Source organism: Tamandua tetradactyla, chromosome 4, assembly GCF_023851605.1.
Source record: "Tamandua tetradactyla isolate mTamTet1 chromosome 4, mTamTet1.pri, whole genome shotgun sequence".
NCBI classification, from domain to species: Eukaryota; Metazoa; Chordata; class Mammalia; order Pilosa; family Myrmecophagidae; genus Tamandua; species Tamandua tetradactyla.
Window position 1 is genome coordinate 111,657,875 of NC_135330.1, and position 69,770 is coordinate 111,727,644.

General features: G+C 38.3%; 1 protein-coding gene across 7 annotated transcripts; it reads left to right on the plus strand.

Moving 5' to 3' along the window:
* Positions 1-23,510: 23,510 nt before the first annotated feature.
* ESD (esterase D) lies at positions 23,511-55,997 on the plus strand. Of its 7 annotated transcripts, none has more exons than XM_077158248.1 (12): positions 23,511-23,606; positions 24,368-25,007; positions 25,793-25,840; positions 27,116-27,193; positions 27,866-27,987; positions 30,141-30,229; positions 33,888-33,986; positions 34,892-35,016; positions 35,909-36,028; positions 46,197-46,295; positions 47,663-47,830; positions 55,845-55,997. In XM_077158248.1, the coding sequence occupies exons 5-12, from the start codon at positions 27,920-27,922 to the stop codon at positions 55,923-55,925; spliced, it is 849 nt and encodes a 282-aa protein (XP_077014363.1). In that variant the 5' UTR covers positions 23,511-23,606; positions 24,368-25,007; positions 25,793-25,840; positions 27,116-27,193; positions 27,866-27,919; the 3' UTR covers positions 55,926-55,997. The 7 variants fall into 7 exon arrangements, with proteins under 7 accessions (XP_077014363.1, XP_077014364.1, XP_077014366.1 ...); XM_077158249.1 differs by having other exon boundaries at positions 24,373-25,007; XM_077158251.1 differs by lacking the exon at positions 24,368-25,007 and adding an exon at positions 28,561-28,653.
* Positions 55,998-69,770: the final 13,773 nt, after the last annotated feature.

The following is a 69,770-nucleotide window of genomic DNA, read 5'->3' on the forward strand; positions in this document are numbered from 1 at the left end:
TTGAGAAAAAAAAAAAGTTTTACTAATTCAGTGAAATTAAAAGAAATTCCCATGTGTGCTGGTATGGTAAGGATGTATGTACCCTAGAAAATCCATGTTTTAATCCTAATCCCATGTTGCAAAGGCAGCCGTTTCTTCTAATCCCTATTCAGTACTGTATGTTTGAAACTGTAAGTAAATCATCTCCCTGGAGATGGGACTCAATCAAGAAAGTTGTTAAACTGGATTAGATAGAGATGTGTCTCCACCCATTCCAGTGGGTCTTGATTACTTTACTGGAATCCTATAAAAGAAGGAACATTTTGAGAAAGTGAGAGAATCTGAGAAAGCAGAGAACGCCACAGCACCACGAATCAGAGTCCACCAGCCAGTGACTATTGGAGATGAAGAAGGAAAATGGTTCCCGGGGAGTTGGAGAGGAAGCTAGCAGATGATGCCATATTTGCCATGTGCCCTTTCAGCCAAGAGAGAAACTCTGACTGTGTTTGTCATGTGCCTTCTCACTTGAGAGAGAGACCCTGAACTTCATCAGTCTTCTTGAGCCAAGGTATCTTTCCCTAGATGCCTCTGATTGGACATTTCTATAGACTTGTTTTAATTGGGACATTTTCTCAGCCTTAGAACTGTAATTTTAATTAAATTCCCCTTTTTAAAAGCCATTCCATTCTTGGTATATTGCATTCTGGCAGTTTTGGCAGACTAAAACACCATGTATATCTGTATTAGTTAGGGTTCTCTAGAGAAACAGAATCAACAGGGAACACTTGCAAATATAAAATTTATGAAAGTGTCTCACGTGACCCTAGGAATGCAGAGTCCAAAACCACAGGGCAGGCTGCGAAGCCGATGACTCCAATGGATGGCCTGGATGAACTCCACAGGAGAGGCTCACCAGCCAAAGCAGGAATGGAACCTGTCTCCTCTGAGTCCTCCTTAAAAGGCTTCCCCTGATTGGATTTAGCATCACTAATTGCAGAAGACACTCCCCTTTGGCTGATTACAAACCGAATCAGCTGTGGATGTAGCTGACATGATCATGACCTAATCCTATGAAATGTCCTCATTGCAACAGACAGGCCAGCGCTTGCCCAATCAGATGAACAGGTACTACAACTTGGCCAAGTTGACACCTGTTCCTAACCATGACAATATTTAAAGAGTCTATGATTTTAATCTTTTAATAAACGTCCCACTCCCCCCTTCACCTCTCCACTCCCCCCCCCCAAAAAAAAATACTTGTACCCAATCCCCTGATAATCTCTGCATTTGTGAGATTACTGCAGAGAAATGTTTGTAGTCTGTGGTCTTGAAACAATTTCTTTGTGAGTTAGAATAGCTGATCCTTTCAGACTAAACCCACACATTTCAGGCTGTTTTGGCCGCACTCTTTAGAATGTGCACTTCTGATTTATTTCCTATCAACCAGGCTATTTAGCAACTCGGTAAGGATAGAGGTTATGTTAGAGAAAACACATAGCAATATAAATGATCCCAGTTAATAGCAACGTAAATTGTTCCTATTCATAGTAATGCAGTTGAATTTTATCCAGTAGAGTATAATCTGTGTAACTCAAATTTTCATTTGAACCAGCTTTAACATCTTCCTGGCCCTCCATTTACTTAATGAGCTGAATAAAATCTTTGACACATCCACTTCTTATTTGCATGAGTCATATTTCTAACTTTTGACAATTACATTTAGCACTATTACCAGGTAACAAAAGATACTGGGAAAAGTTTATTGTCTAAATAATATGAAATGGGTCATTAATCAAATAGGACTTTAATTAGACTGCCTAATCAAGGAAATTCAAGAGGCTGCATAGTCAGAAGAAGAGGGAGGGGTAAATTCATTAGCAGAATCAAGTTAGACTTGATTCTCAGACTCAAAGGGCCCAGGAACGTATTGGTCAAAGCCTCCAGTGAGGCTGTAATCCAGAAAAAGAAAAGAAAAAAATATGTTCCTGAGATTCTATGAAGAAAATTCCTCAGGATTTGGCAAATGACTGGGGATGCAGAGTAAAAAGCAATTAAATGTAGGGGGTGCATGGGTAGTTTAGTGGAAGAACTCACACCTGCTATGCAGGAGACACAGGTTCGATTCTGGACCCACCCCCCAAAATTTTTTTCAACAAATGGCGCTGCAATAATAGATATTCACATAGAAAAAGAATGAAATACGGCATACAAAAACAAAAGCAATTAAATGTAAAATTACTTGGACTTTCCTATTGAAGAAATTGATGACACATTGGTGACACTTGTCTTGAGACCTAAAATGGAAACATCAAATCATTAAAGGAATATGAACAGTTAAGATTATTAACATAAAAGATTATTGTGGGGTCTGATCCAATGCGGACATAACCAGCAATGAATATTTCCCAAAGTGTGATCTAGAGGACACAAGGTTCTATATCCCCTGGGGGACATCCATATGCATGCTAGCATTCCAAAGATTCAGTAAAGTCCTTTGTTTAATCCACTATTCCCATATTTAATCACAGACACTTAATCTAATTAATAGCCGGTGGAATTGGAGTTTTTTAAATGTCACTTTGAGAAATCTGAGACTAAAGAAAGTTCATTTATTAACCAAGATTTCTTAAGTGGTGATACATTTTAAAGTGTTACATCATAAATTCTTAAGTGAGCTCTAGTTGCATTCCTGAAACATCCTAGCCTATGCTTTTATATAACCAGTTTGTGAAAATTCCAGAAATCTGGCAGTATTGCAAGAGTGATCTTTTCAGTACCAGTCAATTCAGATATAATGATAAAATTATCGCTGTTTTCCCTACTACTTCCAATAAATTCAAAATGATCTTAACATTTTTTCCAATTCTTCCATTTTGAATCAGGTTCCTGTCTATAAAAATCTCTCCTAGTCATAGTTAACATCTTATTCTCACATTCTTATCTCCACTAACTCATTTTACTCATTTTTTTTACTGCACTCTCTCCTCTCCTTATTGATTCCAATGAGAACATTTTTAGATCTGGTTCATTACCTCAGTCTCCTACTCACAATATAATGCTTCCAGAGTGTTTACTCAACACAAGTAAGTTTGTCCAACTTCTAGATGCTCTAGTTTAATTTAGTGGGAGGTAGATTGGAAAAATGCAGAATCTAATATGCATCCAGTGATATTGACAATATCTCCTCAAGTGCAACTGTGCTAGTTTGGTCATTTATTAAGTCATAAGGTTCCCTTCTGTAGGACTGACATTGCCTCTTTTCAGGGTCTGCCCCCAAGAAATTAGATGCACCCAGTATTTGTGTTGAATCTGGATCACTTGACTGTCATTGCCTATGATGATTTGGAGCTGTGATGTACCCCAGAAAAACAGGTTCTTAAATTTAATTCATTCATGTGGGTGTGGACCCATTGTAAGCAGGAACTTTTAATGAAGCTACTTCAGTTAAGGTGTGACCCACTTCAATCAGGCTTGATCTTAATCCTATTACTGGAGTCTTTCATAAATGGAATGAATTCAAACTTGAGAGAAAGAAAGTTATAGGAAGCAAGAAGCTGAAATAGATCCCAGAAGAGAAGAGAGAGATCAGGAGACACTGTCATGTGCCTTGCCATGTGACAGAGGAATCAAGGATCACCAGCAGCCAGCCCCAGAATGCCACAGTCTTTGGGGAGAAAGCATCATTTGATGAAGCCTTGATTTAGACATTTCCCAGCCCCAAACAGTGAGTGAATACTTTCCCATTGTTTAATCCAACTTGTTTCATGGTATTTATTTGAGCAGCCTAGGAAACTAAAACAATAGCAAACTTTATTTCCAGCTGTCCAGGGCTTTGATTGAAGTGATTTAGTCCCTTGTGACTCAGTTTGTCATCTGTAAAGATCAAATTAATTTTATCCAAAGACAGTTGATTCTGATAACTAAATTAGTATATATGAAAAGATTTGCTTTACTGAGAAATTAATTTTTTCCTGCATTTAGAAAAGTAAGCTCCCTGAGAGCAGAGACTTTGATTTGTTCTTTCCTGCATTTCCAATATCTAGAAAAGAGTCTGGTACATGGTAGGCAAGCAATAGTTATCAGTGGATGAATGGTAGATGGCATAGCCAGCAATCAGGAAGGCAATAGTAAATTGTACTTTGCCCAGTGGTATAAAATGAAGCCACAACCTTGACCCCAAATTTTGAAAATTAATTCCTTATTGTTCTCATAGGTTGTGCCTTGAGGACAGCATTGATTTGTTCAATCTCTATGGCTTTGATACCAAAAATGAAGTCAATTATCGGTATCTTCCTCCCATTTATTATGGAGGCAGTATGGAAATAGTGGTTAAGTACATGAACTCTGGATTGCAACTAAAGGATGTAGACCCCCAGCTTTGCCACTTAATAGCCATCTAGCTGTTTTAGTTTTGCCTGAGCTGATATGACAAATACCACACACAATGGGTTGGCTTAAACAATGGGAATTTATTGTCTCACTGCTTCAGAGACTAAAAGACTTTCTTCCTCGAAGAGTTGGTAATGTTCTGGCTGCTTAGCAATCCTTTGGTTCCCACATGGCAATATCCTCTCCCTTCCAGGTTCCCTTGATTTCCAGCTACTGGTTTCTCCCCACGGACTTTTTCTTTCAGTTTTTTAACTGAATCCATCCGTTTCAGTTAGCCACACCTTAACTAAAAATAACAGTTTCAAACCCTGTTTACAGGAGGTTCACACCCACAGGAATGGGGTTAAAATTAAAAACATGATTTTTCTGGAAAATATCATTCAATTTACCATTCTAGCTCTTTGGCTGGGGCTGGTTAGGTGACCACTCAGTGTTTCAGTTTCCTCATCTAAAAAATTGTAAAATAAAAAGCCTAGATCAGAACCTTATAACTTAATGCATGTAAAGCACTTAGAACAGTGCGTGCCCATAGGAAGCACTGTATAATAAGTGTTTGTTGTTATTATTGTGCATTTCTAACTGAGAATCAGAAAAATGCAAGTGACTGTTAGAGATATTGGCAAAGACTGCATTTCATTTTGATCTTTAGGTACCTAGGAAGTTAGCAACAAGTAAACTAAAACTTGATTACATCCCGCACTGCCTTAATTCTGTCTTGCACTTAAAATTAACTGAAGATTTGTCATTTATTTATTCAGTGTTTATTTTCTGTTCTTCCCACCCCACCCCCGAATGTAAGTTTCATGAGATCAGGAAACTTTCTTGTTTGATTCATTATTTTATGCCAAGAATAGTATCTGGAACATAGAAAGAACTGAACAAATATTCATTGAATGAATGAATAAGTGACTAGATCAACCTCTAATTCTTTTAAATGACTCCCTACTAAAGTCACGGGTCACTTTTATTCTAGGTGTCTCATCTCTTGAAACAGTATTTTTGAGGAGGAAATTGCTGGTTAGCTAAAGTAAGAAATGATTTTATGGAAAGGACACAGAATTAAATCAGTATCAAAATGCATGTACATATACCATGAGATGTGGATCCTATTTTCCCATGATATTTGGAAACCTGACTAGTCTCCCATGTAACACTTCCAAACTCATAGGTAACGACAAAGATAAAGTCCCAAATATAATACTGGTTCAAAAATACAGAATCAGAGATACAGATTATTTCATGATGCCAACCTAGGGTTGCTAGATCCATTATATTTAATGAATGCTAGGATGAACAAAATTCTCTTCTATACCTAGTTCTGTGACATTAAAGAAGGCATTAGATATTTTTTCAAAAATATAATTTATGAAAACAAAATTATCTAAAATAAAGCCTTTGATTAGTCCCAAATTCCTTACCCTTCTGTTCACCTTAACACAAAAAGGTGAATAACTTACACTGCTTCCAGGTCATATACAAAAACCAATACATATTTAGGCAACTCCTCAAATCATCTATATTACCAATTAAAGGCACGATCTTTATTGAGCGCTGTGATGGTTTCACTTATGTGTCAACTTGGCTAGGCCATACTGCCCAATTATTTAATCAAATACTAATCTAGATGTTGCTGGGAAGGTATTTTGTAGATGTGGGTAAAATTCACAGTTTACTTCAAATAAAGGAAATCACCCTCAGTGAGGTGGGTGGCTTTTTCCAATCAGTTAAATGCCTTAAGAGCAAAACAGGTTACCTGGAGAAAAAATTCTGACTCAAGACTATAGAACAAGTCTTAGTTGTTCTTACAAACTCCTGCCTGAGATTCTAGCGTGCAGTGTGTATGTTAGTATATACATCCTATTAATTCTGTTTTTATGAAGAAGTTTGGTTGATATAATAGTTTTATCATTTTGACTCTCCCTCCCATCTTCTGAAAATGAGTGAAGATAAACTGCAGTTAGAGCTAAACATTCCTCCAAAAAGAGAGAAATAAGATGAAAGGGAGAAAACAAAAACTATATTTTAAAATCCTGATAAAAGTAAATAAAGCTGTAGCAATTGGATAAAAACTTAGTTCTGGGCATCTTAAAAACTAGGACAAGGAAGAAATTACAATACATAGCTCTCATAGATGGTTAAAATTATACCAACTTATTGGGAGAAATGACCTTTTATCCAGACAAGATAAATAATTATAGGAGACTTTTTAATAGAACACTCAAGAGCTTTATAGAAATATTACATAAAGCCATTTCAAATCTCATGTTTTCATTTCTGCTACCTATAGAGAAAAATGATGCCCAAGCATAGTCCTGTAAATGCAACAGTGGTGGAGGCAGGGAGACAGATGATGAAGTCGTTGCTCCAACACATTGGACGCATCCAAGAGAAACTGCATTCATCAGAACATCCCATTCCTAGAGAATTCTATTTAGAGAGTTAATCTATGTGATTTCTGACTTCATATTGGAAGTTTGTAGTGAAATGTGCTTTGCGGTACACATTACAAGATGCAAAAAGACCTAGTGCTAGACAGTATTGCCTAAGGAAAGGAGCATAAAAAGAGAGCAAAGACAGGATGGAGAAACGTAAAACATCATGAATTTCTAGCTGGCATTCTGATAATATGCATCAAGAGGCTTAAGGATAAGAATTAGCATTGATTTAGCAATTCCACTCCTAGAACTCTATCCTCAGCCAATAAGTAAGAGAGTGAACAAAGGTTTACTTACAAAAATCTACATTATGGAATCATTTATAATAGTGAAATATTATGTATCCTCTAAATGCCCAACAATAGGAGAGTGGGAAATGTATTCTAAATTTCTGGGTAGAAAATATTTTTATCATAAAAATATATTCATATACAAGTTTAGTGTTGGAAAAGGAGTGAGGAAATATTTTCTCTCATATGCAGTAGAAAGTTTGTAAATTTGTCAAAGGCTTCTTGGGGGAAAATTTGGTAGATGTCAAAATTTTAATGGGCATACCCTCTGGATTAGCAATTCTACTTACATGAAAAATACTCTATAGTAAATTACTTGAACATTTATTGTGTGCACAAGGATATTTAGATATATATGCACACGTGTCCATTGTTGCCCTGTTGTAATGAACAAAACCACAAACAGCCTAAATGTCCATGATAGGTGTGCTGGTTTTAAAGTGCATCCATGAATTCTTTACTACTTTTCCCATCTAAAGATAGGACCTATCTTTCCTTTCCTGAAACCTGGGCAGGTTTGTGACTGCTGTGAAACAGAGTTCAACAGAAGGGTGCTATGTGGACCTCCAAGGCTAGGTCAGAAGAGGTCATGCAGCTTCTCCCTGGTTCTCTTGGGGCACTTACCTTTAGAGCCCTGAGCCAACATGTAAAAAGTCTAATTATCTTTAAAAAAACTGCAATGTTGTGAGGAAGCTCAGCTACATGGAGAGGTCATGGGTTTATGTCCTGGCCAACAAGTGTCATCAACAGTCAGATACATGAGTGAAAATGCCTACAAATGATGTTAACCAGCAGGTCTCCAGTCACCCTCACTGTAGGAGCTCCCAATCTGAGGCCCAAGAAATTCTGGGGAGAATCAAATCACCCAACAGTCTCCTCTCTACATTCTTGACACACAATGGATCAAGTACAATAAAATGGTTATTTCATATCGTTAATTTTGGGGTGATTTTTTTAATGCAGCATGGTATTTAAAACTATAGGGCATTGGTTACATAAAATATGGTCGGTCGATGGAATGAAATTCTATGGAGCTCTTGAAAAGTAAAAGATGGGGCAGCTTCACAACAATACACGTAGTATAATTCTTGTCGGTCAGAAAAGAGGCACCTCTTTGCAGCCCCAGGGGAGGACTCTCACTACCTGGAGGGTAACAAACGGCTTGCGCAAGGCCTGCCACCAGGAACAGCAATCCTAGGGTCCCAACCCCCTCCATGGTTTTCAGGTGTCAGGGTTGCCAATAAACGCATGACTCACACAGACACTGGATGGGACCATGCTTACTCACATAGAGAACAGACGGAGGAAGGTGTAGTGGGCATCACTAGTGGGCATCAGTCTCCTATGGGCAGGGGGTCTCCATCTGCTACAGGGAGATGGTCCAGGCACATCTTGTGCTTACATGGTTATAGTAGGACTCTGCTCTGGCCAGCTGGGAATAGATATTACAGTGGGATAGGCCAGGTCCAGACTGTCTCCAGGAGGTGGGGGTGGGGTTACAAATGCCAGGGCAAAAGACCAGCAGGGGACTCTCTACCAGGGCATGTGTTTTACCTCAAGGCACTCCTGAGAAAGAAGTCAGCCACATCTCCAACCATCCTATGCTCCAAGCTTGCAAAAGCTGCTCCTGAGCACAGGGTTTATTTTTGGGTCACAGGAAAAGGTGGCAGGCCACTCTGAACTGTCCCCTACCACAACTCTAGTTTGCAAAGGGGAAAAAGAAAGATAAACTGCCCATAAGCCTCATGAACTCTCTAGAAATCAATTTGATAGTATATAAAAAAAACAGGAAAAATGTCCAAAATGGTTGACAAAATAATTTTTCTTGTAGAAATATACTCTAAATTTAAAATGCGCAAATTCTCACATCAATCAAAAACTGTTTTTTGAAAAGGCCAGTAAGAAAGAATCACCTCTGAATAAAGGAATAAAGAAAAAAAGAGAGCCCAGTCCTGAAAGGAGAGGAAACAAGATGGCAGCATAATGAGGAATGGAATTAGTTCGTCCTCCAGAGCAGCTAGTAAATAGCCAGGAACAGTACAGAACGACTGCTGGAGCCACATCAGTGACCAGACACACAGCATACACCAGTCTGGATGAACTGGGCCAGCTGCAATCCCACCCAGAACCGTGAGTCCCCCAAGCTGTGGAGGTCGGTGCCCTTCCATGATAAGCTGGTTCCCAGAGGGGAAAGGAAAGAGACTTTACTAACAGCAAGGGGCTAAGCTCAACCAAACTCCAATTGTGGAGTTATTTAACAAATTCTGACTACTAAAAATAGACCCCCAGTTCAGCTGAGCCTCGAGTAAAAGCTAAGGTTGCTGGGTTTTGCCCTGGCGCAGAAGGACAAAAAGAAAAAAAGATGGAAAAAAAAAAAAAAAACCAAACAGTTCTTTTCAGATGGGACAGCACAAAATACTTGAGAAAGTCTGGGCCCTGGAGGAAAGGAAGGGCACATAGGACCTGGAGATACACAGAGAACATACCAATTTAAGCTCTGGATTTGCAAGCCCGAGGAAGGGGGGTCCTGCACTGAAGATTTTTTTCTTTTTTTTGTGACTGTGTTTCTATGGCTCAACTGCTCTTTGCATACAACTGCAGGCCTTCTCAGGCTCCAACTGCCCCAGGCAAGGGCGGAATTAAGCTTGCCTGAGAATCAAAGAGGCCGGTCAGATGAAAGGAATTAATTCCCTGAAGGCTGTGCCTTCCCCAGAGAAGGGTGTATCTGAGCTCAGGTGGAACCCCGCCCTCAAGAAATTCAGAACCCAGGGTCTGGAAAACCAAAGCCATTAAATCCACCCTACAATCTCTCCTCTGACTCAACCATGGCCCCAGCAGGGAGAGTCTGCTGAAGTTAAAGGTATCACATCACTTAATGTTTGTGGGGCCCACAGGCAAACAAGTGCCACATACTGGGCAGGATGGGAAAAACAGAGTCTAGAGGCTTCATAGGAAAGTCTGTCAACCTGCTGGGTCTTACCCTCAGGGAAAACTGAGGCAGGTGACCCTTTCCTCCTGAGAGGAGGCCAGTCTGGTCTGGAAAAATCTGACTGGAGTCTATAATAATACCTAAATAGACCCTCCTAAGGGAAAAAAAAGGGACCATACAGGCAGGGCAAGAAACAAGAACTGAAAAATTCTGATCTGTTAAAACCTAAGCTAGAGGTCTAGAATAAGCTGAATTGAAATGTCAAAGAAAAGATAGACAACAAAATCATCCAACCAGAAAAACCTAGGTAAAAAAGTGAAAACAATCTCCAGGATAAATTAACAAAGGAAATTATATGTATAGACACCAGCAAAAAATAATGGATCATACTAGGAAAATTGAAGATATAGCCCAGTCAAAGGAACAAACCAATAATTCAAATGAGATACAGGAGTTGAAACAATTAATTCAAGATGCTCAAATAGAATGGAAAACCTCATCAAAAAATCAAATAAAGGAAGGCAAGGGATGAACAAAAAGAAGAAATCAAAAGTCTGAAAAAACAAATCACAGAACTTATGGGAATGAAAGTCACAGTAGAAGAGATGAAAATCAATGGAAACCTACAATGTTAGACTTCGAGAGGCAGAAGATAGGATTAGTGAACTGGAGGATGGGACATCTGAAATCCAACAAGAAAAAGAAACTATAGGGAAAAGAATGGGAAAATATGAGCAGGGACTCAGGGAACTGAATGACAGCATGAGGTGCACGAATATACGTTATGGTGTCCCAGAAGGAGAAGAGAAAGGAAAAGGAGTAGAAAATCTAATGGAGGATTTTATCATTGAAAATTTCCCAACTCTTATGAAAGACTTAAAATTACAGATCTAAGAAGTGCAGCATACTCCAAACAGAATAGATCCAAATAGACATACTCCAAGACACTTACTATATGTCAGATGTCAAAGAGAAGGAGAGAATTTTGAAAGCAGCAAGAGAAAAGCAATCCATCACATACAAGGGAAGCTCAATAAGACTATGCATAGATTTCTCAGCAGAAACCATTGAGGTGAGAAGACAGTGGGATGATATATTTAAGATACTAAAAGAGAAAAACTGCCAACCAGGAATTCTATATCCAGCAAAATTATTCTTCAAAAATGAGGGGGAAATTAAAGCATTTTCAGACAAAAAACCACTGAGAGAATTTGTGACCAAGAGACTGGCTCTGCAAGAAATACTAAATGGAGCACTAGAGGCAGATACAAAAAGACAGAAGAGAGAGGTGTGTAGAAGAGTGCAGAAATGAAGACTATCAGTAAAGGTAAAAAAAGAAAAGAAAAATTAGATATAACATATAAAATCCAAAAGGCAAAATGGTAGAAGAAAGTACTACCCTTACAATAATAGCACTAAATGTTAATGGATTAAGCTCCCCAATCAAAAGACATAGACTGGGTGGGCCATGGTGGCTCAGCAGGTAGAATTCTTGCCTGCTATGCCAGAGACCTGGCTTTGATTCCTGGTACCTGGCCATGTAAAAAAAAAAAAAAACATAGACTGGTAGAATGGATTAAAAAACAGGACCCATCCATATGCTGTCTATAGGAGATGCATTTTAGACCCAAGGATAAACATAAGTTGAAAGTGAAAGGTTGGGAAAAGATATTTCATGCAAATAACAATCAAGAAAAAGCAGGAGTAACTATACTAATATCCAACAAATTAGACTTCAAATGTAAAACAATTAAAAGAGACCAAGAAGGACACTATGTATTAATAAAAAGAACTATTTAAAAAGAAGACATAACAATCATAAATATTTATGTATGAAGCCAGAGTGCTCCAAAATACATAAGGCAAATGCTGAAAAGAGAAATAGACACATCTACCATGATAGCTGGATATTTCAATTCCCCACTCTCATCAATGGATGGAACATCTAGACAGAGGATCAATAAAGAAACAGAAAATTTGGATAACACAATAAATGAACTAGATTTAACAGACATCTATAGAACATTACACTTCACAACAGCAGGATACACCTTTTTCTCAAGTACTCATGGATCATTCTCAAGGATAGACCACATGCTGGGTCACAAAGAAAGTCTCAATAAATTAAAAAAGATTGAAATCATATAAAACACTTCCCCAGATCATAAAGGAATGAAGTTGGAAATTAATAATAGGCAGAGGGCCAGAAAATTCACAAATATGTGGAGGCTCAACAACACACTCTTAAACAACCAGTGGGTCAAGGAAGAAATTACAAGAGAAATCAGTAAATATCTTGAGGCAAATGAAAATGAAAACACAACATATTGAAATTTATGGGATGCAGCAAAAGCAGGGCTGAGCGAAATTTATTGTCCTAAATGCCTATATCAAAAAGAAGAAAGAGAAAAATCATGGAATCAACTGTTCACTTGGAAGAACAAGAGAAAGAACAGAAAACTAACACCAAAGCAAGCAAAAGGAAAGAAATAATGAAGATTAGAGCAGAAATAAGTGAAATTGAGAACATGAAAACAATTGAGAAAATCAACAAAACCAGAAGTTGGTTCTATGAGAAAATCAATAAGATTGATGGACCCTTAGCAAGGTTGATAAAAAGAAGAAAAGAGAGGATGCAAATAAATAAAATAAAAAATGGAAGACGAGGCAAAACCACTGACCCCACAGAAATAAAGGATGTAATGAGAGGATACTGTGAACAACTTTATGCTAATAAACTAGACAATGTAGATTAAATGGACAACTTCCTAGAAAGGCATGAACAACCATCACTGACTCGAGAAGAAATAGACGACTTTGAAAAACCAATCACAAGTAAAGAAATTGAATTAGTCATTAAGAGTGTATTAGTTAGGGTTCTCTGGAGAAACAGAATCAACAGGGAACACTCACAAATATAAAATTTATAAAAGTGTTTCATGTGACCACAGGAACACAGAGTCCAAAATCTGCAGGGCAGGCTGTGAAGCCAGTGATTCCAATGGAAGTTCTGTATGAACTCCACAGGAAAGTCTCACCAGTCAAAGCAGGAAGGAAGGGAGCCTGTCTCTTCTGAATCCTCCTTAAAAGGCTTGCAGTGATTAGATTAAGCATCACTCATTGCAGAAGACACTCCCCTTGGCTGATTACAAATGGAATCAGCTGTGGATGCAGCTGACATGATCATGATCTAATTCTATGAAATGTTCTCATTGCAACAGACAGGCCAGCACTTGCCCAACCAGACAAACAGGTACCACCACTTGGCCAAGTTGACACATGAAGCTGACCATGACAAAGAGGCTCTCAAAAAAGAAAAGTCCAGGACTTCACATGTGTATTTTACCAAACATTCAAGAAAGAATTAGTACCAATCCTGCTCAAACTCTACATACATGTTCATGGATTGGAAGACTAAACATAGTTAACATGCTAATTCTACCTAAACTGATTTATAGATTCAGCTTCCCCATGTGGAGAATTCCTGATATTCTCACAAGCAGGGGGGACAATCAAAGCAATAGGCTTAATAGGTTAAAGGTGTATTAGAGAAGCTAGAGGGAAGCGCCTGAAACTGTAGAGCTGTGTTTCAGTAGCCATGTTTCTTGAAGATGAATGTGTAATGGTATAGCTTTTGCAGTGGGACTATATGATTGTGAAAAAAAAAAAACAACCATAAAATTGTGGACCCGTAACCCATGTCAAACTCTGAAATATGTTCTACAACTAATTGTGGTGCTCTGCTTTTAAATTTATAGCTTTTTTGTATATATGTTATTTTTCACAAGAAAAAAAAAGGAGAAAAGTCAATCGTGATGATAAAAAAATATTTAAGCCCTCTAGCCTACCATGTTCTGGAGCAGCTAGAAGGAAAATATGAGAGGATCATATGGTAGCCCATGACAAACTCTAGGATCTGTCCTGAAACTACTTGTTGAAGAGTGCTTTGAAAACTACTACTTTTTTTTTTTATTTCTTTGCTTTGTATATATGTTATACTATACAATAAAAATATTTAAAAGTACAAAAAAAATAGCTGCTTTTTTGCAATTTTACCTGACATTGGCATAAACAACTTGTCTTATATGGACAAGTTTAATGAGCCACAACTACGACACATGAAAATATTAACAAGGTTGGTGACATAGTTGGGGCATAGGTACTGAATTTGGGAATCAGGCTGGTGTGCAATAGCACTTAGGCAGATTATGTAAAACTCTTGAGCCTCAGTTTCTTTATCTGCAAAATGGAATTATGCTATCTCCCCTGATTGTCCTGAGAATTTGAGAAGAAAAATGAGTTTAAAATGTTTAGAGCAAAGCTTAGAACATGGCCCACATGTGGTAAATCATAGCTGTTACCAGTAGAATAAGTTGGGATCTCCCTTCCATTAACATGGGAAGTTTTCCAACAGAATGATTGCTGTAAGAATCTATGTATAAAATAGCCAAAAAAGTTAATGAACTGGCCTTTCATCAAGTCCCATGTGTGCCAATGATGAACAAGTTTCCAGTGTCCATTTTGGGACTAATAAACTATCAATGGCATGTGCAACTTCTGAGTAAACTGACAAACTGAGGATATGCAAGTACATAACACTTTGAGAAATCAAAAAAGGATTTGACTACAGCAAAAGATGACAGAAGAATGGGAAAGGGTCACTTTGAACAGTATGAAATCTCTACTTTGGGTTCTCATGATAAAAATAATTACAATAATTATAGCTACCACAGCTATAATTCATGCTATGTGCCAGGTAAACAGCAATTTTTTTAGACTATTTGAAAAGGATCAGGTTCTGTAATGTATGATGGAAAAGAAAGATGAATCTTAAAATTTAAGAAAGTTAAAACAAAACAACTTTGGAAAAAAAACAAATTAATATATGAAATTTGGACATTTGTTAATATGGGTGTGAAACTTAAAGAATCTTTGCTAAGGCTTGTGAGTATTCATTCTTTGTCACTTTGTGATAAGAATTAAGATAAAAAAGTCTAGATGAAACACTGGCATAAGGTCATAAGTTCACAATACTTGGCTGAGTACTCATGGCCCAAAAGTCTGGTCCTCAGACGTATACCTACTCACAAACTTAATTTTATAACAAATTTCACAGGTGCATAGTTTCTTAGGAAATAAATCACCCCCACTTGACAAACAAGAGACAAATGTATTTCTAACCTAAGTTCTGATGTATTAAATAATACTGGAAGATGTTTGTCATGGTCAGGTTCATGTGTCAACTTGGCTAAGTGGTGGTACCTGTTTGTCTGGTTGGGCAAATGCTGGTCTGTCTGTTGCAATGAGGGCATTTCATAGAATTAAATCATGATCATGTCAGCTGCATCCACACCTGATGCCATTTGTAATCAGTGAAAGGGGAGTGTCTTCTGCAATGCATGATGCTTAGTCTAATCACTGGAAGCTTTTTAAAGAGGATTCAGAAGAGACAGGCTCTCTTCCTTCCTGCTTCGGCTGGTGAGACTCTCCTGTGGAGTTCATCCAGACCTTCCATCGGAATCACTGGCTTCACAGCCTGCACTGCAGATTTGGGACTCTGTGTTTCTGCGGTCACGTGAGACACTTTTATAAATTTTATATTTGTGAGTGTTCCCTGTTGATTCTGTTTCTCTAGAGAACCCTGATAATACATCTTGGTACCAGGAGTGGTTCTTAAGAAACAGTTTGCTTTCAGCTGGCAAGGTCAGCAATATACTTTCACTGTCCTACCTCCGGGGAATATCAACTCTCCAGCCCTATGTCATAATCTTGTGTGCAGGGACCTTGATCGTTTCTCCCTCCCACAAGACATCACACTGGTCCATTATGTTGATGATATCATATTGATTGGACCTAGTGAGCAAGAAGTAGCAACTACTCTAGACTTACTGGGAAGGCATTTGCATGTCAGAGGATGGAAGATAAATCCAAAAAAAATACAGGGGCCTTCCACCTCAGTGAAATTTCCAGGTGTCCAGTGGTGTGAGGCATGTCGAGATATCCCTTCTAAGGTGAAGGATAAGTTGCTGCATCTGGCCCCTCCTACAACCAAAAAAAAAAGGCACAACATCTAGTTGGTCTTTTTGGATTTTGGCAACAACATATTCCTCCTTTGGGTGTGCTACTTTGGCCCATTTATCGAGTGACCAGAAAAGCTGCTAATTTTGAGTGGGGACCTGAACAAGAGGAGGCTCTGCAACAGGTCCAGGCTGCTGTACAAGCTGCTCTGCCCCTTGGGCCATATGATCCAGCAGATCCAATGGTGCTGGGAGTGTCAGTGGCAAATAGAAATGCTGTTTGGAGCTTTTGGCAGGCCCCAATAGGAGAATCACAATGCAGACCCTTAGGATTTTGGAGCAAAGCTTTACCATCTGCTGCAGAGAACTACTCTCCTTTTGAGAAACAGCTTTTGGCCTGCTATTGAGCCTTAGTAGAGACTGAATGCTTAAACATGGGCCACCAAGTTACCATGAGACCTGAGTTGCCTATCATGAGCTAGGTGTTGTCTGACCCACCAAGCCATAATGTTGGGCATGCACAGCAACACTCTATTGTAAAATGGAAATGGTATATACAAGATAGGGCCAGAGTAGGTCCTGAAGGCACAAGTAAGTTACATGAAGATGTGGCCCAAATGCCCATGGTCTCCACTCCTGCCACATTACCTTCTCTTTCCCAGACCAGAGCTATGGCCTCTTGGGGAGTTCCTTATAGTGAATTGACTGAGGAAGAGAAAACTTGGGCCTGGTTTACAGATGGTTCAGCATGATAGGCAGGTACCACCCGAAAGTGGACAGCTGCAGCACTACAACCCCTTTCTGGAGTGTCCTTAAAAGACAGTGGTTAGAGGAAATCCTCCCAGTGTGCAGAACTTTGAGCAGTGCACCTGGTTGTTCATTTTGCTTGGGAGAAAAACTGGCCAGAGATGTGTTTGTATACTGACTCATGGGCTGTTGCTAATAGTTTGGCTGGATGGTCAGGGACTTGAAAAGGCCATAATTGCAAAATTGGTGACTAAGAGGTCTGGGGAAGAAGTATGTGGATAGACCTTTATGAGTGGGATAAAAACATGAACATATTTGTGTCCCATGTGAATGCGCACCAGAGGGTGACTTCAGCAGAGGAAGGTTTTAATAATCAAGTGATAAGATGACCCATTCTGTGGATACCAGTCAGCCTCTTTCCCCAAAAATTCCTGTTATTGCCCAAAGGACTCATGAACAAAGTGGTCATGGTGGTAGGGATGGAGTCTATGCATGGGCTCAGCAACATGGACTTCCACTCACCAAGGCTGACTTGGCTACAGCCACTGCTGAGTGCCCAATCTGCCACCATCAGAGACCTACATTCAGTCCCTGATATGGCACCATTCCCCGAAGTGACCAGCCAGTTACATGGTGGCAGGTTGATTACATTGGACTACTCCCTTCACAGAAGGGGCAGTGATTTGTTCTAACTGAAATAGACACATACTCTGGATATGGGTTTGCTTTCCCTGCATGCAATGATTCTTCCAAAACTAACATCCGTGAGTTTACAGATTGCCTTATCCATCATCATGGTATTCCACATAGCATTGCTTCTGATCAAGGAACACACTTCGCAGCAAATGAAGTGTGGGAATGGGCACATGTTCATGGAATTCTCTGGTCCTACCATGTTCCCCATCATCCAGAAGCAGCTGGATTGATAGAACAGTGGAATGGCCTTTTGAAAACTCAAATTACGGTGCCAACTAGGTGACAATACCTGGGATAATGTTCTCCAGGAAGCTGTATATGATCTGAATCAGCATCCACTGTATGGTGCTGTTTCTCCCATAGCCAGGATCCATGGGTCCAGGAACCAAGGGGTGGAAATGGGAGTGGTACCACTCACTATTACCCCTAGTGATCCACTAGGAAAATTTTTGCTTCTTGTCCCTGCGACCTTGAGCTCTGCTGGTCTACAGGTTTTAGTTCCAAAATGGGGAGTGCTTCCACCAGGAGAAACAACAATGATTCCATTGAACTGGAATCTAAGACTGCCACCTGGTCACTTTGGGCTACTTATGCCACTGTATCAACAAACCAAGAAGGGGATTACATTATTGTCTGGGGTGATTGACCCTGACTATCAGAGGGAAGTAGGACTGCAACTACATAACAGAGGTAAAGAAGAGTACTCTTGGAATATAGGAGATCCCCTAGGGCTTCTTTTTTTTTTTTTTACATGGATTCATACTTTTATAGAAAGATTTGGGATTTCATTGGGTGCCTTTTTTATGGCAAAGATGGCTACCAAATATACAAATTCTGCCATTCTCTGTTGAAGAATTTTTCACATGTATGGAGTTTCTGGTTGGCTGAAACAATGTTGGTGTCTCCAGCCATATCTTTTTTTTTATTATTAATTAAAAAAAATTAACTAACACAACATTTAGAAATCATTCCATTCTACATATGCAATCAGTAATTCTTAATATCATCACATAGATGTATGATCATCATTTCTTAGTACATTTGTATCGATTTAGAAAAAGAAATAGCAAGACAACAGAAAAAGAAATAAAATGATAATATAGAGAAAAAAATAAAAATACAAAATACAAAAAATATATATAAAAAAACAAACAAACAAACAAAAAAACTATAGCTCAGATGCAGCTTCATTCAGTGTTTTAACATAATTACATTACAATTAGGTAGTATTGTGCTGTCCATGTTTGAGTTTTTGTATTTAGTCCTGTTGCACAGTCTGTATCCCTTCAGCTCCAATTACCCATTATCTTACCCTGTTTCTAACTCCTGATGGTCTCTGTTACCAATGACATATTCCAAGTTTATTCTCTAATGTCGGTTCACATCAGTGGGACCATACAGTATTTGTCCTTTAGTTTTTGGCTAGTCTCACTCAGCATAATGTTCTCTAGGTCCATCCATGTTATTACATGCTTCATAAGTTTATTCTGTCTTAAAGCTGTATAATATTCAATCGTATGTATATACCACAGTTTGTTTAGCCACTCGTCTATTGATGGACATTTTGGCTGTTTCCATCTCCTTGCAATTGTAAATAATGCTGCTATAAACATTGGTGTGCAAATGTCCGTTTGTGTCTTTGCCCTAGGGCTTCTTTCAGTACTACCATGCCCTGTGATTAAAATCAATGGAAAACTGCAACAACCCAATCCAGGCAGGACTACTAATAGCTCTGAAACTTCAGGAATGATGGTTTGGGTCACCCTACCAGGCAAAGAACCACAGCCAGCTGAAATGCCTGCTGAGGGTAAAGGGAACATGGAATGGGTAGTGGAAGAAGGTAGTGATAAATATTAACTTTGACCATGTCATCAGTTACAGAAACGAGGACTATAATGCTGTTTTATTCATGTTATACTATTTAAGTTGTAAGATATCAAAGTTAAGAATGAATTTTACCCAAGGATTTGCACCCTACTCTGGAGAGATTTAATGTGTTTCCAGTTATTTGCAGTACAGTTGAGTATAGTTATGTGAAAGAAAAAATGTGTGTTTTATTTAGAAATTTGGTATGGTTTAAGGTGGTATGTATAGCTGCCAAGTTGACAAGGGGTGGACTGTCATGGTCAGGTTCATGTGTCAACTTGGCCAAGTCGTGGTACCTGTTTTTCTGGTTGGGCAAGTGCTGGCCTGTCTGTTGCCATGAGGACCCACACTTCATAGAATTAAATCATGATCATGTCAATTGCATCCACAGCTGATGCCATTTGTAATCAGCCAAGGGGGAGTGTCTTCTGCAATGCATGATGCTTAATCTAATCACTGGAAGCCTTTTAAGGAGGATTCAGAAGAGACAGGCTGTCTTCCTGCTTTGGCTGGTGAGCCTCTCCTATGGAGTTCATCCAGACTTTCCATCGGAATCATCGGCTTCACAATCTGCCCTGCAGATTTTGGACTCTGTGTTCCTGTGGTCACATGAGACACTTTCATAAATTTTATATTTGCGAGTGTTCCCTGTTGATTCTGTTTCTCTAGAGAACCCTAACTAATACAATCTGGTTTTCTGAAATGTCATTTGGTGAGAATAGAATCAGAATCTGAATCTAATCACAGGAGAAGGAGTTTTGAAAGGTGTTTGTCTAGGTTAGCGGTTCTTATCTGAGGACAATTCTTCCCTTCAGGTGACATTAGGCAATGTCTAGAGCTACTTATGGTTGTCATGATCTGGAAGGGGTTTGCTATTGGCATGTAGCCTGTCAGGGATGCTGCTAAACATCCCCAAATGCACAGGACAACCTCCCACCACTAAGAATTATCTGAACCCCAAATGTCAATATTGTCCAGATTAAATAACCCTCAGCTAGGCTACAGGGAAGAACTGGAACATTTCTCAAGTATCACAATACTGATGAGCAGTAGATTATATCACTATCCAGATATAGTGCCTTTTCTAGACTCTCTAATAATCATGTCCAGTCACACGTGTTTATAATAGGGTTTGAATTTTACTCACTGTGCCAGTTAGAAACTGTTATGTACCCCAGAAAAGCCATGTTTTAATCTTGATCTAATCTTGTAGGGGCAGACCTATTGTTTAGGGTGGGTAATTTTGTTGGATTGTTTCCTTGAAGATGTGACACATCCAGTTGTGGGTGTGACCTTTTGATTAGATGGAGATATAACTCTGCCTATTCAAGGTGAGCCTTGATTAGTTTACTTTTAAAAGTGGAAACATTTTGGAGAGAGTCCACAGAGCCAAAATGAGATCTGGAGGTTTGGAGATACAGAAAGAAAACGCCCCCAGGGAAGCTATTTGAAACCAGAAGCCAAAGACTCAGCAGACAGAGGTGTTCTCAACCCATCTCTCTGTCTTGAGTCAAGGTATCTTTCTCTGGATGCCTTAGTTTGGACAGCCTTAGAACTGTAATCTTGTAACTTAATAAATTCTCATTATAAAAGCCAACCCATATCTGGTATATTGCATTCCAGAAGGTTTAACAAACCAAAACACTCTCTTTTATTACATTCCTTTATTGCCTCCCTGAGATTTCATCTCACTCATTTTAGTTCAAATTGAGAGCCCTTAAATCTTCTCAGCCACACATTTACAGATAATCTTTTGGACTATTTCATTTGGTGGTTAAAATTCATTCATTTTTATTACTAGTTTCACTAACAGAAATGTCAACTTTAATTTCCGATTGAAGTTTACTACATTTCCATTCCCACATAACAATATAAACTGCTAGTATTTTAAAGAAGACAGGAGTTTCTTGGATCTATTATAATTGTATTAACGGCGGATAGAAGAACTTTTAGTTCACATTAGCACACTAGGTTATGGACTGAATTTATCCCCAAAAAGACATGTTTTAGTCTTGAAACCCAATCCTGTGAATGTTACCTTACTTGGAAATAAAGTCGTTGAAGATTGTTTTAGTTTCCTCGCTGCTAAAACAAATATCATGCAATCAGTTGGATTAAACAATGGGAATGTATTGGCAAACAGTTTTGAGGCCAGAAGAATTCCAAAATCCATGGCAATGCTTTCTCCCAAAGACTGTGGCATTCTGAGGCTGGTTGATAAAGAACTTTGGTCCTTGCTTTTCAGTCACATGACCATGCACATGGGGTCATCTTCTTTCTCTTCCAGCTTCTGGCTATTCCCCATACCTTCCACTTCTATGTCAAGTCCCTTTACTTATAAGGACTTTAGCCACACTGGATTAAGGCCCACCTCATTCAGACTGGGATCTGAAAATGCCTTTTGTGGGGACATGGTTCTATCTCCAACAAAGACATATTAGTTAAGAAAAAGTCACACTGAATTAAGGCGGCCCCTAATTCTATATGATTGCTGGCCTTTTAAGTAGAGGGAAATTTGTCCACAGAGACAAACCCAGGGAGAAGGCCACGTGACAAAGGAAACAGATTAGAAGCTAAGGAACACAAAGACAAACACCAGAAAGTAGGAGAGACAGGGAGGGTTTTCCTCCTACAGGTTTCAGAAAGGGCACAACTGCCAAGTCCTAGATTTTGGACTTCTGGCCTGCAGAACCGTGAGAAATGTCTGCTGTCTTAAAGTATCAAGTGTGAGACAGTTTGTTAACAGCATTCCAAGGACATTGTTTACCAAGAACCATTTAGTAAAAGACTTCTTGCTCACAGTTCTTTGGCTAATCTGCACCCCATAGCAATCAATTTATTAAACACCACTTAGCTTTGTTCAAATATTTATAAGTGCTAAATAACCTGCAAATATGGGTATTCTTTTGCAAGTATGAAACGGGATTTGAAAGAAATTTTGCTTTGCAGGATGAATATTTTAAAATTGCAAAAATGAAAGAAATGTTCACCTTAACGCTTTAGCAGATAAAACCTATTATTTTTATTAGAGAAACATCATCTCTAAGCGCATGATGATCCACAGGACCACAGACCAAAATCGCAAAGTAACCACCTTTGCCTGGGCCACTCTACAGATTCTTTAACAGGGACAGCTCGTCCACGTCAGTTCACAGCAAGGTTATTCCACCTCCCAACCGGCAGAACTACTACATAACTTACAGCGCCCAATGCAAAACAAAAATGTGGGGCCCCCTGTTCGAAAGTCATCGAGCTCAAGATAGAAGAACAGAGAGGGCAGGGGTCCATCTGAGCAAGAGGCCGACTGCACAAGCATCAATCCACGAAGTCAGTCTGCCTTTCAGATTACATTGTTCGCTAAAAAAAGAAAAAATATGGCCTTTTGTAATCAAACTTAACTTTCTCAATGTGAAAGGTAAACTCACAGTTTGGTTAAATCAGAGAAGCATGAAGTGAAGAGATTTACTTTATGTCATTGGCCAGAAACCCTTTAGCTCAGCTAACACTGCCGGACCCGGAGATTCCGAAAATGACCCTGCCTGATTCTAGTTGCCAAGTAGGTGAAAAGGCGAGAGGCAGGTGGGGCAGACCGGAATTCAAGCCCCAGTTTCTAAGTAACTGCACAGTCGCGTGGCAGCTCTTTCCCCAGGCCAAGTGATGAGAGACTTCAGGTTTCAAATCGCTTTAGCCGCTGAGGAGCTTCAAGGAGCCCACGGCTGATCAGTCCCCGACAGGTGAATTGAGTCTTATTCCCAGCGCCCTTCCCCTGGGCTTGAAGCAGCCCTCCGGAGAGGACTCTGGCGAGCAGCAGAATACGGAACAGCCGCCCACGTGCGAGCGGCGCCGCGCAGCGAAGCGATCTAGGGGCCGGGGGCCAGACCTGAGTGCCTTGCGGCGGGTGGGCTGGCTCGCGAGTTCGGGAGGGGGCGGAGCCAACCGTGAAGGCCTGCGGAGACTGGACCGAGAGTGGGCGGGCCTTGTGAGGCGGGACCAATGGTGGGCGGGCCGTATGGCGGCGGGGCCTAGGGTAGGGTGAGCTGGAGGGGGCGGGGCCGAGAAGTTGAGACGGAGGGTGGGCGGACCCCGTGGGGGCGGGACCACGGATGGGCGGGCCCTAGAGAGTGAAGTCGAGAGGGCGTGGCTGAGGAGATCGGGCCGGAAACCCTCAGGGACTGGATTTAGGTTGGCGGCTCGGCAGCCATATTAGGGTCCTACCTTTCCCCCCCAGACGGTAGCTTCCTTCCCGCCGCGCCTTGAGGTAAGGCTGAGTCCCGGTTGTTCTTTCCCGCTTGGGTTGTGGGCCGCATCGGCGGCGCGGCGGGCCCGGCCCGGGCGGACACCCACCGCGAGTCGCGCAGGTGCGGCCTGGACCCGACCTGGCAGAGGCTGGAAACCGGGCCCTGTGCTTCCAGGTCGGGCCTTGACCGGTTAGGCCAGAATCCCTTTCCCTGCTGGAGCCTCCCCGAGGGAGAGCCTCCCGCTGATCAGGTGCCCTCCGCTTGACCCAGTGCGTCCCGTTTTACCGAGACTTTCCGCACTTTAGACCCATGTTTACCCCGTTTATGCAGGAAACCGGGGCCCCGGAGTGCTGGTATATTGTGACCAAGAATATATGCAATTCCGTCCTATCTTTGTCAGTACTCAATAGTTAGTTTCAGTTTCATGAAATTGTAATGGCAAGTAACCTTGAGGGAAATTATATAATTAATTACATCCGCTTTCAGTTCCAGTGATTTACTGGTTCTCAACTACTAACACTTAAATGGGATTAGCTCTTTACAACTTGTCGCTCTTTATAAGCGAGTAGTGGTCAGGCATTTCTCACCTGCTAGTTAATGTGTGCTAGCTAATCGTGTTTAAACAGAGTAGCTAACAATTCCTTGTTAGACCTGAAGCTGAGCTGTGTTTCTAGGGATCTGTTGAACTAAAGTTAATTGGATTAAAGCCCTGCGCTTCCATGCAGGATTATGCTAGAAAGAAAGAAAATAGGAGATTAAATTTTAATTTCCTTTATCTAAGATTAGGATGGTGACAGAGGGAAATCACAAGGAGTGAATTTGAGACACTTCAAATGTAGATTGGACAAGACCTGTATGGATGAAAAAGGAGCGAGAGAAGTTGATTTGAAGGTGGGAGATACAATCTTAATTTTAGATGTAATGAGTTTTGCTGATTGGTGGCATATCTTGTCAGAAGGGTCAGCAAGAAATTTACTTCTGGAAATAACGCTGGAGAAAGATTGGGTCTAAAGAGGCAGGTTTAGATTCTTCCACCCAGAAGATGTAGTTGAAACCTAAGGAACGTGTTTTGGGAGAGCAGACTGGAAAGAAAAGGAAAGGGCAATGGGAGGAGTAAGTCAGTGGAACAGAATCGAGATCATGTGTTTTCACTGAAGAGATGCTTTGTACAAAGAAGTGATGATCAGCAGTGCACAATATTCTGCTGTAATCCAGTCGTTTTGGGGAGAGCTTTGGGTTGTTAAGAGCCAGTGAAGTGAGAGGCACCAAAAATGAAAAGGATTGTGAAGAAATGAATCAAGGTCTAAGGTATCTGAATGGAAACAAAAACTCAGAGAAAAGTTTGAGACTAATAGGAAGAAACAAAGACACGAAAATACAAAGAACACAGATTTCTGGAGCTGGATGACTTTAAAACTTCAGTAAGTAAAGGAAAGAAAAGTAAAATTTGACAAGTTGTACTTTCAGGTACTAGATGCCTTGTGAATGAAAACATCTTTCTTTAATTGACTTCACTGCTTGGCCCGGCATGTATTGGTGCACCAAAAGAGACTTTCTTCTCCGAAGAATTATAATGGTTACTAAATTTCTTGGAAAATTGTGTAACTCCCACTGGCACTGTGGACTCGTTGTTTGCTTTGGGTTTTCTGGAGGGATTTTTAAAAAATTTGCTCTAGAACCTAAATCAAACGTCAGTTGGATATTGTGCATGACCTGTTCCCTGTAAATTTCCATACATTCATATTTTATTATATATCGGTTACTTCAGCATCATTTGTAAGCCTGTCAAAAGAGAGTAGCCCTTTAGTCCTTATCTCTTCCCTCCCCACAAAGACCTGCAACTCTTAGGAAGAAGGGTTCCAGATATTTTATTTTACTCTACTTTCTTAATCCTACACTCAGCAGTTGACCACGTCTCATGCTTTCAAATTTCATTTTGAAACTTTTTAAAATTTCCGAAAGAGAAAAAGAAAGAAAACAACTTTCTTCATACAAATCTAACCCCCTCAAATGTTTTTGACCAAGCACCAGGACTTGTGGCAAAATTGGTTTTAAGGTGATTAGATTGAGGGTGAGGTGAACTGGTACCACCATATCCAGAAGAAAATGTCTGTTTTGAGAATGTGTACATGTACTGTACTTGTCTATATAACCTTTGTTATGAAAAATAAATCCCACTTGAAAACCATTTGGTCTTTTTTTCAAGGTCCTCTGCTCTTCAGTACAGAAGAAAAAGCAAGTAGCAATTGGACAGGTACATTTAAGTTCTATAGTTTATGTGTTACTATGAAATTGAAAGAAAAATCTAATAACTTGGTTTAAAACACTTATTTTTCACATAGGAAAATCTTATTGAAACCTAACTAGTATATCATGACTAGTTCCTAGCTTGTGACCTATTTTTTTTTTATTAAGTTGAATTCCTTTTTTTATTTGTAGTTGAAAGTAGTTTCAGAAATGAGTAAACAAACTTTTTTTTTAAGGCATTTTAACAAGTTAAAAAAGTGTATCTTATTTCCTCTGGCTAAATGAAAAGTATTAGGTTTTGGATTTAATTAAAAAGCGTATAAAAAACAGGGGAAATAGATTAGCTGGTGTTTAGTAAAATAGCTGATTAAAGTGTAAGGTGATTAACAAAGGACATGATGCACATAATTGGTATGTTAGAAGTTAAAAAATATTATTCATTAAGCCAACAAGTAATTATTAAGTACCTCCTATGTAACAGATATATGCTTAGTGTACCATGTTTTCTAAAAGCAGACATAGTCCCTATTATGTTTAAGAAAACTTGTAGAGATAGCAAGTAAGTTTTATTCCTTGGCCTCATGTGTATGTATATTGAAGTTATATCATTCATGTTTATCTGTTTATTTAAGAAGGATTGTAAATAAAAATAGCTGAAGTTAATATTTCATAGCTAATAATATTTTGTGGGACAGTTTGGTGCATAATAATCAGGGTTTTGTTGAGTAAAAGTAAATCTATGAACAAATGGTAATTTGTGTGTAATTGTAATATCCTAATTCTATAGGATGAGTCAGTTTTAGTATCTCAGAAAAAAAAAGTACAATATTTAGCCACCCTCTAGAGAGGTAGTAGAGTATAGCAGTTAACGGTAGGGCTCTGATGTCATATTTCCTGGGTTAAACTCCCAATTTTCCAATGTAAAGCTTAGTATTTGAATTTATTGAGAGATTACTTAAATGTAGGATTGAAACTAATCTCATTTAAAATTTTGTAAAAACAGTTCAAAATTAGCTTTTAAAGATTACTGTAAAATTGTAGCTTTTCAAAATTACTGTAAAATACTGTAAGATTATTGCTAAAACTGCCACTGGTCAGCATACAGTTCATATGTTTCATTGACTAGACCACTAGAGTGGTGATACCTGTTCCTGTATCTGTACCCTTTTATTTAGTGTGTACTGTTGACTGCTTGATATTTTAATTAAGTGCTACGCGGGATAGGGAGGTACTTCCCTGAGAGGTACACATTACAATTCTGCTGTTTCCCCCTTTTTGACAGGTGATTAGGATAGATGAAGATAATTTTCCACTTTTTTCCTGTATTATTAAAAAGTAAAACTGTGTGGTCTCTTAACACGTAAGTTTGAAATTATTTTCATATGAAAATTGAAAAATTTTGTTGGAGAAAGAAGTTGACTACCAAACTTCAGAGTTTCCTGATGAGAAGCTATGCCCTAATTCACTTATAACTGTTTTATTTGATGAGTTTTAAAAGGAGAATAGTTGATCTAAAAGCTGAGTATCACTTTCTCTTCAAAAACTCATAGGATGAGTAGTTTGATATGGTTCAGCATATAGAAAGGTACCTGTCTCACTTTAAGTATTCAATAAATGTTAGCTCTTTTTTTATTATTATCATAATTGTATTGTCATTTCATTTTCCTCCTGTTTTAAAATTAACTGTAAACAGTCATACCGATTTCTTAACTTTGACTTCTTTATTACCCTTGACATTTAGACCGTTAATATTTAATCTACTAAGTTAAGGTAATCAGTGAGTAACTTAAATTATTTATATTTAGCCTCTTTCTCAAAAAAAAAAAAAAACTGGGGTAGTCCACAACAGAATAACTTGTTAATAAATGAATAATAATATAAGTACTAAAGTTTTTTAAAATAAGTAGCAAATTTAAGTGAGTATGTTAGTTTCTTATTATTTTGTACCCCAAAGGAATAGCATTTGAAAAAAAACAATTTTAGTTGGAAACGTACATTCAGATGATTTATCTGAAAACAATTTTGTTTCAAGTTTTTCAGGTCCTAGTTCTCTAGAAATTAATGTTGTTTCAGTAAAAGGAGAAAAATGGCATTGAAACAGATTTCCAGCAACAAGTGCTTTGGTGGGTTGCAGAAAGTGTTTGAACATGACAGGTAAGTATTAAGAAAATACAATTTTAGATATCTCTCATTTTGTTATATTGTTTATTCTGTCCTTATCTTTATTTTGTGATATCTCATTTTACTTTAAATCTGCTTGCTCTTTCTCTATATTTATCTGTTTGACAATTTCACCAGTGTTAAGTAGCTATAGGGATTCAATTTTGTGAGGTACAAAGGAGCCAGAAAAGAGAAGTGCCTTCAGGTTTTGACTTTACATTATTCTGAAACTTTGTGGAAAGACCTATGTTGCCAGTAAAAATTCTGAGGGTATGGGCACACATACCCACAGAAGCAAAAAAAGAAGCAGGGGAGGAGTTAAGAATAGTATTTTAGAAGCAGAAATGCAGATGGACAAGCAGTATCTGACTTAAAGGACCTAAAAAACTAAATTCTGAACAGCAGCAAAAGAAAGCTGAGAAATAATATAATATATATAAAGCCTTAGAAATTGGAGGCACCAGATATATCCGAATTAAGGATAAAAATGAAACTAAGAAAAAGGAAGATTAGTTGAAAGTCTGTTTTAAGGAGATAGACCTCAGATCACCCCTGCTCTCTTTGCAGCCAGACCATTGCCTCTCCCTGGCTCTGGCAAAAGATTGAAAGTTTATTCACTTGAGAAGGTAAACAGAGAATCACTGTTCTGAAGAATACCAGGTCAGTTGGTGGGGGTACAATCATACTCCAAATAGCAACATTAAGTGAAAGTTTGCACTCTGAATAGTCTTCCCCATCCTCTTCTACTCAGTTTTTAGAATTTGTGGAGTTAGGCTAATTCCCTTCTAGAAGACTCTTCTTTGAGGGATCTGACTAGCCTAGAATAAGAGACCTCAAGATATTGAGAGCTTACCAACAAAATGGTCCAGCTGGACTGCACTCTGCAGTGAAGCCAGGGTTGTCAACTCCTCCCACCCCACCCCAGTGCTTTCAATCAGATTTGTTAGTGTTTCACTCTTGAAAGGAGTAGATGGCTAAAGATCACTAAATATTTGTGTAAAGCCAAATACAAAAGATAGAGACCTAAAAAAAATTAAAAATAAAAAGGAACATGGCTAAATGGGTTGTGCAAGAAGACAGACTTCAAAAAGTACTGTTATTAGCATCAAAGGTATGAGTGAAGATACTGGACTCTGACATCAGAAGACAATGCTTTTAAAAATATCCAAGGACAAAATAAAAGAATCCAGAAATTTAAAATTTTATCGTAGAAATGACGAAACTCAGTTGAAGGGTTAGTTGATAAAGTTGAACTTCCCAGAAGGTAGAATAAGGGAAAATTGGAAGGGATAAGAGAATTAGAATGCCAGTCCAAGAAGTCTAGCATCCAAATTTTAGGAGTTTTGAAATATAAAACAGAAACAGAGGTATGGAAATAAATAATTCAAGAATTCCTAGAACTCTTAAATTGCCAGGGCTTAAGTTGCCAGATTGAAAACATCATCTTCTTAGTATCCAACACAATGGATGAGAAATCCTTGAACAGTCAGAGGGTGGGGAAAGGGTGAATATGAAGGATTAAGGATTTTGAAAGACATAGGTCAACTCAACAGCGGTACTAGAACTGAGAAGGCAGTGCAGCAGTAACTTCAGAATTCTGAAGAAAGACTTCCATGCCCAGCCAAACTGCCAGTCAAGTGTGAGAGTAGGATAAAGACGTTTTCATCTAGTTGTGGTATTAATGGTTGTGATAAAATATTAGTTACAAAGAACAAAGGGAAGATGTGATACATTTTAGTGCCTATGAACAAATGTAATTTATGATCTTTAAGTGCATTTTTTTTAATAAAAGCAAATTTATTTCAGACATCTCTTTGGAAACAGAAGCCATTTTTCTTTTAATAATATTAGTGCTATATTATATCCTGTCCAAAATGAGTATGTACCATGCAAAGAAAGGCTAAGGATGTTTGATAGCTCAGTGTGCTTCCAGCTGGCCTTAGCCTTCCTTTCAGGGCCAAAGTATATTCCTTAAATGGTGGAATCACTTATTTTGGACATTAAATCATTTATTTTGGACCTTTATTATTTATCTCACTTTTTACTTAGTGCTTCTGTATTTTATTCTTCTGTCTTGACTAAAGAGGGGGTATTGATTCTTTTCTTTTTTTGGGGGGGGTGGTATGGGGTGGGTGCTAAAATTACAGTGTTGAGCTGAACTGCAAAATGAAATTTGCCGTGTACCTGCCACCAAAGGCAGAAACTGGAAAATGCCCCGCACTCTATTGGCTATCTGGTAAGTATTATACATTTGAAATTCACAAAGACTATTTTTTTCTTCTTAACTTATTTATCTTACCCACTTGTCTTGACCTTTTGGTATGCTTTCTGAGACATTTATAAAAGACTTTAGGAGCCTCTGACAGTCTCCTCTGTTCCTTTATCCTGAGAATAATTTCATAGCTACTGAATTATATTTATCTCGCTTCTTCTTCAATTCATCAGTAATTTAGAAGAAAATATAAAATTCTGGGCTCAATGGCAAGGGCTTCCAAAGGTTCTTTATCTGGAGTTTGTAGGGACTTTATTAGCCAAATTGAACAATATCAGGTGAAATCAGAACACTATGGTACGCTGACTAGAAGCCATAACAAATAACTTCTTACAGTGTTCCCTGGAATAACGAATGGGACTTCATAGAGCTTCTCTGGCAATAGTGTGAAACATCACTTGGGGCCACTAATGCTTTTTAACCAGTGCTTAACCTTAAGGATTGTGGAAAGGACTAGGAGAACATAAGGTTTTGCCACCAGGAATTTTGCTCCTCTGCTAACTTTTCTTTCACAAGTTATAGTACTTCATCTTCAGAAGTGAACATTACAAGTAGAGAATCATAAAAAACTAAATTTGTGTCAATGTATACTGTTTTACTTTTGTTTCCTTAAAATTGATTCTGATAACTTTGATTTAATAACTCCTTCCTTATGTATGTTTAATTGAGGATAAGCCTCAATGCCAATTGGAAAATGAGAATAGTTATTTCATTTTAAAAGGTAAAAAGTAAGACCATATCTGATTTTAACTCAACAAAGTATTTCTATGATTGAACTAGAGCCCTGGTTTTGCTAGAAGAGCATTAGATGTTGCCAAATGCAACAACAAGAAAATTAGAAATGTAATTGTTAAAAAAATCATAGGATTGTGTATTTACAGATGGTCTTAGAAATCACATAATCCATTAAATAGAAACCTAAAGCCGAAATTGGTTAAATCCTTTCCAAGATCATATAATAGTGAGGTTAAACAAGTTTTCTGACTCATTATCCAGGGCTAAATTCAATCTTTTCTCCTGTTCTTCCATTTTGTTTCTGGTGAGAACAGCTAAAATTCATAACTCAGTTAAAAGAGAAACAGAGCATATTGGAAGTGGCAGTTTGTTGTACTAATGAGGTACAGTGATAACAAGGCCCAATATTCCTATCCAAATTTGAAGTCTATCAAGATATCATCTGAGCTTTATAAGTATAAAAAATAGAACTTTTTGTTTGTTTACATCAAATGACAGGACAGTTTCCTTAGTGAGATGCTGAAGAATAGATAGACCTTGGAAATTAAGACTTGATTTTCTGAAAAAAGGTAAGATTGCCTGACAAGTACAATGATGGCAGCAGAATTTAGGTTTATTCCCGGTGAATTTAAGGGAGACAGAGACATAAAGATTAGCTCATTTGGTTTATTGATGAAATTGAAACAACATCCAAAATAAAATCCTAAAAGATGATCCAGATGTAGTGATTTGCATCTCTCTCAAACCAAGGTAACCATCAAAATAGTCATAGATATATACCTAAGAGAAAGGAAAGCCCAAGTGCACACAGAAACTCCTACACCAGTGCTCTAGTCATAGTAGTCAAAAAGTGGATACCACCCAAATGTCCATTCAGCTGATGAATGAATAAATAAAATGTGATATATCCATACACGGGAATATTACTCAGCAACACAAAGGAATGAAACACTGATACATGCTACAGCATGGTTGAACCTTGAAAACGTCATACTAGCGAAAGAAGCTAGTCACAAAAGATAACACATTTTATGATTACATTTGTGTGAGAGGTCTAGAACAGATAAATCTACAGAAAGATTAGTGGTTGCCTAGGGTAAGGGAGTTTGGGTGAGAATGGAGAGTTGCTGCTAATGTGTATGGGGTTTCTTTATGGAGTGATGAAAAATGTTCCCCAATGAATACACTAAAAATCATGAAATTGTACATTATAAACAGGTGACTTGTATGGTTTGTGAATTGTATCTCAAAGCTGTTAGCAAAAAAGCAAAAGCTCTTCATATAAATTAAATACAGTTTATCAAGTAGATTTTAATTAGTAATTCTCTTTATACACTAAAGAGCAGTTTGCAGTAGAATGAGCTTCATTTCCATGAATCTACGTCTTACTCTCTTATATCTTAATCAAGGACTTTGTGTTCTAACTAGAGAAAAACCAAATTCTTCTCTGGACTCTAACAGATTCCCATTTCCCAAGTGTGACATACTTTTTACTATATCCCAGACCCTCACTCCAGGCTCTTTACACCCTGTTATGACATTTAGTCCTCACAACTATCTTATGTGGTTGAATAGAGGCAGTACTACCCTCATTTTTTCAAGATAAAGCACTAAGGGCCAAGATACTCAAGTTATTTTCCCATCGTTGGTCAGCTGGGAAGTGGCCGAGTAGCATTTAGAACCAGATCCTGTCTGAAATCCAAAGGCTGTGCTTTCTATACTATACCCCTGCTGCCTCTGGTCAGTATTGTCATTACTTGAGGCAGTTCACCACCACTATATGGCACTAGTATTTCTGAAAGATATTCCAGGGAGGGATATAGTAGATAGGAAAGGACTCTTGAAGTTCTGCCATGACTAGTGAAAATTTGTGTGTCTGACAGGTTTATTTAACCACAGACTCTGGTAACACTTTCTCCAGTGAAACTTGTAGCTTTATATCTTTATATCTTGTCATTATTTATTAATTTTAGCAAGTTTTTATTGAACAACTACTTCATACATCTCTGCTGGTTGTTACTGTAAGATAGAATATTCATGAAACCATAGAAGCTCTGTTTAATTCTTCTGTGTCACATTGTATCATGCATATCAGTATGCTTTAATGTTGCACTTAGCAGCTGAGGTGGGACTTTGGGCATTTGCCCCTGGAAGACAACTGTTGGGTTAGTCAGTGTTAAGCCCAAGCATCTATTCCCTGTTCATACTTAACCATTCTCGTATCATTATGGTATTAAGTTCCTATGAGAGAATTAAGTCATCTCCATCACATGAATAAGAATAAAATTAGGAAAAATGGCAGAAAGAGTTATAAAACCTAGAGCTGAAACTTAGTTTAAGGAAGGTGAACAGTCACCATAACTTATTTCTTTAGTTCAATGGAAAGACAAAATGATCAGACAAATTTTGTTGCTGAAAACAATTAATATATAAAAATAGTCAATCCTTTGTATTGCAACAGCCATCATATTATTTCATCCTGGCTAATTTAGGTTACGACACAGAAATAGTAACATGTCTGATAACACCCTGCTGGAGTTGTCTGGGATTGTTATGTAATATGTAGTTTATGTATCATATTGCTATTCTGCAGTCTGAAAAACTGTGAATTCTCCAGCATATCTGTCCCCAAAGGTTTCAGTAATGAACCTTTAGTAAATGATTTAAATAGGACAGCTCACCTAGACATTAAACCTAAAAAATAAAATTCCCAGGTTAATACTAGGAGCTTTTTTGAAAAGAAACTTTAGTGTCTTATTCAGTATTATTTCTAAAGCTGAAAAAAAGAAACTTAATACTTAGTAAGCTTGTTTTCCTATATTATAAAAAGTTTAAAGCTTATATTATTCATAGTATAGCATGAGATAACAATATTTTTGATCTTCAGGCTTAACTTGCACAGAACAAAATTTTATATCAAAATCTGGTTACCATCAAGCTGCGTCAGAACATGGTCTTGTCGTCGTTGCTCCAGATACCAGTCCTCGTAAGTGTTCTTATTCCAGAAATCCTTTATAAAAATCTGACTTTTTAAGACTATGCTGTAAGTGGTATAATTCCTTTCATTATATATTGTATATTGCATATATAATGTATATAATGTATTGTATATTGCATTATATATTGCAGTATACAATTCCTTTCATATCTTTGTTATTATCTCTAGTAAAATGTTAAGTGACATCATGAGTCTAAATGACCATGTTGTGCATAATCCTCCCTATGAGTGTTATTGACATCACTTGTAGGAGCAGGGATGGTTGCTATTCCCATTTTATAGATCCAGACACTGAAACAGATATCATACTGGCATCAGTGTCAGAGTAATAACATAAAATGCATAGCAAATTCAATTCAAAATAGTCTCACAAATATAAAATACCAAGGGATAAACTTTTCGAATACAAAGACGTAGAAAACTATAAAATTTTGTGGTACATCGTACATGAATATATCAACAAATGGGAAAATGCCATATTCCTAGATGGGTAGACCGAGTATTATAAAGAGATCATTTCCCTCAGATTACTCTGCATAGAATATAATTCTATTCAAAATCCAAATGCTGGCTTTTTAACTGCAAGCACATATATTAAATAAAGCCTAATTAATTAAAAAGCAGAATACAAAAAAAAAATAAAAATCCCAGTGTGGGGTGGATAAAGAAGGAAAACATGATGGAATGATCTTAAAGTCAATAAGAAGTTTCCAGTTCAAGGTGGTAAATTGACCACAGACATTTGTGCATGTATCCCAAAAGGCAGAGAACCCACAGTGTTTGGTGGACAGCTCTAGTGCAAGTGATGGACTTGCAAATTCATGTAGAAGTCTGTTACTGAGTGTGGACCATTACTGCTGAGTTGATGAAACTACAAAATTTTTTCTTAATAGGTGGCTGCAATATTAAAGGAGAAGATGAGAGCTGGGACTTTGGCTCTGGTGCTGGGTTTTATGTGGATGCCACTGAAGATCCTTGGAAAACTAACTACAGAATGTACTCTTACATAACAGAGGAGGTAATTTAATTTGTATTGTAATTAACTGATGGCTCCCACGTACTTGGTTTTCCCCAGATCCTTCCAGTTCTAATAGTTTTAAACTAGGTTATGGTATTGTTGAATCTACTTAATCCATATTTATTAACTATCTTTGTGAAAATTCCAGAGTTTGCTAGTTATGACAGTCTTATTTGTTAACAGTTTAAATTAGCACTAAGTACAATTTCAAAGAGTTTAATAATTAGATTATTAAAATACCTAGGTTAGCCAATAAAAATAGTATATGGAAAAAACTTTTTATTTCCATGACAGGGGGTTCATTCATATATACTATTTTATACTGATAAATCAAGACTTATTTAGCATAAGTAAGTGGTCAGATACTCCTTTTATTAGTAATATTTGTGTGCAATTCAATTTTTTTCTATGATTAGTTTTCACATATTGTTATTTTTTACCCTTTTTTTAATTGTATAAAATGTTTTCAATATTGTTTTAACCTTTCTGTAAATATCATTTTAATGGCTGCATCATATTCTGTTAGATGCCAAAATTTATTTTTTCCTGAATGGAATATTTTTGCTTTTACATAATTCTTTTTTATCATGGTAAGTATTGAAAATAGATTCCATTAAGTAAAATTACTAGGTTGAAAGTTTAGGACATTTTAGAGGTTCTTTCTATGTCGTCCTCCTCAAGTTGTTTTCTAAGGAGGTTGTCCCATATATTCTCCAGTGGTATATTAATAACCATTATCTAACTGAGGTGGATTTTTTTAGTTTAATTTTGTCTTTTCTTATTCAATTCATTGTAAGCCTATGATTTGGAAATAGCTATGCAATTACTTTGTAACATAGAAAAATATCTATGTACAGTTCTGTCATATTTTTTCCCCATTACATTGTTCTAGCTTCCCAAACTCATAAATGCCAATTTCCCAGTGGATCCCCAAAGGATGTCTATTTTTGGCCATTCCATGGGAGGTCATGGAGCTCTGATTTGTGCTTTGAAGAATCCTGGAAAATACAAAGTAAGATTACTTACACTTCTAGGGTTAAATATTTCTCCAGGGTAATAATTAGAAACTTTCAAAGATTGAAATTAAGTTATTTTTTTTCCGGTATTGGGACTGAAATTATCTAGTGTTGGGAATTTCAGTATCAAATTTAACAGCACAATGTATGCTATAGAATTAGAAGCATAGAAATTACCTATCAGTGGTTTATCATTGCTCTGTTAGAAGTATTATGAAATGTAGCTTATATTTTCATTCCTTCTATTCAAACTATAATTTTGAAGACATGCTCTGTTTTTCCTAGTGGTTATTCTTGATTAAAGTTATTACAGTAGTATCTGTAATTTATTTTTATCAGGAATATCTATAAATTTGACTTTGGTTTCATGAAATAACAGAAAGATATTCATAGTTTGTAAAAGTTTAAGAATGCTTTGTCATTAGTACCTCTGTTGAAAATTGATGACTAGGTCACTTTCACTGGAAAATGTTGGAAAACTCGGTCTTTCCCATTCATTCATTTGAAGCTCATACACTTGTTATTTATTTTAACAAGCCAAGTTTGACTTATCACCATATGAAGAGTTTCCCACTATACCACATTCATGCAGTCAGTTGAGAAAGGAAGTTTTGAAGCAATGATCATCTTAAGTTTGCTTCTGTCTTTAAAATCACAGGGCTATAAATGACGTCAACATTTGTTTAATCTTTTTAACATCTCCTTTCCTTAGGAAGGACTTTTTTTCTTTATCCTTTTAGATGTGCCACTGAGAAATAAAAATATTTCGCAGAGCAGTTTCTTGCTGTAGCACCAATATTTTACTTTTGGTTACGTTTATTATAAAATTTAACTGAGGGTGGGCCACAGTGGCTTAGCAGGCAGAGCTCTCATCTGCCATGCCAGAGACCTAGGTTCAGTTCCTGTGGTGCCTGCCAATGCATTTAAAAAAAAAAAAAATTGAACTGAGTTGGTGCAAGGGTAGTTCAGTGATAGAATTCTTGCCTGCCTTGCAAAACCAACAAAAACAAACAAAATTTCAACAAATGGTGCTACAATAACAGGATGTTCACATGGAAAAAGAATGAAATGGGACCCCACCATACAGCATACAAAAAAAAAATTGAACTGATTATGACATGATTATAGATTTTTTTTTAATAAGGATATTCTCTTCCATTTTTTGAACATAAGGCCATCAGTTTATTGTTTTTGAGGGAAAAAACTGAACTTAGTTCAATTTGTAGTCCTTTAAAAAAGCTAATAACCCAATTAAAAAATGGGCAAAGGATTTTAATAGAAATTTCTCCAAAGATATATAATGATCAGTAAGCATCATTAACCATTCAAAAAATGAAGATCAAAAGCACAGAGATACTACCTCACACCAACTAGAATGGCTGTTATTAAAAAATATATATAAATAAAAAGTTTGCTTACATGTAAGATAGTGAGGCTGCTGTGGAGAAGAGTTTGTCAGTTCTTCAGAAAATTAAGCATAGAATTACCATGTGACTGAGCAATCCTGCTCCTAGGTACATACCCGGGGTATGTTTGTACGAAGCCTTATTCATAATAGCCAAGAGATAGAAACAACTCACATGTCCGTTGCACATGAATGAATAAACACAATGTGGTATATGCATATGTGGTGAAAACATATTGTAAGCATAATATTTTGTGAAATATTGTCACAAAAAGGAACAAAGTACTGACACTGTATAACATGGATGAATGTTGAATACATTAAGTTCAGTGAAATAAACCTAACAAAAAAGGGTAAATATTGTTTTATTCCACATACATGAAATATCTAGACTAAGAAGATTCAAAGAGACAAAGTGCATTAGAGGTTATCAAGGACTAGGAAGGAGAGAAAATGGGGAGTTATTGTATAATGAGTACAGAGTTTCTGTTTGGGGTGATGGAAAACTTTTGTTGATGGTGGTGATGGTAGCAAAATGTGAATGTGATTAATGTCACTGAATTGTTCATTTAAAAATCGTCAAAAGGGGAGGGGCCAAGATGGCGGCTTAACAATGTGCACATTTTAGTTCGTCCTCCAGAACAACTACTAAATAACCAGAAACAGTACAGAACAGCTCCCGGAGCCACGATAGTGACCAGACACACAGTGTACCCCAGTCTGGACCAGCTGGACCGGCTGCGAGTGAGTTCCCCAAGCCACGGTGGCTGGCGGCCAGCGCCCCCCCCCCCAACAGGCGGCTTCCTGGAGGGAAACAAAAGAGACTCTAACAGTAGCAGGGACTGAGTCCAACCAAACACCAATTGTGGCATTAACAAACAAATTCTGACTACTAAAAATAGGCCCCCAGCTCAAGTGAAACTGTTCAAGGCACCCCCCGCTGAAGTGAAACTGGTCAAGGCGGAGGTCCCTTATTGGGCTAACTGAAAAACAGAAAAGGGGACGAAACGGAGGGTTTTTTGGCTGTTTCTACGGAGACTTGGCTGCCTCTGGATTCAGCAGTGAAACTACTCGGGCTGCAACTGCTCCAGGCATAGGCAGAAACAGACTGTTTTCAGGGCTGTCTCCCACCTGTGCCTTCCCCAGGGGAGGGGTGAAGCCCTGCTTAGGTGGAATCCCTCTCTCAAGGAATTCAGACCCCAGGGCTTGGCAATTTGAAGCCATTAAAACCAGCCTACAAACTTTCCTCTGTCTCCACCACGCCCCCAACAGGGAGAGCCTTCCAAAGTTAAAGGAGCCACAACGTCTTTTGCTGGTGGGACCTGCAGGCAGACAAGTGCCACATACTGGGCAGGATAAGAAAAACAGAGCCCAGAGACTTCAGAGGAAAGTCTTTCAATCTGCTGGGTCTCACCCTGAGGGAAAACTGACGCAGGTGACTCCTTCCCCCTGATAGGAGGCCAGTTTAGTCTGGGAAAACCCAGCTGGAGTCTAATACCTATGTAGACCCTCCTAAGGGTGGGGAGGGAAAAGGCACCTTACAAGCAGGACAAGAAACAAGAAAACAAGAACTGAAAAATTACCCTCTGTTAAACAAAACTTAAGCTGTAGGCCCAGAAAAAGCTGAACTGAAGGTCAAAGAACAGATAGACAACAAACTCATCTAGCAAGAAAACCCTATGTAAGATAAGTGAAAGCAATTTCCAGAATAAACTAATTAAGGTAATTAAATGTCTAGATACCAGCAAAAAATAACAAATCACACCAGGAAAATTGAAGATATGGCCCAGTCAAAGGAACAAGCCAATAGTTCAAATGAAATACAGGAGCTGAAACAACTAATTCAGAATATACAAACAGAAATGGAAAACATCATCAAGAACCAAATCAATGAATTGAGGGAGGACATGAAGAAGGCAAGGAATGAACAAAAAGAAGAAATGGAAAGTCTGAAAAAACAAATCACCGAACTTATGGGAATGAAAGATACAGTAGAAGAGATGAAAAAAACAATGGAAACGTACAATGGTAGATTTCAAGAGACAGAGGTTAGGATTAGTGAACTGGAGGCTGAAACATCTGAAATCCAAAAAGAAACAGAAACTATAGGGAAAAGAATGGAAAAATATGAGCAGGGACTCAGGGAATTGAATGATAATATGAAGCGCACAAATATACATGTTGTGGGTCTCCCAGAAGGAGAAGAGAAGGGAAAAGCAGGAGAAAAACTAATGGAAGAAATTATCACTGAATATTTTTCAGCTCTTAGGAAAGACCTAAAATTACAGATTTAGGAAGTGCAGCACACCCCAAAGAGAATAGATCCAAATAGACATTCTCCAAGACACTTACTAGTCAGAATGTCAAAGGTCAAAGAGAAAGAGAGGATCTTGAAAGCAGCAAGAGAAAAGAAATCCATCACATACAAGGGAAACCCAATAAGACTATGTGTAGATTTCTCAGCAGAAACCATGGAGGCAAGAAGACAGTGGGATGATATATTTAAATTACTAAAAGAGAAAAACTGCCAACCAAGAATTCTATACCCAGCAAAATTGTCATTCAAAAATGAGGGAGAAATTAAAACATTTTCAGACAAAAAGCCACTGAGAGAATTTGTGACCAAGAGACCACCTCTGCAAGAAATACTAAAGGGACCACTAGAGTGAGATACGAAAAGACAGAAGAGAGAGGTATGGAGAAGAGTGTAGAAAGAAGGAAAATTAGATATGACATATAAAATACAAAAGGCAAAATGGTAGAGGAAAGTACTACCCAAACAGTAATAACACTAAATGTTAATGGATTGAACTCCCCAATCAAAAGACATAGACTGGCAGAATGGATTAAAACACAGGATCCTTCTATATGCTGTCTACAGGAAACACATCTTAGACCCAAAGATAGACATACGTTGAAAGTGAAAGGTTGGGAAAAGATATTTCATGCAAGTAACAACCAGAAAAGAGCAGGAGTAGCTATACTAATATCCAACAAATTAGACTTCAAATGTAAAACAGTTAAAAGAGACAAAGAAGGATACTATCTACTAAGAAAAGGAACAATTCAACAAGAAGACATAACAATCATAAATATTTATGCACCGAACGAGAATGCCCCAAAATACGTGAGGCAAACACTGAAAAGGGAAATACACACATCTACCATAATAGTTGGAGACTTCAATTCCACACTGTCATCAATGGACAGAACATCTAGATAGAGGATCAATAAACAGAGAATTTGAATATTACAATAAATGAGCTACACTTAACAGACATTTATAGGACATTACACCCCACAACAGCAGGATACACCTTTTTCTCAAGTGCTCATGGATCATTCTCAAAGATGGGCCATATGCTGGGTCACAAAGCAAGTCTCAATAAATTTAAAAAGATTGAAATCATCCACAAACCTTTCTCAGATCATAAAGGAATGAAGTTGGAAATCAATAATAGGCAGAGTGCCAGAAAATTCACAAATACGTGGAGGCTCAACAACACACTCTTAAACAACCAGTGGGTCAAGGAAGAAATTACAAGAGAAATCAGTAAATATCTCGAGGCAAATGAAAATGAAAACACAACATATCAAAACGTATGGGGTGCAGGAAAGGCAGTGAGTGCTAAGAGGGAAATTCATTGCCCTAAATGCCTATATCAAAAAAGAAGAAAGGGCAAAAATTTGGAAATTAACTGTCCACTTGGAAGAACTGGAGAAAGAACAGCAAACTAACCCCAAAGCAAGCAAAAGGAAAGAAATAACAAAGATTAGAGCAGAAATAAATAAAATTGAGAACATGAAAACAATAGAGAAAATCAGTAAAACCAGAAGTTGGTTCTATGAGAAAATCATAAGATTGATGGGCCCTTAGCAAGATTGACAAAAAGAAGAAGAGAGAGGACGCAAATCAGATCAGAAGTGGAAGAGGAGACATAACCACTGACCTCACAGAAATAAAGGGGGTAATAACAGGATACTATGAACAACTTTATGCTAATAAATACAACAATGTAGATGAAATGAACAAGTTCCTAGAAAGGCATGAACAACCAACTTTGACTCAAGAAGAAATAGATGACCTCAACAAACCAATCACAAGTAAAGGAATTGAATCAGTCATTAAAAAGCTTCCCAAAAAGAAAAGTCCAGGACCAGGCTTTACATGTGAATTCTACCAGACATTCTGGAAAGAGTTAGTACCAACCCTGCTCAAACTCTTCAAAAAAATTGAAGTGGAGGGAAAGCTACCTAATTCATTCTATGAAGCCAACATCACCCTCATACCAAAACCAGGCAAAGATATTACAAAAAAAAGAAAACTACAGACCAATCTCTCTAATGAATATAGATGCAAAAATCCTCAACAAAATTCTAGCAAATCGAATCCAGCAACACATTAAAAGAATTATACATCATGACTAAGTAGGATGCATCCCAGGTATGCAAGGATGGTTCAACATAAGAAAATCAGTTAATGTAATACACCATATCAACAAATCAAAGCAGAAAAATCACATGATCATCTCAATTGATGCAGAGAAGGCATTTGACAAGATTCAACATCCTTTCCTGTTGAAAACACTTCAAAGGATAGGAATACAAGGGAACTTCCTTAAAATGAGAAAGGGAATATGTGAAAAACCCCCAGCTAATATCATCCTCAATGGGGAAAAACTGAAAACTTTCCCTCTAAGATTAGGATGTCCACTATCACTACTATTATTCAGCATCATGTTGGAAGTTCTAGCCAGAGCAATTAGATAAGAAAAAGAAATACAAGGCATCAAAATTGGAAAGGAAGAAGTAAAACTATCACTGTTTGCAGATGATATGATACTATACGTCGAAAACCCTGAAAAATCCACAGCAAAACTACTAGAGCTAATAAACGAGTACAGCAAAGTGGCAGGTTACAGGATCAACATTCAAAAATCTGTAGTGTTTCTATACAGTAGTAATGAACAATCTGAGGGGGAAATCAAGAAACGAATTCCATTTACAATTGCAACTAAAAGAATAAAATGCTTAGGAATCAATTTAAAGAGACACAAGACTTATACAAAGAAAACTACAAGAAACTGTTAAAAGAAATCACAGAAGACCTAAATAGATGGAAGGGCATACCGTGTTCATGGATTGGAAGACTAAATATAGTTAAGATGTCAATTCTACCTAAATTGATTTACAGATTCAACGCAATACCAATCAAAATCCCAACAACTTACTTTTCAGAAATAGAAAAACCAATAAGCAAATTTATCTGGTACGGCAGGGTGACCCGAATTGCTAAAAGTATCTTGAGGAAAAAAAACGAAGCTGGAGGTCTCATGCTGCCTGACTTTAAGGCATATTATGAAGCCACAGTGGTCAAAACAGCATGGTACTGGCATGAAGATAGATATATTGACCAATGGAATCTGATAGAATGTTCAGATATAGACCCTCTCATCTATGGACATTTGATCTTTGATAAGGCAGTCAAGCCAACTCATTTGGAACAGAACAGTCTCTTCAAGAAATGGTGCCTAGAGAACTGGATATCCATATGCAAAAGAATGAAAGAGGACCCGTATCTCACACCCTATGTAAAAGTTAACTGAAAATGGATCAAAGATCTAAACATTAGGTCTAAGACCATAAAACAGTTAGAGGAAAATGTAGGGAGATGTCTTATAAATCTTATAATTGGAGGCGGTTTTATGGACCTTATACCTAAAGCAAGAGCACTGAAGAAAGAAAGAAAGAAATGGGAGCTCCTCAAAATTAAACACTTTTGTGCATCAAAGAACTTCATCAAGAAAGTAAAAAGAAAGCCTACACAGTGGGAGACAATATTTGGAAACGACATATCAGATAAAGGTCTAGTATCCAGAATTTATAGAGATTGTTCAACTCAACAACAAAAAGACAGCCAATCCAATTACAAAATGGGAAAAAGACTTAAACAGACACTTCTCAGAAGAGGAAATACAAATGGCCAAAAGACACATGAAGAGATGCTCAACATCCCTGGCCATTAGAGAAATGCAAATCAAAACCACAATGAGATATCATCTCACACCCACCAGAATGGCCATTATCAACAAAACAGAAAATGACAAGTGCTGGGGAGGATGTGGAGAAAGAAGCACACTTATTCACTGTTGGTGGGAATGTCAAATGGTGCAACCGCTGTGGAAGGCAGTTTGGCGGTTCCTCAAGAAGATGAATATAGAATTGCCATACGACCCAGCAATACCATTGCTGGGTATCTACTCAGAGAACTTAAGGGCAAAGACACAAACGGACATTTGCACACCAGTGTTTATAGCAGTATTATTTACAATTGCAAGGAGATGGAAACAGCGAAAATGTCCATCAACAAACAAATGGCTAAACAAACTGTGGTATATACATACGATGGAATATTATGCAGTTTTAAGACAGAATAAACTTATGAAGTATGTAACAACATGGATGGACCTTGAGAACATTATGCTGAGTGAGACTAGCCAAAAACTAAAGGACAGATACTGTATGGTCCCACTGATGTGAACTGACATTAGTGAATAAACTTGGAATATGTCATTGGTAACAGAGACCATCAGGAAGTAGGGTAAGATATTGGGTAATTTGAGCTGAAGGGATACAGACTGTGCAACAGGACTGGATACAAAAACTCAGAAATAGACAGCACAATACTATCTAACTGTAATGTAATTATGTTAAAACACTGAATGAAGCTGCATATGAGAATGATAGAGGGAGGAGGGCTGGGGACATAAATCAAATCTGAAAGAAAGATAGATGTTAAAGATTGAGATGGTATAATCTAGGAATGGCTAGAGTGTATAATAGTGAAATGTACAATGTATAGACTTTAAAAATGTTTTTGCATGAGGAAGAAGAAAGGAATATCATTATTGCAGGGTGCTGAAAATAGATGATAATTAATACTTTAAAATGTCACCTTATGTGTGAGACTAAAGCAAAAAATGTTCGTTACAAAATTTATATTTTGACTAGAGCATTTCCTAATATAACTCATGTAGGTAGTTTGATTGAATGTCATAAGAACTTGGAATCTCAGGTAGCACATGAGATTTTGTTGGTTTGTCCAGGGTGATGCCCCGATGAATCCCAGAGTGATTTGATCCGTGACTGGAAAAGTATTTGGAAGCCCCCTTCGGGGAATGGTGAGAGCGGGAGAAAATTCAACTTCCCCAAGTTGAATTCTTGATTCTCACAAGCAGTGTGGACAACCAAAGCTATAGGCTGAGCCCCCAGCCTTGGGGTTTGTTCATATGAAACTTAACCCCACAAAGGATAGGTCAAGTCTACTTAAAATATAGGCCTAAGAGTCACCCCCAAGAGAGCCTCTTTTGTCGCTCAGATGTGGCCTCTCTCTCCAGCCAACCTGACGAGCAGTCTCACCACCCTCCCCTTCTCTGCGTGGGACATGACTCCCAGGGGTGTGGACCTTCCTGGCAACGTGGGACAGAGATCCTGGAATGAGCTGAGACTCAGCATCAAGGGACTAAGAAAAACCCTAGAATGAGCTGAGATCATCAAGGGATTGAGAGAACCTTCTCAACGAAAGGGGGAAGAGTGAAATGAGACTAAGTGTCAATGGCTGAGAGATTCCAAACAGAGTAGAGAGGTTATCCTGGAGGTTATTCTTATGCATTAAGTAGATATCACCTTATTGTTCAGGATGTAGCAGAGAGGCTGGAGGGAACTGCCCGAAAATGTAGAGCTGTGTTCCAGTATCCATGTTTCTTGATGATGATTGAACAATGATATAGCTTTCACAATGTGACTCTGTGAATGTGAAAAACCTGTGTCTGATGCTCCTTTTAGCTACTATATCAACAGAAGAGTAGAACATATGGAATAAAAATAAATAATAGGGGGAACAAATGTTAAAATATATTTAGTTTGAAATGCTAGTGGTAAATGAAAGCGAGGGGTAAAGGGTGTGGTATGTATAATCTTTTTTTTTCTCTATTGTTTTATTCCTTTTTCTGTTGTCTTTTTATTTCTTTTTCTAAATCAATGCAAATGTTCTAAGAAATGATGAATATGCAACTATGTGATGATATTAAGAATTACTGATTGTATATGTAGAATGGAATGATATCTTAATGTTTTGTTTGTTAATTTTTTTAATAAAAAAATTTTAAAAATGATCATCAAAATGACAAATTTTATTTTACATGTTACCCCAATAAAGATTTTTTTAAAAAAGAACAAAGCATGAGTGGGAAAAAAGCTGGACATTACACAGGTAAAATATATACACTCCAAGCACTCAAGCTAAGTGATCCTTTCTCTGTACCTTAGCCAATGAAAACCATTGTTGTTGAAAACAAAATATGTTTCAAAAATCAGTCATGCTTAAGGGCGTAACTCAATGCTTTCTTGGCATTGTTTATAGAGAAATAATGTCTCAGATTTTAACAGTATGTTCATAAGTTAGGTAGGCATGAATTTCTTCATACTACACACATCAATTTTTAATGAAAGAGGAGAGTAGAAGCTCTAAACTTCCATGCACTCATGAATTCTTTTCGCACCTATGGTTTACTAGTTCTGTTAACAGACTGCACAAAGGATGTGACTTTATGGAGAGGACTACAGTCTAAGTCAGGAAAATATTTGTAGTGGTTTTCATGGCAAGTCAGCTTTTAAGCAAGTTGTGAATATCTATTCATATTTGATTTAGAGGTAATAACAAAATTTAATTTGGTTTTAAATTTCCTTTCTTTCTGAAGTCCGTGTCGGCGTTTGCTCCAATTTGCAACCCACTGCTCTGTCCCTGGGGTAAAAAAGCCTTTAGTGGATATTTGGGATCCGATCAAAGTAAATGGAAGGTAGGTATTAGATGCTTATATTGATACTCATTCTTAAGTTTTCAAATTTGTTAAAAAGTTATACACATCATGGATGTATTCCACCAAACGTTTGGGTTTTGCAAATTAACATGTCATATGCATATTAACAAGCTGAACATACTATCTGTGTTTTGAATCATTTACGCCTGAACTTCTATTGTAGGAATGATCATTGAAATTCTAACAAATAGAAGTTAATCCTTTAGTCACTAGATGAGAGTTTTGTTTAGGCTTAGGTTTTTATTATATTGGAAAAGTGCTAGAAATAACTAAAATTCGGTACTTTGAGATCTGACAACACAATTACATCCTGTATAGTCTTTTCTGGGTTGAAATCTTTTGTCAAGAAAAGACCCTTTCACATCTACCAGGTGTTTATAGTCTGATAGAAGAGTTGAGTAAAAGATCAGCTGATTGGGGTGGGATGGGAGTTAGAGGCACAATAAAAGGAATCTTATATAATTTATCTCCAAGTGGCAGGAGATTTTACTATTTCAATTATATTGTGTTTCGGCTATGTAATTTACTACTGAGATAGTAGAGACCCGTGCAAAATTATGAAATCATAGGCCACCTCCCTCTCTACTTTTAAGATTAAAGGAGTTAAGTCTTTAAAAACATGATACTTAGAAGGGGGGAGGTCTTTTATTTTTCTTTGTATTGGTCAATGCCTAAAACTTGTGGTTAGTGAGTATATATGAATTATCAAGAATATTTAAATGATAAAATATAAAATTATAGTGACAACTTAGGTAATAAATCTGAGGAGTTGTAGATATGATTGAAATTATTCAAAACAGGTCTCTTTGAAAGCTAATAGAGAGGGAAGAGGTTTGGTTCTGTTCAGAGAATAGCAAAAAAAAAAGGGAGCTGAATATATTTATGTCTAGAATTATAGCCAAAGAGAGGAGAAAAAACAGATTATCCAAAATGGAAAATATTTGGAAGTGGAAAAAGATAATGGAGTAAGAAGACATAGTTTGTGGAGAGATTTAGAAAGGTAGAAAAAAAAATCACGCTTTTATTGAGCTAAGAGGTGATGAGCATTAAAGGTTTGAAAAACCAAGTCTGTACCATGAAGGAGCTTGAGGTGCTGGATTCTTAACACTGGTCCAGGACTTCTCAATTTGGAGAAAAGGCTGTAATGGGGAAACAGATTTCTGAAGGCCTGTAAATGAAAACCAGACAAGTCAGATTTTAAGCCAACTTAAAAAGCTTGTTTCAGTTTTAATCAGATTCTTAGAGCTGAATAACTCTAAATTTCTGTTTGGTTCTAGTATTGTGTATTCTGAAGAATACCTTTCTAGGCACATTAAAATTTATTTTTCATTGTTCTCTTCATATAGGCTTATGATGCTACCCATCTTGTGAAGACATATCCAGGGTCTCAGCTAGACATACTAATTGATCAAGGAAAAGATGACCAGTTCCTTTCAGATGGACAGTTACTTCCTGATAACTTCATAGCTGCCTGTACAGAAAAGAAAATTCCTGTTGTTTTTAGATTGCAAGAGGCAAGTACTAAGAAACCATATCTTGTCATAAATAATGTAACTTGTGTAAAAGTAAAACTCCATAGTATCTTCTTTATTTCAGAATTTGAAATATTACCTGTAAAAGATGGTTTTTAATTATATGAAGACACTTAAAGCAAAACCCTTTGTAGTAAATTAATGATATCTAAGACCAAATGATAGCAATAGGAATGCTTTTGACAGTGAAAGGTATTGATAATTTCCTGTCCTATGGCCAAAAACTGGTAAATGACAAGAAGTTAAATGCTTGGATGGAACTTACTATCCTAATATTACTGGAAGTATTTTTCTTTATACCTGCATTCATTGTTGCAGATAAAAAGGACAAGCCTCTGCCTTCATTACTATTCACTTCATGTGGATAGTAATCTTATCCTCAGAAGTGCATTGTTTGTCACGCACATATGCACCTTAGAGTTTTGGACTCGTATGTTAATCTGTCCATTGTGCTACTTGGTATTTCTGGTTGTTTAAGGATAATTGCTGAATTCGAATTGACTTGCAAATTTTCCTTGACTGAAATAATTTTGACTGTCTGCTTCTTACCTAACCATTTGTGCTACTGTATTTTGGTTTGCTAAAGCTGCCAATATGCAATATTCCCAAAATAGACTGGTTTTTAATAATGGGATTTATAAGTTTACAAATTATAATTCTAAGGCCATGAAAATATCCAAATTAAAGCAGCAAGAGGATACCATCTCTGAAGAAATGCTGCTGACATCTGACAGATGGGAAGGCACATAGCTGGTATCTGCTGGTCCTTCTCTCCTGGGTTTCATTGCTTTTAGCTTCTGACTTCGGTGGCTTTCCCACCTTCTATGGGTGTTTCCTTGTCTTTCGGCTTCTCTGGGGCTTCTCTGTGAGCTCGCTGGGCTTTTTCTGTGCCCTTTATCCTCTCTTAAAGAGTTCAGTAAAAGAATTAAGACCCACCTTGAATGAGATGAGTCACATCTCAATTAAAATAACGTAACCAAAAGTTCCCAGCTACGACAGGTCTTTACCCACAGGAATGGATTAAAAGAACATGGCCGGTGCTCAGCAGGGAAGATCCAAGATGGCAGCTTAGCAAGGTGTGGGATTTAGGTCATCCTTCAGAACAGCTACTAAATAACCTGGAACAGTATAGAAGAGCTCCTGGAACCACATCCGTGACCAGACACACAGTGTACCCCAGTCTGGAGCAGCTAGACTGGCTGCGAGCCCCCCCAGAACCATGAGTTCCCCAAGCTGGGGCGGCCAGTGCCCCTCCCCTCTATTATAGATCTGGCTGGGGTCTATAATACATAATAGACCCCTAAGGGTCTATTTCTCCCCTATTTCTCCCCTAAGGGTGGGGAGAAAAAGGCACCATATAGACAGAGCAAGAAACAAGAAAACAAGAAAACTTTACCAGCAGCAGGGGTTGAGCACAACTAAGCTTCAACTGTGTAATTAATACACAAATTCTGACTACTAAAAATAGGCCCCCAGCTCAGGTGAACCTGGTCAAAGGGAAGGATGCTCATTTTTGCCCCAGCGCTAAGGGTGTAGGGCTGACCGAAAAAGAAGAAAAAAAAAAAAGAAACGGGTTTTTGTGGCTGTGTTTCTACAAAGGCTTGGCTGCCTTTGGATACAGCGGCAGGACTTCTCAGGCTACAACTGTCCCAGGCATAGGCAGAAACAAGCTTCTTTGAGAGCTTGTCTGCAGCTGGTGCCTTCCCCAGGGGAGTGGTGAGGCCCAGCTCAGGTGGAATCCCTCTGCAAGGAATTCAGACCCTAGGGCTTGGTAATTTGAAGCCATTAAAACCAGCCTACAACCTCTCCTCTATCTCCACCATGCCCCCAGCAGGGAGAGTCTGCCAAAATTAAAGGTACCACATCATCTTATGCTGGTGGGACCTGTAGGCAGACAAGCACCACATACTGGGCAGGGTAAGAAAGACAGAGTCCAGAGACTTCACAGGAAAGTCTTTCAGACTGCTCACCATCAGGGAAAACTGACACAGGTGACTCTTTCCTCCTGACAGTAAGCCAGTTTGGTCTGGGAAAATCTGGCTGGGGTCTATAATACATAATAGACCCCTAAGGGTCTATTTCTCCCCTGTTTCTCCCCTAAGGGTGGGGAGAAAAAGGCACCATATAGACAGAGCAAGAAACAAGAAAACAAAAACTGAAAAATTCTCCTCTGTTAAACAAAACCTAAGCTAGCGGTCCAAAAAAAGCTGAACTGAATGTCAAAGAACAGACAGACAACAGATTCATCCAGCAAGAAAACGCTAGGTAAAAGAAGTGAAAACAATCTCCAGAATAAACTAATTAAGGTAATTGAATGCCTAGATGCCAGCAAAAATAACAAATCATACTAGGAAAATTAAAAATATGGCCCAGGCAAAGGAACAAACCAACAATTCAAATGAGATACAAGAATTGAAACAATTAATTCAGAATATATGAGCAGACGTGGAAAACCTCCTCAAAAATCAAATCAGTGAATTGAGGGAGGATATAAAGAAGGCAAGGAATGAACGAAAAGAAGAAATGGAAAGTCTGAAAAAACAAATCACAGAACTTATGGGAATGAAAGGCAGAGTAGAAGAGATGAAAAAAACAATGGAAACTTACAATGTTAGATTCTGAGAGGCAGAAGGTAGGATTAGTGAACTAGAAGACAGGTCATCTGAAATATGACAAACAAAAAAAAATATAGGGGGAAAATGGAAACATATGAGCAGGGACTCAGGGAATTGAATAACAATATGAAGCGCACGAATAAATGTGTTGTGGGTGTCCCAGAAGGAGAAGAGAAGGGAAAAGGAGGAGAAAAACTAATGGAAGAAATTATCACTGAAAATTTCCCAACTCTTATGAAAAACTTAAAATTACAGACCCAAGAAGTGCAGCATACCCCAAAAAGAATAGATCCAAATAGACGTACTCCAAGACATTTACTAATCAGAATGTCAGAGGTCAAAGAGAATCTTGAAAGCAGCAAGAGAAAAGCAGTCCATCACATATAACGGAAGCCCAATAAGACTATGCGTAGATTTCTCAGCAGAAACCATGGAGGTGAGAAGACAGTGGGATGATATATTTAAATTACTAAAAGAGAAAAAATGCCAACCAAGAATTCTGTATCCAGCAAAATTGTCCTTCAAAAATGAGGGCAGAATTAAAACATTTTCAGACAAAAAATCACTGAAAGAATTTGTGACCAAGAGACCAGCTCTGCAAGAAATACTAAAGGGAGCACTAGAGGCAGATATGAAAAGACAGAAGAGAGAGGTGTGGAGAAGAGTGTAGAAAGAAAGACTATCAGTAAAGGTAAAAAAAAGAAAAATTAGATATAAAATCCAAAAGGCAAAATGGTAGAAGAAAGTACTACCCGTACAGTAATCATACTAAATGTTAATGGATTAAGCTCCCCAGTCAAAAGACATAGACTGGCAGAATGGATTAAAAAACAGGACCTATCTATATGCTGTCTACAGGAAACACATCTTAGATCCAAGGATAAACATAGGTTGGAAGTGCAAGGTTGGGAAAAGATATTTCATGCAAATAACAATCAGAAAAGAGCAGGAGTAGCTATACTAATATCCAACAAATTAGACTTCAAATGTAAAACAGTTAAAAGGGACAAAGAAGGACACTATGTATTAATAAAAAGGACGATTCAGCAAGAAGACATAACAATCCTAAATATTTATGCACCAAGCCAGAATGCTCCAAAATACATGAGGCAAACACTGAAACGCTGAAAGGAGAAATACACACATCTACCATAATAGTTGGAGACTTCAATTTCACACTCTCATCACTGGACAGAACATCTAGACAGAGGATCAATAAAGAAAGAGAATTTGAATTATACAATAAATGAACTAGACTTAAAAGAGCATGGCCCTTTAGTGAATGAACTTGGAGAGTTTCAGTTAAGAACAGACACCATCAGAAGATAGAAATAGAGTACATATTGGGTAATTGGAGCTGAAGGGATACAGATTGTACAACAGGACTGATTGTAAAAATTCAGAAATGAATAGCACAATACTACCTAACTGTAATATAATGTTAGTACACTGAATGAAGCTGAATGTGAGAATGATAGAGGGAGGAGGGTTGGAGGCACAAATGAAATCAGAAGGAAAGCTAGATGATAAAGGCTGAGATGGTATAATCTAGGAATACCTTGAGTGTATAATGATAGTGACTAAATGTACAAATTTAAAAATATTTTTGCATGAGGAAGAACAAGGGAATGTCAATATTGCAGGGTATTGAACATAGATGGTAATTCATATTTTAAAACTTTAACTTGGGCCATGGAGTTTCACTGGCAGAGTTCTTGCCTTCCATGCTGAAGATGCAGGTTTGATTCCTGGTGCCTGCTCAGGCGAAAAAAACAGTAACTTGTGTGTGAGACTAAAGCAAAAAGTGTTTATTTGGTACAAAATTTATATTTTGACTAGTGCATTTCCTAATATAACTTATGTGGACAGTTTAATTGAACACCATAAGTACATGGAACCTTGAGTAGGGCATGAGATTTTGTAGGTTTGTCTAGGGTGATGCCCTGATAAATCCCAGAATGATTTGAACAGTGAATAAAAAAGTATTTGCAAAGTCCCCTTGGGGGAATGGTGAGAAAGGGGGAAAATTCAACTTCCCCAAGTGGAGAATTCCTGATATTCTCACAAGCAGTAGGGACAACCAAAGCAATAGGCCGAGCCCTCAACTTGGGGTTTGTTCATATGAAACTTATTCCCACAAAGGATAGGTTTAAGCCTACTTAAAATTCGGCATAAGGGTCACCCCCAAGAGAACCTCTTTTATTGCTCAGATGTGGCCTGTCTCACTCTCAGCCAACATGGCAAGCAAACTCACTGCCTTCCCTCTCTTCATGTGGGACATGACTCCCAGGGGTGTAAACCTCCCTGGCACAGTGAGACAAATTCTAGAATGAACTGGGACTCAACATCAGGAGATTGAAAAAACCTTCTCGACCAAAAGGGGGAAGAGAGAAATGAGACAAAATAGAGAATCAGTGGCTGAGAGATTCCAGAGTCGAGAGGTTATCCTGGAGGTTTTTCTTAAACATTATATAGATATCACCTTTTTAGTTAAGGTATAATGGAGAGGCTTTAGGGAAGTGTTTGAAAATATAGAGCTGTGTTCCAGTAGCCATGTTTCTTAAAGATGATTGTATAATGATACAGCTTTCACAGTGTGTCTATGTGATTGTGAAAACCTTGTCTGATGCTCCTTTTATCTACGTTGTGGACAGATAAATAAAACATATGGATTAAAAATAAATGAGAGGGGACAAATGTTAAAATAAATGTAGTAGATTGAAATGCTAGTGATCAATGAAAGAGGGGGTAAGGAATACCGTATGTATGAATTTTTTTCTTTTTTCTTTATTTCTTTTTCTGAATTGATGCAAATGTTCTTAAAAATGATCATGATGATGAATATACATCTGTGTGATGATGTTGTGAGTTATTGATTATATACCAAGAATGGAATGATCATATGGTAAGAATGTTCATGTTTGTATGTTAATGTTTAAAAAAAAAAAGGAACATGGCCTTTCCTGGGGTATGTAACACCTTCAGATCACCACACACTGGAATTGTGGTAAAAGAAATTCTGCTTCTTTTTTTAAAAAATTATCTGTCAGCTTTGAAACATAATATAAACAAACCTTTATTTCAGAATGAAAAATCAACACTAAAAATTAAACATGATTGTGATATGTGTAAACGTGTATTTGCGTTTAAGGGCAATGCATAAACATATAAATTTTGATGGGTAATGTGGTACATTACAGTTTACACAATGTTTCCCAGCATTAGCTCATTTTATCCTTATGCAGTCATATGGGAGGTCCCTCCTCTCCTGCCCATCTGTCATACAGATGAGGAGGCAAGCTCAGAGGAGGAACCTGTTTTCTCAGATTACTGCTAGTAAATATATTGTGAACCCAGGACCAGAACCCTAGTCATTTGCATGCAAAAACTGCCCTTCTGTATTTGACTCTTCTCTATCAGAGTGAAGCAGTGCCCCTGAGGAGGGTAGAGTTAGAGCAAGCTCAAGGAGAAATCATCCATAACCTGCTACCTGTCTGACTTATGCAGTAGAGCTTAGCAGTCTCACGGCTTCAGGGGATATTGTGAACACGTGAACATTATGTGTGTCATAGGGGAAAACATCAAAAACCACGAATTATAATTTATTGTCTCTCAGTATCCATCCTTAAGGAATAGAAATGTTTTTTAGATTTATTTGAACATTTGCTATCTTATTTTAGATCAACAGCCAACCCTGAGAAATTCAGTATCAATTTGATTATCAATAGAGTAGTGTATTAACTGTATAATTATAGCTGATAAGTGACATACAAACCATGCTTTTTTCCAAATGGCTTTACTCTCTTGGCATTAGCTGTTTTGGATGCCTCTTCTGCTTTCCCTGAGACTGTACCAGGAAATTCTTTTGTTATTACAGAAAAGTTTCAGCCTGCCAACAAAGGCTGGAAATCTCTGGAGTTTGTTGTGGAAACAGCATAGAGTCAGGAACACTGATGAAATGCTCAGAGGAAAAAAATAAATCAACTTATTTATTCCTGAAGTGCCTATATCCCAAGCAGCTAACAAACTTAATTGGTTCTACTTAATGAGGGGATCAAGGCAAAACATCCAGTTCCTCTAAAAAAATAACAAGTACTGAAATCACTGAAGTCACTGTCTTAAGCTCAGTCATAATTTTCCACTCACTTTCCTGCCATCAGAGTCAGATTAAGAGTGAGCTCTACAGTCTAGAGCAGTTTTATTTGTGTTTGCACTAATTGAATGAACAGCTGAATAGACGTCTTTGGGCAGTAATTGCAGAGTGGCTGCTTGCAGATTTTCAAGTCCACTTCCGTTGACCTCAGATTACCCTAAGGTCTGAGAGTTTTACCATGTGCTTTATTGTTTGATTACAAAAACAGCATAACTCTATGCTCTATGTATTCATGAAATGGGAGTGGTGAAGAAGATAATAAGCTAAAAATAATAGAGTCCATATACAGGTGAAAGTTTCTTAGATTTTTTATATCTTTCAGTTTGTTCCATCCACCTTGAATTTTAACTTTGTGCAGAAGGGATGAATCTTCCCAGAAAAATTGTCTGGCATTTAAAATCCTTAGAAAGTTCTTTAGACCTTAACTTGTTTTCTCTTTTCTTCTGAAAGCCCTTTTATTCAGTGGAGGTATCACCCAGAGAAGGGATTGCCTCTTCACCTACCTACAGGATGGGATCAGATGGCTTGAGATCTGTTTCAGTTCAATTCTTTCTGTTTCATATGGTTTTTAAGAGTTTACTGACTTTTTACCAAAGTTGGTATATTGCTAAGGGGTATCAGGATTTAATTAAATATTCCTTTCTCTTCAAATAAAGATGTGAGGTGCTTTTACCGGATAGGAGGTAGAATTCTTCAAGTGGCTTAGCATGGCTATGTTTGGATTCCCAAACTATGATCTCCTCTATATTTTTATTGTTTGATGTAAATTAGAACATTTGGGCATTCATATTTTCTTTATTATGTGTCCTTATTTTGTATTTTAACATTCACTATCCTGTTGATGTCAGTGTGCTTCTTTTGTAAAATAAAATTTCTTGTCCATTCTTCTAAACTCTACATTCTCTTTAGTTCTTTTATTCGGTACTTATATAACAACATGTCTGCTTTGAACATCTAATTGATGGATTCTTTCTTCTCTTTGCATCTTAATAGCAGCGTTTAGACATTAAGCTGTGCAGGATGTTTTTCTCCACCTTATTTTTACTGCTTTTTTAATGTACCATGTTACAAGTATAAACAGCCTTGATTTTTATTATAAATCGTCCTCATATGGTAATATTTTGGCTATTTACAAGCAAATTCTAACATAAGAGACTTATTTAATGTCCCTAATATTGATGTTTTTAAATGGTAGATAAGTGTCTAATCATCTGTTTTTGTCTTCTAGGGTTACGATCACAGCTACTACTTCATTGCAACCTTCATCACTGATCACATCAGACATCATGCAAAATACTTGAACGTGTGAAAAACTTCACATAGTAGAATCTCTACAGAATCATATAAATTGTAATAAACGGAATTGTGGAAAAATTCATAATTCTATGGGTAATACTTTCCAAATAAATAATATAGAACCTACTTGTGATTTTAAAAATTATTTTACTTGGCTTCACTTGGGAAATCTTTAGTACTTTTCAGCTTTGTTGAGATCATTTGGAAATCCTTGTTTTATTGGTCTCAGGTCAAGGAATCTGAATGTAATCCCTTTCGAATCATAGACTGTTAATTGCTGGGACAGAGGACTTACTGTGGTCAGTCCCAACTCCTCACCTTTCTAGACTTGGACCTCTGAAGACAGGGACTTTCTTTGTCATGTTCACTGGTATAGCTCTAGTGTCTAGCAAGTGCTGGTTTCTTGTAGGTATTTAATAACTATTTAGTGTTGAATAAAGAAGTAGGCTCAGGAGAGTTAAGTGAATTCCTTATCATTACACAGTTATTTTGTGGGACAGCTAAGATTAGATGCCAGATTTCCTAAACCAATTCCTTGATTTTTCTTAACTGTTGAGGGGTTAACATTGATTTTGGGGTGTGTGAAAGCCTCTCGAGAGTTCAGGAGTGAAAATAGTAGATAAGGAAACTTATAAATGTTATGTTACTGTAAATTGAAATATTTTCCCTTGGTCGCACACAGGGATTTAGCTTGGTAAGCTCCCCCTGCTCCCCCCACCCCCCCAAAAAATCAGTCTCTTTATACATACCAAATTGGTTCCTTTAAGAACTTTATGGAGAAGCTTTTAGAACATAATAAGTGAAAGCCTGATTGTTTTTTGTTTTAATTTTTTTTATGGTCAAAAATTTATATTTAGAATTTGCCAATTGAACTCAGTTACGATAATCCCAATTTTGTTGGCAACATCCAAAGTGTCATAGTCAGGAGCTGGTTGAGCATGTGCCTTCTCCATCAGGCCTGGTCAGGGTGTTGACCTTGGCCACGTCAGTAACATAGAGCTTCTACGCAGCCTGTTTGATCTGGTGCTTGTTAATTTTGGCATCCACAATGAACACAAGTGTGTTGTCACCAATCCTCATGACTGATTCAGTGGTTGGAGAGCTTGACATTGGCGTAGTAGTCAAGCTTTTTCTCCTGGGGGCACTCTTCCAAGGATATTTGGGTTTTGTTCTGAGATGCAGCGTATTTGGCCAGTGAAACGTGCGTGAAGTGTGGATCTTCTTTTTGTGGCGGTGGATGCCTTTCAGTACTGCCTTCTCGGCTTTAAGTCTTTGCATTGGCTTTGGTTTTGGGAGGGGCAGGGGCTCCCTTCTTCGCTTTCAGCACCATCTTTGTGAAAAGGTCTGATTGTTTAATTTAAAGTACTATATTTCCTGATAAAGAAGACAAAGGTATATTTTAAACATTCAAGTGTGAATGCATATTTAAAATAAGTTTAGATAGTATTCAGTCATTAATATTAAAAATTAGTGGATGAGCCTCGGCTGAGCCGGCAGAGTTCTTGCCTGCCGTGCCCAAGACCTAGGTTTGATTCCCGGTGGCTGTCCGTGAAAAAAAAAAGTAGTACTATATAAATATGAGCAATCAAGATTGAGCTCTACAGTAAGTTCAGAGATAACCTTCCATACAAAATGGTTCAGTCTAAACAGTCTTGTGTTCTCTAATAAGGAAGATCTAATTCATGAGATTTTTGCATGTTAATTCCCTTGTGAAGAAAAACAGTTATTTTGTCTAAGATCTTTGTTTCTGTAAAGGTTTAATCAGAGAAACAGAACAAATAGATACATTGAAAGAGTTATTACAGCTAATTGGCTTACACGATTGTGGGGGTTGGCTAAGCAAGCCCCACAGGGGAGGAGGTTGGAGAGAGACCACAGCAAGCTGGGACACCAGGGCTCTGGCTGAAGCTGTCATCCACACACTCAGGAGGGGAGCAGCATGAGCAGAATGGAACTCTGGGGGCATGGACCAAAGCCATTGTTCACAGGCAGAATTTCTCCAGCTGCGTAAGTGAGGCCCACCCATATTACCCAGGATGATCTCATGTTTAGTCTTTTAATTAAGGACTTGGGTTAACTCTGCAAAATCCCTTTATAACAACACCTATATGAGTGATTCATTGAATAACAGGGATTGTAGGTTACCAGGGCTGGTGTGGGGGTAAGTTGCTGGTTTGAAGGATGTATGTCCCCTAGAAAAGCTATGTTTTAATCTAAATCCCATTTCATAAAGGCAGAATAATCCCTATTCAATGCTGTATGTTTGAAACTGTGATCAGATTTTCTCCCTGGAGATGTGATTTAATCAAGAGTGGTTGTTAAACTAGGATTAGGTGACATGTCTCCATCCAATTGGGTGGGTCTTGATAAAGTTTCTGGAATCCTGTAAAAGAGGAAACATTTTGGAGAATGGAAGAGATTCAGAGAGAGCAGAGCAGAACAACATAGCCACAAGAAGCAGAGTCTACGAGCCAGCGACCTTTGAAGATGAAGAAGGAAAATGCTTCCCAGGGAGCGTCACAAAACAGGAAGCCAGGAGAGGAAGCTAGCAGATGATGCTTGTGTTCGCCATGTGCCCTTCCAGATGAGAGAGAAACTCTGAACTTTATTGGCCTCCTTGAATCAAGGTATATTTTCCTGGATGCCTTAGATTGGACATTTCTATAGAGTTGTATAATTGGGACATCTTCTCGGCCTTAGAACTTTAAACTAGCAACTTATTAAATTCCCCTTTTAAAAACCATTCCGTTTCTGGTGTATTGCATTCTGGCAGCTAGCAAACTAGAACAGTAAGGAATGGAAGTTAATGCTTAATTGGTACAGAATTTCTGGGGTGATGGAAATGTTTTGGTAATGGATGGTGGTGATGGTAGCACAACATTGTAAATGTAATTAACAATACTCAATTACATACTTGAAGGTAGTTAAAAGGGGGAAATTTAGGTTGTATACGTTACTAGTATAAAAATTAAAGAAAAAAATCCAACTGTACAATACAAACAAGGAACTCTAATGTAAACAATGGACTACAGTTAGTAGTACAATGATCTTTTTCATCAGTTGTAACAAGGGTAACGCTCTAATGGAGATGTAATATAGGAACTCTGTACTTCATATTTTTTTCTGTAAGACCACAATTTAATAATAATGAAAAATCATACCATAAGTGAAAAAAAAAATAAACTATGATGCAATAATGACCACAATTAAGAATAAAAAGGTCACAAAAGTGGGCAGAGATGCTTGCACTATGTATATCTGACAAGCCTGAATACATAAAGAATTCTTACAAGTTAATAAGAAAAAAGCAGACAAAACTGAGCAAAAGACTCTTAGTTTCCCAGCTGCTTACACAAATACCATACACTGAGTTGGCTTAACAGCAGCAATTTATTGTCTCATGGCTTCAGGGGGTAGAAGGCTGGCTTCTTCCCAGGTTGATACTTTCTGACTGGCCAGCGGTTTTGGGGGTTCCTTGGCTTTTCTGTCACATGGCAATATATGTGGTGGTGTCTTCTCCTCCGCTGGTATCTTAGAATTTCTGTGTTCATTCTTATTTCATCCCTTCCTTTAAAATTTAAAATGTTTTTACACGTTTTATATATAACATTGATGTGTTTATGTATATATATATATATATATGGGAGTATATTTGTATATATAAATAAACATCCATGTATTGTAGTGGCATATGTAAGACCTTAACTCCATATCTCCTTTCTACAACTCTCTTAAGTCAGAAAAAAATTTGTTAGGACCAAAGCAGAAGATCTATGGTGTGCTGTTAATTTGTACTGTGCCTGTACCTAGGCTGGTTGCCTGTAGTTATACAAATAGATAAGATTCCCCCCGCCCCCCAGCTAACATAGCTTGTAAACTTCTTGTCCTTTGATAGCCCTAGCAAATGAGGAGAAAATGTCTTATTGGTTTTTGGAGAAGAAATAAAAAGAATCTCTATCCTTGTAATATCTGGCCTAAGCCCAAAATTCCATTCTAAAGACATTACATTTCTAGTTCTGTCTTTTTGGCACCAGGTGTCAGTCTTCCGTTACTGGTGTCACTTAAGGAGCAGCTCATTTTCTAATCATAGTATATAAATAATAGAATCCTTGCATTTCCTTCCTAGGATGGTAATGGAGTACTCAACCATTTAAATAAGCATTTTTATCTCATTGGATTTATGAGAAAAAAATTCAGATACTTCTGACAGTGGGGCATGATGTGCAAACAGGGCAAGGCAAGAGACATTTTGTTCAATTTATCAAGATATTTCAGGCATTTTGGTTCTGTGTGTGTGCGTATGCATGTGTGTGTAATCCCTGTATAGAGAGTAGTAACACTGATCATAGGCTGCTCAGGTGATAGATTTATTAAAGGCATAAGTGCTTTTGGTCATTACTTGGTTAAGTAGAATTATGAATAAAACCTATTCATTGTGGTTCTCTTCTGAAACCATTCAGTCAAAACACTGCCACCCAATGTTTTGATTAGGAGAAGCAAAATAAACCACACATACATGAAAATAAAGTTTTCCAGAACATATAGTAAACACTTTTCTAAGCTATATGCAAATAAGCCCTGACAGATTATAGAAGATCTCTTGCTTTAAGTGTGGAAAAATCCAGCCTGTATCTTGCTGCATAGTACAGAAATGCTATCCTAGATGTTGGAATGGTCATTTTTATTTTTTTTTTTTTTTTTTTTTTTTTTTTTTTAAAGGAAAGACAGAGAGAAGGAAGGAAGGATAGAAGGAAGGAAGAGAGGAAGAAAGGGAAACATCTTTTTTAAACATTTTCTTGTTTTATTGTATTTTGTTTCTCCGTTTTCGTTACATGGGCTGGGGCCGGGAATCGAACCGAGGTCCTCCGGCATAGCAGGCAAGCACTTTGCCCGCTGAGCCACCGCGGCCCGCCCCATTTTGATTTTTGAAATGGATTTTAAAATAATCCTACTAATATTCCCAGGCTTATCTGGTTCTGTTCTGGCCCTTCACAAGAAGCCCAAGCTAAGGAATTTTTCTCAATTTTGATTCCTCCCTTAGCTTTTCTGCCGGAATCATACACTTTGCTCCTGCACGACCCCCATCTGGAGGAACACCCCTGTATTCTGCCCCTCACCCTAGATGTGAATGCAGATCATTCCCAGTGTGTCTTCCCATCTAGCCACCCCAGGCCAGTGGCTCAGGTTAGTTTTGGATTTTTTGGCCATACCTTACAAATTCCAGGGAGTGTACCTCAGGCTTTCCAAACAGTCCCCTCTATACTCATCTAACTAGACAGGAGGGGGTGGTAGATACCCCTCACCTTTCCCATGGAGGGGAAAGGAGGAGGCAAGCATATCACCCCAACATCTTTCTCTGAAAACTTTAGGCCTCAGCTCCTATACTCTGCAAAGGGTATTGGACAAAAATGGGTTTTGCCAACCCACTGAAAGTCCCACACGGATGGTCTTGCAGCACCCTGCTTTGGAAGGTAATGGTAGATAATGTCTGTTATTTTGAACTTCTATCAGAACTGCAATAGAAAAGTCCCATGATACACATTTGAGAAGGTAGACAGGGAGTTCAATTTTAGACACGAAGGACCTGGGGGGCACTCGGGACAGATCATTCTGGGCCTGGAGGGGATGTAGGACCTAGAATCGTGAAGGTATCTAGACTCGAATAAGTCACCACTGCTGGTCGACACCATCAGAGATCTTCAGCATGGATGGAAGCATGACAAGGGTGGGAGAATTATTTTTCTTTTCTTTTTTTGGAGGAGAAGGGGTGATTGGGCACATGAAGAGAAGACTATGAAGAAGATGGAAAAAGAACATTCAGGGGCATAAAAACAGCCAATAGCAAACTCCTGCATTTCAAGAAACAAGTGTCAGCCATCTCCTACACCATAGGATGGTCACATAGAACAATTTGAATAGTTGGGATGGACTCGGCTTTTTAAAGGATATTTTCAGTGTAGTGGCGTGGATAGAAGCAAAAATAAATGGAAAGTAAAATCATTCGTTCATTCATTTATTTGACAAATGTTTAGCGAGCACCTTCTATTTCAGACAATGTTTTAGCCACTGAAAATACAAAACAATGGCCCCTGCTCTCCGGTAGTTTACAGTCTTTGAAGAAACTTGACAGAGGAGGAAAGACAAAAGACAAGACAGTATCTTGAGGAAAAAAGTGAAGTCAAGGGAAGTGTTGATAAGGTTTGTGCTGGTTTGTGGCTGAACAGCTACAGGCAAAAAGGAAAGAATGGAAGAGAATTTGAAGGGGAAAAGGAAGAAAAAGAGGGACTAATGCTACAAAATCCCCAAGGCCAAGACCTTGAAGTGACGTGTTTAACCTTGAATAGGGAAAAAGGACATCTAGTCTTCCAAGACAGGAAATTTGATGGTTCACATCTGACGGCTTTCAATTTCTCTGTAAATTAAGTGACAACTAAGAGCAAGTCAAAAATTTGAGGCAACGGTTTGGAAGAACTGTAGCAAGAGGTAGGAAAGAAGGCAAATGGCACAAAGTACATAAATTTCTAGGCAGATCTGTGTTCGGTTGAGCAACAAAAATGTGAGAGAGGGAGTCCACTTAATTCACCCTTGTATGTGTCCCACCTTGAGGATGTATGGAGTCTTCAGAAGAGGAGTGGACACCTCTTATCCTCTGCCCTGCTCCCCCAGCTTTCGTGACCATGGTAGATATTTATATGGGTGTCAAATTCCAAGAGATCAAACCCTCTCTGAGTTTTGATTTTCAAAGAAAGCCATAATTGTTAGGGAGAGTTTCTTTACTTTGGCATTTCTTCGCAGAGTGGAAAGCAGCAACCTATCTGCTTGCTGCCTTCTGCTTCAATTTTATCATTCAGCAATACCAATGAATCTGTCCTGCTACCTTCTATAAATCCTCAGCGCTTTGTTTTCATGAGCGTTACTGAACAAATTTACCTTCGAGGCCAGCATTCAAAAGTCACAGAGAATGGTCAAATGGATTTTCTACAATTAAGCACCTCTCGTTCCTTTGGACTTACCTCTTTGACCCTGCCCAAAAAGACTCCTGTACCGGGTGGTGCAACGGTGGCTCAGTGGCAGAATTCTCACCTGCCATGCCAGAGACCCGGGTTCAATTCCTGGTACCTGCCCATGCAAAAAAAAAAAACAAGACCCCTGTACCTTCTTCCCAAAGACCTTGGTCATGCATTCTCAATGACACTGTGTTTAATGGAACAATCTGCAGCTCCAGACATTCCTGCTGAGGCAGTGTGCTCAACCCATAAATATGTGCATTATGTGCATTTCTTGACAGGGACAGAGCCATCCTAGTCCTAGGTTTCCACTAGCATAGATTTCCAGGACTGCTGGTGGGACATCTGTTCACATAGTTAGATGGTCCTCCTCCAGTGCTTTTACCAAGACATGTAGCACAGATGCAACGTGCCCTGAGGGACCCAGCCCAGCCCAAACAGCCCATCTCTGGCTTCTACTTCTCTTGCTTATAACAAAAATAAATTTCTGTCTTGTTCAAGGTGCTGTGGTTTGTTTATTTTTGTTTGTTTGTTTTTGGTTATCTATACCCAAACCTAATTCTGTCTGACTGATCATTTTTACCTGACATTAATGTAGCTATGTCAGCTTTCTTTTGATTTGTATTTGCCTGGCATCAAGTTCTGTCTTTTTCCTTTCAACCTGACTATGTTTTTATGTTTAACTGTGTCTGTAAACATCATGTAGGTGAATTTTTTTAATGTTCCAATCAGCTTCCATTAATACTTATTATGAATGTTGATGTATTCGGATTTATTTCTCCTCTCTTATTTGGGACTTACCCTATACTCTACTTTTTCTGTTTCTTCCCACAACCCCCCACCTCCCTTCTGCCTACTTTTGGAAGAGTTTTTTTTTAGTTTTATATTTTCTTCACTACTCATTTGAAAACAAAAGACTCTCTTTTCTTTCCACTAAAATCTTAAAGCTTTTATTTAACACATTCAGAAATAAATAAAAACCTCTGCCCTCTTCCAATTCAGTGTGAGGAACTAAAATATTTTAACTCCAATCACGCTTTCTTCTCTTATGTGTAATTATGGTAAAGTTATTTTTACCCATTTTGTCTTTGTAGCGGCCTCGCCCCTAAAATAGATATTAATAACATTGTCATACAGCCAATGTTTGTTTGGACATATTCTGCATGGTTGTATATTTATTTGTTCACCATTTCTTTTTGGATTTTAGACCTTCCCTGAAGGACGTTGCTCAGTGAAGGTGCATTGATGGTAAATTCAGTTTTTGTTCATTTCCAGTTCAGATCAGGTCCTGCCAGCAGAAAAGTTGCAAAAAACCTTTCAAGTTTCAGGTATCAGAACTTATTTCATAATTTTGGATAGTGAGCTCATGCACATTGGGGAGTAAATTGTGGGAATCTAGGAGATCTGAATTGAGGATACATTCCTTTAGTGAGGATTTGCTTTTACTTCTCCTGAGTGTTCTGGGGTACAGTCAACCTGAGATCTTTTAAATAAATTATCCCTCATCTTGGAGTTTCCCAGACCACACACGTGGTAGATACTCAAATTTTAAATCTGTGGGAGATGAGCGCTATAGTAATAATTTCACAGGGAATAATATTTTCCCATCCAGGTGGTAAGCCAAGTATGGCTAGTTTCTTTCTTGTCTCCCTTTGCTGGCAGGCTGATGTTTTTCCTGTCCTCTCAATGAGGATGCTGCCCTTTACAGATTCTTATTTTAAGCAGAGATTTGAGATCCAACTCTGCACCTTGAATGGGCCCATACACTTATCTCTGCATCAGACAGTAACCTTTAAAACACTGCAAGATGAGTAAAAAATATGGATAAAAAATAAGTAATAGGGGGAGCAAAGATTAAAATATATTGGGTAGTTGGAAATAGGAAATACTAGTGATCAAGGAGAGGGAGGTATAAGGGGTATGGTATGTATGAGGTTTTTTCTTTATATTTATTTTTCTGGAGTGAAGCAAATGTTCTAAGAAATGATCATGGTGATGAATATACAACCATGTGATGATATTGTGAGCATTTTATTGTATACCATGTTTGGAATGTTTGTATGTGAAGAATGTTTGTGTTTGTATTTTGTTTTATCAATAATAATATTTTAAATTAAAAAGAAAAAAAAACACTGTCACTTGGTCACAGAGAGCCATGGCTGCCTCAGCTTTCCCCTTCGGTTCCCAAAGCCGAAGCATTTAAATGGGTTATGTGTTTATTTTATTAAGCATTTCTTGGCAGGTTGTTGAAGGAGTTTTTCAGGTTATCTGGGCTATAATATTTCTGGAAATGGAAGTCTTTTTTTTCTTCATCATAGTGAATTTATAAGTGATTTACTTTCTTTTCTAATTTTTGTATTTTTCTAATCACTCAATAATTACTCTTACAACCAGAAACAATTTAAACATGATTTTTAAAATTTCAATAAATGGGCTTTAACAAAATAACAACTAGCCTCTTCCTAATAGCCCACTGGAGTCTCTTCAGGACTAGAGGATAAATTTGCAAGAATGGGAGGGTGTGCAGAGGTGTTTTACTGATCTTTTCTTCTAAAACACCTTGCAATTAAGAGGCTGGGCTACCGGCTTACTTGCTGCTAGGTCTTATTCTCCATATGCCCCAGCTTTGTACACATTTTATCCTGAACAGATCCCAGCTCCATTTTTATATCCTCCACAGTTACCTCCAAACTGCTTCTCCAGCATGTCAGTTGAAGGTTTACATCCACAACCATTTCTTGGTGCCTGCATTACTTCGCCATCCTCACCCTGGGAAAACGCTTAGAGCTGGTATGTTCTGAACTCATGGGGAGGGGCGGAGATGAATGTGGAGGCCTGTCCCTCTTTTTAGGGTGATGATGCACATGCAGGTTCTTCTTGTGCCCAGGCTGAAAATGCTGCCACCTTGGGTTTTGACGTTTTCCTCCTGTTGTCTTTTGCTCTGGGCTCCTGGAAGGCTGGCTGGGAGTCTTTTCTGGTCTCTTCTTTTTTTCAAGGAGGCTATTCATTGCCAGACTCCTAGCCTTGCTTTGTGCCACCTCACCCCTTGGCACAGACTGGACTCTCTCTTCCTTTTCTCTTCTCTTGTTTCTCCCTCTACTGAAGCACAGATCTGGGGAGCTTTAGAGTGAAGAGCAAAAGTTCCAGTATATTGGGGTAGTGAGTAGTCTCTACCCGAGTCCCACTGGTTCCAGCTTCTAAGATGTAACAGCCTCCTTGTGATTTAGGCAGCAGCAAGGGGATCTACTGTATCTCCAGCCTGGTTCTTTCCAGGGACAAAACCGAAAGCACCTATGAGGGACTGCCTGATGGGCAAGTGATCAGAGCATGAGGCACCCAGGTGTCACATGCCTTATTTCTGAGGGCACTCACCTGAGCCCCCGACTCCATAGCAGGAAAACCTGTGAGCCCTGGGAGGGGCTGTTCTGGCAGGCAGGTGCAGGGTGGTGCTGCCACCTTCGTCTTGGCGGAGCAGCCCATCCTGGTCTTAGTTGTCCAAAACATGGCCTTCCTGAGTGCCACAATGGTCTCTGGGTTTCCCATCACTGGGCCAGGTGCAGCACGGTTTGATGCCAAGCATCCTCCACACCAATATTACAGCCAGCCTCCAGCAAGATCTGGACCCCAGAAAGATGGCCCTTATTGGCAGCAAGATGCAAGGGAGTCTGGTCAGGGTTGGTAACCACTCCCTCAGTGCCGTTGTTGGTGAGCCGAGCCATGTTCTCTGCTTGGCCTTGGTACACTACTACTAGAAGGTGTTCTGCAAACGACCACAACCTGCCAGCTCCTAGATTAGAGGGAAAGAGGTTTTTGGGAGAGTGGTAGACAAGTCCTTTCAGCTCAACAAAGCCATTGGCCCAAGCCGGACCCACAGATAGAAATGCTCCCATCTGGAGGTTACCTTTTATAGTCTGCCATCTCCTGGATCTTTGTCTCTTGTGCTGGGCGTCCACACCCTGTGGCTGATACTGATGGCCAGATTAAATAGATCTATTTAATCCAATCTCTGGATTGCTGGGACTAAGTCTTATTGGTCTTCTGCATCCAGCCTCCTCTCCACCTGAATTAGAATCTAATCCCTGCTGCACTTCGAAAACTCCACATTTTATCATTCCCCCAGCTCTAAAATCCCCAGTGGTTCAGAGATGTTTATTTTTCAAATACTTTCACCTGCTATTCTGGATTTGCAGCAACCATTTCTCAAGCTTTTTTTTTCTCTTAGAATACACATCCGCTGTCTATCTGCAAATATTAGAGGCATTGTCAGGTGGAAAATGCATTCTGTACAAGGCTTTTGAGGTCAATGGCTGCTGTTGTGTGTCAGGCACTGAACCAGGTGCTCAGTATTAATGGGAGGAATACAACGGTTGGGGTGTGTATCCTCGTAGGCAAATGAGGGAAAGAATAAAGAGGGACAGAAACAAAAACCAGTTGTTCATAAATGTAATTGCATGACTTTCCTTTTCTTTCTTTTTTTTTTTTTAATGCTACAATTTTGGTGCACTTACCATGTACTAGGCACTCTACTCATCACAACCCAATGAGTAGGCATTTCACTCTCATTTTCCAGAACAGTCAAATAAAGGTCAGAAGTCTGAATAACTTGCTTCAAATTACAATGCTATGAGTAGAAAAACTGGGATTCAAGTGTATTTGGCACCAAAGCCTAGGCACAGGCTGATGTTGATTGTCAGAGGGGTTTTCCTGACTTTTGAGATCCTTACTAAAGCTAAGGGCCTAAGGTTTAAATACTGTCTCTTCTGTGAGCCTTTCCTGACTTCCCTGCAGACCTGTGTAGGCTCCCTTTGTGAATATTGCAGCATTTTGTATTCTTGGAGCCACTGTCACCTGCTGCCTTATACCATAGCCATTTGTGTTCCCATTACAGCCGCAAAAGTCTGCAAGCTCCTTGACGCTGGGGACTGAGCTTTACTCTTCTTTATATCCATAGCTGAATGAATGGAGTGAGCAAATACAGATTTCAACTAAACGTTAGAATGACGACTTGACATCTCGCTCACTCTTCGCATACGTTCCCTTGTGCGACAGGCAGATCCAGCTCTCCTTGATTCTCAGTTCACCAGTGGTACATTCCAAGGTGGAAACACTTTGAAAATCCCCAAGAAAGAGGCTATTAGAAGGTAACTCCCAGAGGTAGGAGGATATTTATGTTAGTGGGGCAGAATCTCAGTTGAAAATGTAGCTCTTGGCAAGAAAGCAGTAAACTCACCAAGAAGGCTCTGATAGCCTTCTGAAGCCAAGAAGATAATTTCACCAAACTGTCAGAAAAGTGCTTTTTTCGAGGACTTATGCCTGAGCTCTTTTGGGCAAGAGCTGGCAGTGTGCCATACAGTATTCCCTTGGAGCCCCCTTTCAAGAATGTCAGCCTGGCTCAGCTATCAGCTGCTGCATCCTAGTGGGGAAGGTTGACCGCAGGCTGCCCAGACCCATTTCCTCAACAGCAAGTAAAACTGCTAGGAAAAGAATGCCTCCCTTCTCTGCACCCTCCCCAGCCACCCTTAACCAAAGATTGACAGATAAGGGGGCATAAATACTTCCACTCCCTTGTCCCTCAGCCAGGATAATTCTGAGATGAGAGATTTCCCAGAGCCACTCCCCAGGATAAATCCTCAGTCACTCACTGTGGAGCTGGTTTAAGAAGGCACAACCTATTGGTTGCCTTTCCTTTCCTGTAGTAGCTGCCCCAAAGATTGAGTGTGCCCAATCCCACCTACAATATGTCTGTACCCACAGGAATGGATTAAAAGAAATGGCCTTTTCTGGGGTACATAGCTTCAAACCAATCCAAGAACTAACAGGATGTTTTAGGTGCTTCCTTCAGAAGGAGGCAAATGCTGAGATAGGGATTGGGCATGAAGCCTGGAGAGAAAGCTAGCAGACTTCACCATGTTTGCCATGCCAGCTGAGAGAGAAAGCCTGAACTTCATCGGCCTTTCTTGAGTGATGGTAACCTCTTAGTGCCTTAATTTGGACATTTTCATAGTGTTGCCTTAATTTGGCATTCTTACAGCCTTAGGAATGTAAACTTGCAACTTAATAAATTTTCCTTTTTAAAACCATTTCTGGTATATCACATTCTGGCAGCTTTCAAACTAGAACAGATACCAATGAATTGCATGTTTGAATATGGCAAATGGGGAAATTGTAGGTTACACATATATATTACTAAGATAAAATTAAAAACAGAAAACCCACGGCTCTGTACAGCATAAGTAGGGAAACAATGTAAACCATGAACTATAGTTAATAGTGTAATATAATAATAGCCTTTCACCAATTGTAACAAAGGCACCTCCCGGTGCAAGGTGTTAGTAATCGGAAAGGCACATGGGAACTCTATTTTCTGCCTGCTTTTTCTCCAAACTTTCAACTTCTACAATACTACTAAAAAATCCTTCTGAGGTATATATTCTTTTAAATACATACTTGTTTCTAGTTCTGATTTTCCCATAAAAGTCAATCTCTAGATGTCAAAAGATACTAAGGCAAAGCATCTGTACATGCACGTATATATTTGGGTTTTTCATTTATAGCACCAAGTTTGCCCTACAAAAATAGTAGACTGATTTACAGTCTAACCGGTAATGCATGACAACATTGATGACCTTTTACCCTCTCTCCCTTCCCTTGCCATGCTAGAGTATTCCACTTGTACCTGACATGCCCAGAAAGTGAGATATAGCAATGACATAGGTTGACAACCCAAAGTCAAGAAGACTATCTTTGTGATTCTTGACACTTAGCTGGATTTCAGAGATCAGCAACTCACTGAGAATATATTTATTTTTTTTGAAGTATCTTTAGTATATTAAATTTAAAAAATTTTGCAA

What these genes read in the sequence shown, in the direction of transcription:
- ESD (XM_077158248.1), top strand. Translation starts at nt 27,920, where the DNA reads ATGGCATTGAAACAGATTTCCAGCAACAAGTGCTTTGGTGGGTTGCAG. An exon ending in CGCACTCTATTGGCTATCTG is followed by an intron (nt 30,230 to 33,887) that starts GTAAGTATTATA and finishes TTTGATCTTCAG; the next exon opens with GCTTAACTTGCACAGAACAA. An exon ending in CCGATCAAAGTAAATGGAAG is followed by an intron (nt 46,296 to 47,662) that starts GTAGGTATTAGA and finishes CTCTTCATATAG; the next exon opens with GCTTATGATGCTACCCATCT.